The sequence below is a fragment of the Scyliorhinus torazame genome, chromosome 23, assembly GCF_047496885.1.
Source record: "Scyliorhinus torazame isolate Kashiwa2021f chromosome 23, sScyTor2.1, whole genome shotgun sequence".
In the NCBI taxonomy this organism is placed as follows: Eukaryota; Metazoa; Chordata; class Chondrichthyes; order Carcharhiniformes; family Scyliorhinidae; genus Scyliorhinus; species Scyliorhinus torazame.
In genome coordinates, this window is record NC_092729.1 from 84,425,680 (window position 1) to 84,496,078 (window position 70,399).

Sequence of the window (70,399 nt, forward strand, 5' to 3'; positions counted from 1 at the left end):
AACATGACCTCCCGACTCCGGAACTCAATCCCTCTACCGATAAAGGCCAACACTCCATAGGCCTTCTGAACAACCCTCTCAACCTGGGTGGCAACTTTCAGGGATCTATGTACATGGACACCTAGATCCCTCTGCTCAGCCACACTTTCAAGAACTTTACCATTAGCCAAATATTCCGCATTCCTGTTATTCCTTCCAAAGTGAATCACCTCACACTTCTCTGCATTAAACTCCATTTGCCACCTCTCAGCCCAGCTCTGCAGCTTATCTATGTCCCTCTGTAACCTGCTACATCCTTCCACCTGGGTGGCATCTTTCAGGGATCTATGTACATGGGCACCGAGCTCGCCACCCATATCCGCCACTCATTTGGGCACCACAACTCTCCCAGGGCATCCTGCGAAACGCCCCCCAGCTATCCGCCATCCCCACGCACCACCTTCAACGCTGGTAGCAACAGCAACCAGGCCCGAATATCAGGCCGGCAAGAACGGAAGGACAACAAGAGCACCCCCCACAGACTGGCCCCTTCGTCCGTCCCACGCCCACCTCTGCTTCAGCCCCACGTCCGGGGAACCTTACGTTAGAGAGCCTCCGAACATTGGCCGATCGCTGACAACCCCCCCCCCGCCGCCGCCCCCTTCGCGAACCCCGTCCCGTCCTCCCCCCTGCCACCCTCGGGGGGAACCCCCCACCCGAAAAGAGCCCACATCCCCGTCCGGGGGGGGGGTGGGGGCGGCTCCGAACTGGGCCACGTCCCGGAGGGGGGGGGGGGAAACAGAGGGAAGTCGATCCTTGGAAAATCGGCGACAGGTTTGGATAAAGGATGTGGATGGGCGCAGGCTGGGAGCCTGTCCCTGGGCTGTAATTTCCTTCGTTCTCTTGTTTGGTAAAACGCCTCAAGGCCCCATTTTACCTCCAACCCCCCCCCCCCCACCTCCCAGACAAAGAACAAGGGGCAAGACAGCACAGGAACAGGCCCTTCGGCCCTCCCAGCCTGTACCGGCCACCATACCAACCTTTGCCAAAGCCCTCAGCACCTCCTGGTACCATGTACCTCCATACCCATCCTGTCCACGTGTTTGTCGAGATGCCTTTTGAACGCCGTTATAATGCGTCTGCCTCCACCACCTCCCCTGGCAACGCGTTCCAGGCACTCTGCGTAGAAAAACCTGCCTCGCCCGTCTCTCAACCTTGTCCCACGCACCTTAAACCTGTGCCCCCTGGTGACTGACCCCCTCCACCCTGGGGAAGAGTTCCCGCCCATCCACTCTGTCCGCGCCCCTCCATAATCTTGCAGACCTCTATCAGGTCGCCCCCTCGACCTCCGTCGTTCTAATGAAAACAGTCCGAGTCTATTCGGCCCCTCCGCGAGGCGAACACCCTCCAGACCCGGGCAACATCCTGGTCAACCTCCTCTGCACCCTCCCCAAAGCCCCCACATCCTGCTGGTAGTGCGGCGACCCAGAATTGTGCGCAATATTCCCAGTGCGGCCTTACCAAGGTTCGATACAACAGCGGCGTGCGTTTTTACACTCGAGCCCCGTCCGGTGAAGGCAAACATTCCGCCCGCTTCCTCGACACCCTTGTCCACTTGTGTCGCCTCCATGAAAGATCTACCTGCACACCCTGATCTCTCTGGCTTTCTATCTTCCCCAGAGTTGTGCCACTGACGATATATTTCCTCTCTGTTAGACCGACCAAAATGCGTCACCTCGCATCGACGCTCCACCTTGTTCTCGATCGGCACCCCTACCTCTTCACAGACCTCCTCGCGAGACGACAGCCTCCACTGCGGCCCCCTGGAAGCTCGCCCCCCCCCCCTCCCCACCCCAACCTACCCTCCAACGGCAAGTCCACCCGTCGCCCCCCCGCGGCCGGGCACCACGACCGTCCAGTAAGCTCTTTATCCTCGTCCCAATCTTGGGCATCGACGTTGACCAGCATCGGGGGGGGGGGGCGCCCTCCAATCTCCCGATCGCCGTCACAGATCGACCGCCCTCGGAGCCTGTCGCTGTAGGCCGTTCAATCATTTTCTCCTCCCCATTCTCCTGCCTTCTCCCCATAACCCCCGATCCCCTTATTAATCAAGAACCGATCTATCTCTGTCTTAAAGACACTCAGTGATGTGGCCTCCCCAGCCTCCTGCGGCAAAGACTTCCACAGATTCACCTCCCTCTGGCTGAAGAAATTCCTCCTCATCTCGGTTTGAAAGGATCGTCCCTTCGGTCTGAGATTGTGTCCCCTCTGCTTCTAGTTTTTCCTGCATGTGGAAACGTCCTCTCCAGGCTGGGCCGTATCCTGTAAGTTTCAATAAGATCCCCCCCTCATCCTTCTAAACTCCCAACGAGTACAGACCCAGAGTCCTCGACCGTTTCCTCGTACGACAAGCTCTTCATTCCCGGGATCATTCTTGTGAACCTCTCTCTGGACCCTTTCCAGCACGTCCTTCCTTCGATACGGGGCCCAAAACTGTTCCCGATACTCCAAATGGGGCCTGAGCAGAGCCTCAGAGGTCCATCCCTGGCCTTGTATTCTCGCCCTCTCGACATGAATGCTAACATAGATTAACATAGCATTTACAGTGCAGAAGGAGGCCATTCAGCCATCGAGTCTGCACCGGCTCTTGGAAAGAGCTCCCTACCCAAGGTCAACACCTCCACCCTATCCCCATAACCCAGTAACCCCACCCAATACTAAGGGCAATTTTGGACACTAAAGGCAATTTATCACGGCCAATCCACCTAACCTGCACATCTTTGGACCGTGGGAGGAAACCGGAGCACCCGGAGGAAACCCACGCACACACGGGGAGGATGTGCAGACTCCGCACAGACAGTGACCCAAGGCCGGGAATCAAACCTGGGACCCTGGAGCTGTGAAGCAATTGTGCTATCCACAAGGTCACCGTGCTGCCCCTTCTAAACTCCCAACGAGTGCAGACCCAGAGTCCTCGACCGTTTCCTCGTACGACAAGCTCTTCGTCCCGGGGATCGTTCTTGTGACCCTCCCTCTGGCCCCTTTCCAAGGCCCCAGCACGTCCTTCCTTCGATACGGGGCCTGAAACTGCTCACAATTCTCCAAATGGGGCCTGAGCCGAGCCTCAGAGGTCCACCCCTAGCCTTGTATTCTCGCCCTCTCGACATGAACGCGAACATTGCCCGTCCGAACCGCCGACTGGACCCTCACGTTAACCGTCAGAGAACCGCGAGCAAGGCTCCCGGGTCCCTCTGTCCTGATTCCCCGGAGTCTCCCCGTGGGAGTCGGTGCCGAGATTCCTGCTTCCAACGTGCCCAACCTCAGACGTCTCCACATCGTATTCCATCAGCCACCTCTTCGCACTCTCTCCGAGCCTGTCCGGGTCCGCCTGCTTCCTCGATACGACCTGCCCCTCCACGGACCTTTGTGTCGTCTGCCAACCTTGTGTCCGTTCCTCCTTCCAGGTCATGAATGTATATTGTGAAAACTTGTGGCACATCTCTGCTTGAATCAGCTCACCAGATCCATGTGCCAAATCTACTGGAATTCTTTGAAGGTGTCACGAGTAGAGTAGATCAGGGAGAACCGGTGGATGTGCTGCATTTGGCCGTTCAGCAGCCTCTCGACAAAATCTCGCATAGTAGATTAATATGTACAGTTAAAGCACATGGGTGGTGGGTCGTGTCTTGCGATGGATAAGGACATAAGAACCAGGAGCAGGAGTCGGCCATTTGGCCCCTCGAGCCTGCTCCGCCAATTCAATGAGATCGCGGCTGATCTTTTGTGGACTCAGCTCCACTTTCCGGCCCGAACACCATAACCCTTAATTCTTCAAAAAACTATCTATCTTTATCTTAAAAACATTCAATGAAGGAGCCTCTACTGCTTCACTGGGCAAGGAATTCCATAGATTCACAACCCTTTGGGTGAAGAGGTTCCTCCTAAACTCAGTCCTAAATCCCCTTCCCCTTATTTTGAGGCTATGCCCCCTAGTTCTGCTTTCACCCGCCAGTGGAAACAACCTGCCCGCATCTATCCTATCTATTCCCTTCATAATCTTATATGTTTCTATAAGATCCCCCCCTCATCCTTCTAAATTCCAACGAGTACAGTCCCAGTCTACTCAACCTCGCCTCGTAATCCAACCCCTTCAGCTCTGGGATTAACCGAGTGAATCCCCTCTGCACACCCTCCAGCGCCAGTACGTCCTTTCTCAAGTAAGGAGACCAAAACTGAACACAATACTCCAGGCGTGGCCTCGCTAACACCTGTAACAATTGCGGCACGACCTCCCGAGACAGCTGGTTACGGTTCAGGAAGCAAAAGGTTGGAATGAATGTGTCTTTTTCCGATTGGCAGGCAGTGACTATTCGGGGGCCGCAGGGATCTGTGCTGGGACCCCAATTGTTCACACTCTATATGAATGATTTGGACGGGGGGGACTAGATATATCCAAATTTTCAGGCGACACAAAGTTGGGTGTGAGGGTGAGCTGTGAGGAGGATACAGAGATGCTTCAGTGGGATTTGGACAGGCTGAGTGAGTGGGCACATGCACGGCCGATGCAGCATAATGTGGATAAATGTGAGGCTATCCGCTTCGGGAGCAATAGGAAAGATTATTATTTGAATGGGTATAAATTGAGAGGCGGATACTCAGCGAGACCTTGGTGTCCTCGTGCATCAGTCGATGAAAGTCAGCTCGCAGGTACAGCCGGCAGGGAAGAAGGCAAATGGTATGTTGGCCTCGTAGCGAGAGGATTGGAGTACAGGAATAGAGATGTTTTACTGCAATTGTACTGGGCCTTGGTGAGGTCACATCTGGAGTATTGTGTGACGTTTCGGTCTCCTTCTCTGAGGAAGGATGTTCTTGCTCTCGAGGAAGAGCAGCGAAGGTTTACCAGACTGAACTCCTCGATTCAATCTCCCCGAAACCTTCTTCTCATTGACTCCCATCTCCCATCACAAACCCTTCCCCCTTTTCTAACGTCTTGATTCAATCTCCCCCTGAACCTTCTCCTCATTGACTCCCATCTCCCATCGCAAACCCTTCCCCCATTTGGAATGTCTCGATTCAATCTCCCCCTTAACCTTCTCCTCATCGACTCCCATCGCAAACCCTTCCCCCATTTGGAACGTCTCGATTCAATCTCCCCCTTAACATTCTCCTCATTGACTCCCATCTCCCATCACAAACCCTTCCCCCATTTGGAATGTCTCGATTCAATCTCCCCCTTAACCTTCTCCTCATCGACTCCCATCTCCCATCGCAAACCCTTCCCCCATTTGGAACGTCTCGATTCAATCTCCACCTAAACCTTCTCCTCATTGACTCCCGTCTCCCATCGCAAACCCTTCCCCCATTGGGAACGCCTCGATTCAATCTCCCCCTTAACCTTCTCCTCATTGACTCCCGTCTCCCATCGCAAAGCCTTCCCCCATTTGGAACGTCTCGATTCAATCTCTCCCTTAACCTTCTCCTCATTGACTCCTGTCTCCCATCGCAAACCCTTCCCCCATACCGAAAGTCTCGATTCAATCTCCCCCTTAACCTTCTCCTCATTGACTCCCATCACAAACCCTTCCCCCATTTGGAACGCCTCGATTCAATCTCCCCCTTAACCTTCTCCTCATTGACTCCCGTCTCCCATCACAAACACTTCCCCCATTTGGAACGTCTCAATTCAATCTCCCCCTTAACCGTCTCCTCATTGACTCCCACCTCCCATCACTAACCCTTCCCCCATTTGGAACGCCTCGATTCAATCTCCCCCTTAACCTTCTCCTCATTGACTCCCGTCTCCCATCGCAAACCCTTCCCCCATTTGGAACGCATCAATTCAATCTCCCCCTTAACCGTCTCCTCACTGACTCCCGTCTCCCATCACAAACCCTTCCCCCATTTGGAACGTCTCAATTCAATCTCCCCCTTAACCTTCTCCTCATTGACTCCCGTCTCCCATCACAAACACTTCCCCCATTTGGAACGCATCAATTCAATCTCCCCCTTAACCGTCTCCTCACTGACTCCCGTCTCCCATCACAAACCCTTCCCCCGTTTGGAACGTCTCGATTCAATCTCCCCCTTAACCTTCTCCTCATTGACTCCCGCCTCCCATCGCAAACCCGTCTCCCCTCCCCCTCCCCAACCAAGCCACGCGCTCGCGGAATGAAGCAAAAGTGACCCTCGTGTTATTTTTGACTCAGGTTTGATCCTTTATTTATTTGTTATAGGATTGACGTCTCTTTCGCTTTGCTCTTCTCTCTCTCGTTCTCTCTCACTCTCCCTCCGTGCGTCTATAATCTCAAACACATCGCGACGAGGCGCGAGTTGGCCTTAGTGCCTGTCGTAGTGAGGGGTCCGCGGGGCCCGGGCGCAGCTGCTGGGGGCTGATTGGACCTTGGCCTGCTGGAGAGGAGGGTGGGACGTGGGGTTGGCGTTCTGGCAGCCGCCTCCGCCGTCCTCGTCCTCGGGGCCGTACCCCGAGTAGCGGACCACCTGCCGAGCTTTGCCCAGGCCGGGGCTGCAGTCGGCCCTGAGGGCGACCGGGCCCCGCTGGGGCTGAGGGGGCGGCTCGAAGGGGCCGGGGCCTGGCCCGTCGCTGCCGGCGACGGCCCCCCCCTCCGCCCCCCAGCCGGGGGGGGTAGCTGACCCGCCGGGGCAGGGGCTGGGGCGGGTGGCAGGGGGGCAAGGCTAAGGGCGCCTCGCCCTCGCCTCGGGCCAGGCACTGCTGCTCGGAGCTGAGCCCCGGTCTGAGGTGGCGGGTGGAGCAGATGCGGATGGGGCCTTGCGGCTCGGGGCTGGAGACGGGCCCGCCGTAGTTCGCCGGGGCCGCCCACTGCTGGTGCGGGCGCACGGGGCTGGCGTTGAGGTGGTGGAGGCCGCCTGCCCCCGGGCAGTCCTGGTAGATGGGGAACTGGCGGGGCGATGTGTCCCCGTACAGGAGCTGGCGGGCCCGGGGCGCCCCGGGCTGCTGCTGTGCAGGGCCCTCCTCGGAGGCCTTGGGCACCCGGACCAGGGCCTGCAGGGCGCCCTCGCTCGCCGCGTCCTGCGCGTAGTACGGGTTGCAGTACCCCGCGACGGCGGGCCCCCCGGGCCCCGGGCCGCCGGCCCTCGTCCGGGGGGCGCCTTGGGGCCCCCCCTCAGCAGGGCCTGGAGGGCGGCCTCGTCCAGCGGGCCCCGGGGGCAGTAGGGGGTGGCGGTAGAGGGGCGTGGCGCCCTCCGAGGGCGGCGGGCAGCAGTGGGGGGAGCTGCTGCTGACGGAGCTCTCCTCGTCCGAGGCGAAGGAGGTGGAGCGGGAGAGGAGGGGCTGGCGGGGCGGGGGGCCGGGACGGCCCGGCGGCGGGGGGGGGGGGGGCCGGCCCGGCCCGGCGGCCGAGCCCCCGGCGGGCCCAGCTGGGCGAGTAGTTGGGGGGGGGGGGGCAGCGGGGGGGGTGGGGTCGGGGAGCTCGGCCGGCTGGGTGCGGCAGGAGCTGGAGAAGGAGCCGCTGAGGGAGCTGACGGGGCTGGACGTGCGGGGGCGGGCGGGCAGGCAGGGCAGCGGCGGGGGGAGGGGGTAGCCCAGGGGGCAGGCCGAGCGGGGGGCCGCCGGGGGGTTGGCGGCGAAGGGCGGCTCGTCCCTGTCGGCCGGGTGCCGGTGGTGGGGGGGCCGAGGTAGGCCCCAGGCTCTCGGCCTTGCCCGCGCAGGCCTTGGGCCTCGGCCCGGGGCTGGGGTCCCGGGAGCTGCCGGTGTCCGCCGGCTCGGCGCGGTCTTTCTTCAGCGGGTAGTCGGGGCTGCCGGAGCGGGACTGGGACCGGGACTCGGTTCCCGGCTCACGGGGCAGCGAGGGGCAGTAGCTGCCGTCGTCCTTGGCACGGCGCGACTTGGGGCCCCTCTCCTGGTGCTTCTTGGCCCGGTGGCCGGACTTCTCGGTCCTGTATCCTCCGGGGCCCCCTCCCCCCCCCGCCCAGGCCCGAGGCCAGGAACAGCAGGTAGGAGCGAATGCAGCTCGAGAGATTGGCCACGAGGCCACCTTTTCCATCGCCTGAGGGGGGGAAGGGAGAGACACAGAGTGAAACATCGGTCACTCCCGCTGACCTCTCACCCTCCCCGCTGACCCCTCACCCTCCCCGCTGACCCCTCAGCCTCCCCGCTGACCCCTCACCCTCCCCGCTGACCCCTCACCCTCCCCGCTGACCCCTCACCCTCCCTGCTGACCTCTCACCCTCCCCGCTGACCCCTCACCCTCCCCACTGACCCTCCTTTCCCCGCTGACCTCTCACCCTCCCCGCTGACCTCTCACCCTCCCCGCTGACCCCTCACCCTCCCCGCTGACCTCTCACCCTCCCTGCTGACCCCTGACCCTCCCCACTGACCCTCCCTTCCTCGCTGACCCCTCACCCTCCCTGCTGACCCTTCACCCTCCCCGCTGACCCCTCACACCCCGCTGACCCCTCACCCTCCCCGCTGACCCCTCACCCTCCCCACTGACCCTCCCTTCCCTGCTGACCCCTCACCCTCCCCACTGACCTCTCACCCTCCCCGCTGACCCTCCCCACTGACCCTCCCTTCCCCGCTGACCCCTCACCCTCCCCGCTGACCCCTCACCCTTCCCGCTGACCTCTCACCCTCCCTGCTGACCCCTGACCCTCCCCACTGACCCTCCCTTCCTCGCTGACCCCTCACCCTCCCTGCTGACCCTTCACCCTCCCCGCTGACCCCTCACACCCCGCTGACCCCTCACCCTCCCCCTTCCCGCTGACCCCTCCCCCTCCCCGCTGACCCCTCCCCCTCCCCGCTGACCGCTCACCCTCCCCGCTGACCGCTCCCCCTCCCCGCTCCCCCTCCCCGCTGACCGCTCACAGCCCCGGGGCGTGTGGAACATTCCGGATACTCACTGTAGGGGGCCGGCGGGCAGTACGGACTCGGCCTGTCTTCACACGGCTTCACTGCCAAGAAAACACCAGAATTAGTCCCGTTCGCCAGCGCCCCCTCCCCCCCCCGGGGACTGCCCCCCCCCCGGGGTCTGCCCCCCTCGCTGGGGGGAGGGAGAGGGGCTCCCCCCCCCCCCGGGTCTGCCCCCCTCGCTGGGCGGAGAGAGAGGGGCTCCCCCCCCCCGGGTCTGCCCCCCTCGCTGGGCGGAGAGAGAGGGGCTCCCCCCCCCCCCGGGGTCTGCCCCCCCTCCCTGGGCGGAGGGGGAGGGGGGTCCCCCCCCCCGGGGTCTGCCCCCCTCGCTGGGCGGAGAGAGAGGGGGGTCCCCCCCCCCCCCCCGGGGTCTGCCCCCCTCGCTGGGCGTAGGAGAGAGGGGGTCCCCCCCCCCCGGGGTCTGCCCCCCCTCGCTGGGCGGAGGGAGAGGGGCTCCTCCCCCCGGGGTCTGCCCCCCTCGCTGGGGGGAGGGAGAGGGGCTCCTCCCCCCGGGGTCTGCCCCCCTCGCTGGGCGGAGAGAGAGGGGGTCCCCCCCCCCCCGGGTCTGCCCCCCTCGCTGGGCGGAGAGAGAGGGGGTCCCCCCCCCCCGGGGTCTGCCCCCCTCCCTGGGCGGAGGGGGAGGGGGTCCCCCCCCCGGGGTCTGCCCCCCTCGCTGGGCGGAGGGGGAGGGGGTCCCCCCCCCCCGGGGTCTGCCCCCCCTCCCTGGGCGGAGGGGGAGGGGGGTCCCCCCCCCGGGGTCTGCCCCCCTCGCTGGGGGGAGGGAGAGGGGGTCCCCCCCCCCGGGGTCTGCCCCCCTCGCTGGGGGGAGGGGAGAGGGCGGGGTCGTAGAATCAGAGAATCATAGAATTTACAGAGCAGACGGAGTCCATTCGGCCCCTCGAGTCGGAGGGGAGGTTGCTTAGGGACAGGGCGGAAGGGTATCTTTGCCAATACTCCCGGGCCCCCCCCCAAGATCCCCCCGGACCCCAAGCTCCCCCGGACCCTCCCCACAGCTCACCCCGGACCCCCAGACCTCCCCCCAGCTCCCTACGGACCCCCCCCCCACAGCTCACCCCGGACCCCCAGACCTCCCCCCAGCTCCCTCCGGACCCTCCCCACAGCTCACTCCAGACCTCCCCCCCAGCTCCCCCGGACGTCAGGACGTGGGGGGGTCACGGACCTGCATTCGGAGAGGAACCTACTTTTGATGGGGTGTATCTTGAACTTGTACGATCCGGCCGTGTGCCTCAACTTGGAATAGACCTGTGGGATCGAACCGAGAGAGCGTCAACACTGAGAGATCGTCAACACCGAGAGAGTGTCAACACCGAGAGAGCGTCAACACCGAGAGATCGTCAACACCGAGAGATCGTCAACACCGAGAGAGCGTCAACACCGAGAGAGCGTCAACACCGAGAGAGCGTCAACACCGAGAGATCGTCAACACCGAGAGAGCGTCAACACCGAGAGAGCGTCAACACCGAGAGAGCGTCAACACCGAGAGAGCGTCAACACCGAGAGATCGTCAACACTGAGAGATCGTCAACACCGAGAGAGCGTCAACACCGAGAGAGCGTCAACACTGAGAGATCGTCAACACCGAGAGAGCGTCAACACCGAGAGAGCGTCAACACTGAGAGATCGTCAACACCGAGAGAGCGTCAACACTGAGAGATCGTCAACACTGAGAGATCGTCAACACCGAGAGAGCGTCAACACCGAGAGAGCGTCAACACCGAGAGAGCGTCAACACTGAGAGATCGTCAACACCGAGAGAGCGTCAACACTGAGAGATCGTCAACACCGAGAGAGCGTCAACACTGAGAGAGCGTCAACACCGAGAGAGCGTCAACACCGAGAGAACGTCAACACCGAGAGAGCGTCAACACCGAGAGATCGTCAACACCGAGAGAGCGTCAACACCGAGAGAGCGTCAACACCGAGAGAACGTCAACACCGAGAGAGCGTCAACACCGAGAGAGCGTCAACACCGAGAGAGCGTCAACACCGAGAGAGCGTCAACACCGAGAGATCGTCAACACCGAGAGATCGTCAACACCGTGAGAGCGTCAACAGCGAGAGAGCGTCAACACCGAGAGATCGTCAACACCGAGAGAGCGTCAACACCGAGAGATCGTCGCAGAGAGAGAGCGTCAACACCGAGAGATCGTCAACACCGAGAGAGCGTCAACACCGAGAGAGCGTCAACACCGAGAGAGCGTCAACACCGAGAGAGCGTCAACACCGAGAGAGCGTCAACACCGAGAGATCGTCAACACCGTGAGAGCGTCAACAGCGAGAGAGCGTCAACACCGAGAGATCGTCAACACCGAGAGAGCGTCAACACCGAGAGATCGTCGCAGAGAGAGAGCGTCAACACCGAGAGATCGTCAACACCGAGAGAGCGTCGCAGAGAGAGAGCGTCAACACCGAGAGATCGTCAACACCGAGAGAGCGTCGCAGAGAGAGAGCGTCAACACCGAGAGATCGTCAACACCGAGAGAGCGTCAACACCGAGAGAGCGTCAACACCGAGAGATCGTCAACACCGAGAGAGCGTCAACACCGAGAGATCGTCGCAGAGAGAGAGCGTCAACACCGAGAGATCGTCAACACCGAGAGAGCGTCGCAGAGAGAGAGCGTCAACACCGAGAGATCGTCAACACCGAGAGAGCGTCGCAGAGAGAGAGCGTCAACACCGAGAGATCGTCAACACCGAGAGAGCGTCAACACCGAGAGAGCGTCAACACCGAGAGAGCGTCAACACCGAGAGAGCGTCAACACCGAGAGAGCGTCAACACCGAGAGAGCGTCAACACCGAGAGAGCGTTGCAGAGAGAGAGCGTCAACACCGAGAGAGCGTCAACACCGAGAGAGCGTCAACACCGAGAGATCGTCGCAGAGAGAGAGCGTCAACACCGAGAGAGCGTCAACACCGAGAGAGCGTCGCAGAGAGAGAGCGTCAACACCGAGAGATCGTCAACACCGAGAGAGCGTCGCAGAGAGAGAGCGTCAACACCGAGAGATCGTCAACACCGAGAGAGCGTCAACACCGAGAGAGCGTCAACACCGAGAGATCGTCAACACCGAGAGAGCGTCAACACCGAGAGATCGTCGCAGAGAGAGAGCGTCAACACCGAGAGATCGTCAACACCGAGAGAGCGTCGCAGAGAGAGAGCGTCAACACCGAGAGATCGTCAACACCGAGAGAGCGTCGCAGAGAGAGAGCGTCAACACCGAGAGATCGTCAACACCGAGAGAGCGTCAACACCGAGAGAGCGTCAACACCGAGAGATCGTCAACACCGAGAGAGCGTCAACACCGAGAGAGCGTCAACACTGAGAGATCGTCAACACCGAGAGAGCGTTGCAGAGAGAGAGCGTCAACACCGAGAGATCGTCAACACCGAGAGATCGTCGCAGAGAGAGAGCGTCGCAGAGAGATCGTCAACACCGAGAGAGCGTCAACACCGAGAGATCGTCAACACTGAGAGAGCGTCAACACCGAGAGAGCGTCAACACCGAGAGATCGTCAACACTGAGAGAGCGTCAACACCGAGAGAGCGTCAACACCGAGAGATCGTCAACACCGAGAGAGCGTCAACACCGAGAGAGCGTCAACACCGAGAGAGCGTCAACACCGAGAGAGCGTCGCAGAGAGAGAGCGTCAACACCGAGAGATCGTCAACACCGAGAGATCGTCAACACCGAGAGATCGTCAACACCGAGAGATCGTCGCAGAGAGAGCGTCAACACCGAGAGAGCGTCAACACCGAGAGATCGTCGCAGAGAGAGAGCGTCGCAGAGAGAGATCGTCAACACTGAGAGAGCGTCAACACCGAGAGATCGTCAACACCGAGAGATCGTCAACACCGAGAGATCGTCAACACCGAAAGATCGTCAACACCGAGAGATCGTCGCAGAGAGAGAGACAGAGAGAGAGAGAGACACAGAGAGAGACAGAGAGAGAGGGACAGAGAGTGAGACAGAGAGACAGAGAGAGAGACAGAGACAGAGAGAGACAGAGAGAGAGAGAGACAGAGAGAGAGAGAGACAGAGAGAGAGAGAGAGAGAGAGGCAGAGAGAGAGACAGAGAGAGAGAGAGAGGCAGAGAGAGACAGGGAGAGACAGGGAGAGAGAGACAGGGAGAGAGAGAGAGCGAGAGAGAGACAGAGAGAGACAGAGAGAGACAGAGAGACAGGGAGAGAGAGAGAGAGAGACAGAGAGAGAGAGAGAGACAGAGAGAGAGACAGCGAGAGAGACAGAGAGAGAGACAGAGAGAGAGACAGAGAGAGAGAGACAGAGAGAGAGACAGAGAGAGAGAGATATAGAGAGAGATGGAGAGGCAGAGAGAGAGAGAGAGACAGAGAGAGAGAGAGAGACAGAGAGAGACAGAGACAGGGAGAGAGACATAGAGAGAGAGAGACAGAGACAGAGAGAGAGACAGAGAGAGAGAGAGAGACAGAGAGAGAGAGACAGAGAGAGAGACAGAGAGAGAGAGACAGAGACAGACAGAGAGTGACAGAGAGACACAGAGAGCGAGAGACAGACAGAGAGAGAGAGAGAGAGACAGACAGAGAGAGAGAGAGAGACAGAGAGAGAGAGAGAGACAGAGAGAGAGAGAGGGAGAGACACAGAGAGAGAGAGAGAGAGAGAGAGAGACAGAGAGACAGAGAGTGACAGAGAGAGAGAGACAGAGAGAGAGAGAGAGAGAGACAGAGAGAGAGAGAGAGACAGAGAGAGAGAGAGGGAGAGACACAGAGAGAGAGAGAGAGAGAGAGAGAGACAGAGAGACAGAGAGTGACAGAGAGAGAGAGACAGAGAGAGAGAGAGAGAGAGACAGAGAGACAGAGAGAGAGACAGAGAGAGAGACAGAGTAGAGAGAGACAGAGTAAATACCCCCTTAACTCAATATCACACTGTCTCTATACACATCGTAAATACCCCCTTAACTCAATATCACACCCTCTCTACACATCGTAAATACCCCCTAACTCAATATCACACTGTCTCTATACACATCGTAAATACCCCCTTAACTCAATATCACACCCTCTCTATACATCGTAAATACCCCCTTAACTCAATATCACACACCCTCTATACATCGTAAATACCCCCTTAACTCAATATCACACACCCTCTGTACATCGTAAATACCCCCTTAACTCAATATCACACACCCTCTATACATCATAAATACCCCCTTAACTCAATATCACACCCTCTCTACACATCGTAAATACCCCCTTAACTCAATATCACACCCTCTATATACATCGTAAATACCCCCTTAACTCAATATCACACCCTCTCTATACATCGTAAATACCCCCTTAACTCAATATCACACACCCTCTATACATCGTAAATACCCCCTGAACTCAATATCACACTGTCTCTATACATCGTAAATACCCCCTTAACTCAATATCACACACCCTCTATACATCGTAAATACCCCCCTAACTCAATATCACACACCCTCTATACATCGTAAACAACCCCTTAACTCAATATCACACCCGCTCTATACATCGTAAATACCCCCTTAACTCAATATCACACCCTCTATACACATCGTAAATACCCCCTTAACTCAATATCACACCCTCTCTATACATCGTAAATACCCCCTTAACTCAATATCACACACCCTCTATACATCGTAAATACCCCCTTAACTCAATATCACACACCCTCTGTACATCGTAAATACCCCCTTAACTCAATATCACACTGTCTCGATACACATCGTAAATACCCCCTTAACTCAATATCACACTGTCTCTACACATCGTAAATACCCCCTTAACTCAATATTACACTGTCTCTACACATCGTAAATACCCCCTTAACTCAATATCACACCCTCTCTACACATTGTAATTACCCCCTTAACTCAATATCGCACCCTCTCTATACATCGTAAATACCCCCTTAACTCAATATCACACCCTCTCTACACATCGTAAATACCCCCTTAACTCAATATCACACCCTTTCTACACATCGTAAATACCCCCTTAACTCAATATCACACCCTCTCTACACATCGTAAATACCCCCTTAACTCAATATCACACCCTCTCTATACATCATAAATACCCCCTTAACTCAATATCGCACCCTCTCTATACATCGTAAATACCCCCTTAACTCAATATCACACCCTCTCTACACATCGTAAATACCCCCTTAACTCAGTATCACACCCTCTCTACACATCGTAAATACCCCCTTAACTCAATATCACACCCTCTCTATACATCGTAAATACCCCCTTAACTCAATATCACATCCTCTCTACACATCGTAAATACCCCTTTAACTCAATGTCACACCCTCTCTACACATCGTAAATACCCCTTAACTCAATATTACACTGTCTCTACACATCGTAAATACCCCTTAACTCAATATCACACACCCTCTCTGCACATCGTAAATACCCCCTTAACTCAATATCACATCCTCTCCTCTATACATCGTAAATACCCCCTTAACTCAATATCACACCCTCTCTACACATCGTAAATACCCCCTTAACTCAATATCACACCCTCTATACACATCGTAAATACCCCCTTAACTCAATATTACACTGTCTCTATACATCGTAAATACCCCCTTAACTCAATATCACACCCTCGACACACAAAGAAGATTGATGCAGGTAGGGCAGTGGATGTTGTCTATATGGACTACAGTGAGGCCTTTGACACGGTCCCGCACATAGATTATCACAGAATGTACAGTGCAGAAGGAGGCCATTCGGCCCATCGAGTCTTCACCGGCTCTTGGAAAGAGCACCCCACCCAAGGCCAACACCTCCACCCTATCCCCATAACCCAGTAACCCCACCCAACACGAAGGACAATTTAGCATGGCCAATCCACCCAACCTGCACATCTTTGGACTGTGGGAGGAAACCGGAGCACCCGGAGGAAACCCACGCAGACACGGGGAGGACGTGCAGACTCCGCACAGACAGTGACCCAAGCCGGAATCGAACCTGGGACCCTGGAGCTGTGAAGCAATTGTGCTATCCACAATGCTACCATGCTGCCCATGGTAGACTAGGACAAAAGGTGAAGTCACACGGGATCAGGGGTGAACTGGCAAGGTGGATACAGAACTGGCTCGGTCATAGAAGTCAGAGAGTAGCAATGGAAAGGTGCTTTTCTAATTGGAGGGCTGTGACCAGTGGTGTTCCACGGGGATCAGTGCTGGGACCTTTGCTGTTTGTAGTATATATAAATGATTTGGAGGAAAATGTAACTGGTCTGATTAGTAAGTTTGCAGACGACACAAAGGTTGGTGGAATTGCGGATAGCGATGAGGACTGTCAGAGGATACAGCAGGATCTAGATTGTTTGGAGACTTGGGCGGAGAGATGGCAGATGGAGTTTAATCCTGACAAATGTGAGGTAATGCATTTTGGAAGGTCTAATGCAGGTAGGGAATATACAGTGAATGGTAGAACCCTCAAGAGTATTGAAAGTCAAAGAGATCTAGGAGTACAGGTCCACAGGTCATTGAAAGGGGCGACACAGGTGGAGAAGGTAGTCAAGAAGGCATACGGCATGCTTGCCTTCATTGGCCGGGGCATTGAGTATAAGAATTGGCAAGTCATGTTGCAGCTGTATGGAACCTTAGTTAGGCCACACTTGGAGTATAGTGTTCAATTCTGGTCGCCACACTACCAGAAGGATGTGGAGGCTTTAGAGAGGGTGCAGAAGAGATTTACCAGAATGTTGCCTGGTATGGAGGGCATTAGCTATGAGGAGCGATTGAATAAACTCGGTTTGTTCTCACTGGAACGACGGAGGTCGAGGGACGACCTGATAGAGGTATACAAAATTATGAGGGGCATAGACAGAGTGGATAGTCAGAGGCTTTTCCCCAGGGTAGAGGGGTCAATTACTAGGGGGCATAGGTTTAAGGTGAGAGGGGCAAGGTTTAGAGGAGATGTACGAGGCAAGTTTTTTACACAGAGGGTAGTGGGTGCCTGGAACTCACTACCGGAGGAGGTGGTGGAAGCAGGGACGATAGTGACATTTAAGGGGCATCTTGACAAATACATGAATAGGATGGGAATAGAGGGACACGGACCCAGGAAGTGTAGAAGATTGTAGTTTAGTCGGGCAGCATGCTCGGCACGGGCTTGGAGGGCCGAAGGGCCTGTTCCTGTGCTGTACATTTCTTTGTTCCTTGTATCACACGCCCTCTACGCAGAGTAAATACCCCCCTTAACTCAATGCCCCCCGCCCTCTCTCCTCCCCGTTAACCCCCGAGCTCCAGGACTTACCAGGAACAAAGCATTGACCATGATGATGACGGCGATCGCCGTGCCGAATGAGTTGAGCAGTAGTTGGCCCAGATATTCACAGCAATCGCCCCCGGAGGTTCTGGAGCAAGGGTGCCCGGGGTCCCCGACATTGAGGCCCCTCCAGGGCAAAAAATAGGCCATCTTGGGGGCACCCCCACACTGCACTCGAGAGGGAGGCGGGCGGGGGGGGGGGGGGTTTGGGTGGATGGAGGGGTTTGGGTGTGTGGGGGGCTGGGTGTGGGGGGGGGGGGGTAGGTAGTTGGGGGTCTTCGGGATGGGGTTGCGTTGGCACGCTCGGGCTCCCTGTCGGCCGCCTCCCCTCTCTCGCTCTCTCTGTATTCTCAACGTTGCTCTCGTGGGATCTTCCTCTGCACTCTCTCTCTCTCGCTCTCTCTCTCTCTGCTCGCGCTGCCCAAGTCTGGCTTCAAGTCCTCCCAAACCACTCAGGTTTATAACCTCCTGCCATGTCTCGTCACACCATCCATTGTGACCCATTGACAGGTCGCATGTCTGTCCCTTTGTGATGTCCCTATGTTACCGTCGAGCTGTAAGTGGGGCAAGGGGCGACACAGCAGGAAATATATCCCGGGGCACCGGGTGAGATACAGAGTAAAGCTCCCTCTACACTGTCCCCATCAAACACTCCCAGGACTGGTACAGCACGGGGTTAGATACAGAGTAAAGCTCCCTCTACACTGTCCCCATCAAACACTCCCAGGACAGGTACAGCACGGGGTTAGATACAGAGTAAAGCTCCCTCTACACTGTCCCCATCAAACACTCCCAGGACAGGTACAGCACGGGGTTAGATACAGAGTAAAGCTCCCTCTACACTGTCCTCATCAAACACTCCCAGGACAGGTACAGCACGGGGTTAGATACAGAGTAAAGCTCCCTCTACACTGTCCTCATCAAACACTCCCAGGACAGGTACAGCACGGTGTTAGATACTCAGTAAAGCTCTCTCTACACTGTCCCCATCAAACACTCCCAGGACAGGTACAGCACGGGGTTAGATACAGAGTAAAGCTCCCTCTACACTGTCCCCATCACACACTCCCAGGACAGGTACAGCACGGGGTTAAATACAGAGTAAAGCTCTCTCTACACTGTCCCCATCAAACACTCCCAGGACAGGGACAGCACGGGGTTAGATACAGAGTAAAGCTCCCTCTACACCGACCCCATCAAACACTCCCAGGACAGGTACAGCACGGGGTTAGATACAGAGTAAAGCTCCCTCGACACTGTCCCCATCAAACACTCCCAGGACAGGTACAGCACGGTGTTAGATACTCAGTAAAGCTCTCTCTACACTGTCCCCATCAAACACTCCCAGGACAGGTACAGCACGGGGTTAGATACAGAGTAAAGCTCCCTCTACACTGTCCTCATCAAACACTCCCAGGACAGGTACAGCACGGTGTTAGATACTCAGTAAAGCTCTCTCTACACTGTCCCCATCAAACACTCCCAGGACAGGTACAGCACGGGGTTAGATACAGAGTAAAGCTCCCTCTACACTGTCCCCATCACACACTCCCAGGACAGGTACAGCACGGGGTTAAATACAGAGTAAAGCTCTCTCTACACTGTCCCCATCAAACACTCCCAGGACAGGTACAGCACGGGGTTAGATACAGAGTAAAGCTCCCTCTACACTGTCTCCATCAAACACTCCCAGGACAGGTACAGCACGGGGTTAGATACAGAGTAAAGCTCCCTCTACACTGTCCCCATCACACACTCCCAGGACAGGTCCAGCACGGGGTTAGATACAAAGTAAAGCTCCCTCTACACTGACCCCATCAAACACTCGCAGGACAGGTACAGCACGGGGTTAGATACAGAGTAAAGCTCCCTCTACACTGTCCCCATCAAACACTCCCAGGACAGGTACAGCACGGGGTTAGATACAGAGTAAAGCTCCCTCTACACTGTCTCCATCAAACACTCCCAGGACAGGTACAGCACGGGGTTAGATACAGAGTAAAACTCCCTCTACACTGTCCCCATCAAACACTCCCAGGACAGGTACAGCGCGGAGTTAGATACAGAGTAAATCTCCCTCTACACTGTCCCCATCAAACACTCCCAGGACAGGAACAGCACGGGGTTAGATACAGAGTAAAGCTCCCTCTACACTGTCCCCATCAAACACTCCCAGGACAGGTACAGCACGGAGTTAGATACAGAGTAAAGCTCCCTCTACACTGTCCCCAACAAACACTCCCAGGACAGGTGCAGCCCGGGGTTAGATACAGAGTAAAGCTCCCTCCACACTGTCCCCATCAAACACTCCCAGGACAGGTACAGCATGGGGTTAAATACAGAGTAAAGCTCTCTCTACACTGTCCCCATCAAACACTCCCAGGACAGGTACAGCACGGGGTTAGATACAGAGTAAAGCTCCCTCTACACTGTCTCCATCAAACACTCCCAGGACAGGTACAGCACGGGGTTAGATACAGAGTAAAACTCCCTCTACACTGTCCCCATCAAACACTCCCAGGACAGGAACAGCACGGGGTTAGATACAGAGTAAAGCTCCCTCTACACTGTCCCCATCAAACACTCCCAGGACAGGTACAGCACGGGGTTAGATACAGAGTAAAACTCCCTCTACACTGTCCTCATCAAACACTCCCAGGACAGGTACAGCACGGTGTTAGATACTCAGTAAAGCTCTCTCTACACTGTCCCCATCAAACACTCCCAGGACAGGTACAGCACGGGGTTAGATACAGAGTAAAGCTCCCTCTACACTGTCCCCATCACACACTCCCAGGACAGGTACAGCACGGGGTTAAATACAGAGTAAAGCTCTCTCTACACTGTCCCCATCAAACACTCCCAGGACAGGTACAGCACGGGGTTAGATACAGAGTAAAGCTCCCTCTACACTGTCTCCATCAAACACTCCCAGGACAGGTACAGCACGGGGTTAGATACAGAGCAAAGCTCCCTCTACACTGTCCCCATCACACACTCCCAGGACAGGTACAGCACGGGGTTAGACACAGAGTAAAGCTCCCTCTACACTGTCCCCATCAAACACTCCCAGGACAGGTACAGCACGGGGTTAGACACAGAGTAAAGCTCCCTCTACACTGTCCCCATCAAACACTCCCAGGACAGGTACAGCACGGGGTTAGATACAGACTAAAGCTCCCTCTGCACTGTCCCCATCAAACGCTCCCAGGACAGGTACAGCACGGGGTTAGATACAGAGTAAAGCTCCCTCTACACTGTCCCCATCAAACACTCCCAGGATAGGCACAGCACGGGGTTAGATACAGAGTAAAGCTCCCTCTACACTGTCCCCATCAAACACTCCCAGGACAGGGACAGCACGGGGTTAGATACAGAGTAAAGCTCCCTCTACACTGTCCCCATCAAACACTCCCAGGACAGGTACAGCACGGGGTTAGATACAGAGTAAAGCTCCCTCTACACTGTCCCCATCAAACACTCCCAGGACAGGTACAGCACAGGGTTAGATACAGAGTAAAGCTCCCTCTACACTGTCCCCATCAAACACTCCCAGGACAGGTACAGCACGGGGTTAGATACAGAGTAAAGCTCCCTCTACACTGTCCCCATCAAACACTCCCAGGACAGGTACAGCACGGGGTTAGATACAGAGTAAAGCTCCCTCTACACTGTTCCCATCAAACACTCCCAGGACAGGTACAGCACGGGGTGAGATACAGAGTAAAGCTCCCTCTACACTGCCCCATCACACACTCCCAGGACAGGTACAGCACGGGGTTAGATACAGAGTAAAGCTCCCTCTAAACTGTCCCCATCAAACACACCCAGGGCAGGTACAGCACAGGGTAAGATACAGAGTAAAGCTTCCTCTACACTGTCCCCATCAAACACTCCCAGGACAGGTACAGCACGGGGTTAGATACAGAGTAAAGCTCCCTCTACACTGTCCCCATCAAACACTCCCAGGACAGGTACAGCCCGGGGTTAGATACAGAGTAAAGCTCCCTCTACACTGTCCCCATCAAACACTCCCAGGACAGGCACAGCACGGGGTTAGATACAGAGTAAAGCTCCCTCTACACTGTCCCCATCAAACACTCCCAGGACAGGTACAGCACGGGGTTAGATACAGAGTAAAGCACCCTCTACACTGTCCCCACCAAACACTCCCGGGACAGGTACAGCACGGGGTTAGATACAGAGTAAAGCTCCCTCTACACTGTCCCCATCAAACACTCCCAGGACAGGTACAGCACGGGGTTAGATACAGAGTAAAGCTCCCTCTACACTGTCCCCATCAAACACTCCCAGGACAGGTTCAGCACGGGGTTAGATACAGAGTAAAGCTCCCTCTACACTGTCCCCATCAATCACTCCCAGGACAGGTACAGCACGGGGTTAGATACAGAGTAAAGCTCCCTCTACACTGTCCCCATCAAACACGCCCAGGACAGGTACAGCACGGGGCTAGATACAGAGTAAAGCTCCCTCTACACTGTCCCCATCAAACACTCCCAGGACAGGTACAGCACGGGGCTAGATACAGAGTAAAGCTCCCTCTACATTGTCCCCATCAATCACTCCCAGGACAGGTACAGCACGGGGTTAGATACAGAGTAAAGCTCCCTCTACACTGTCCCCATCAAACACTCCCAGGACAGGTACAGCACGGGGTTAGATACAGAGTAAAGCTCCCTCTACACTGTCCCCATCAAACACTCCCAGGACAGGTACAGCACGGGGTTAGATACAGAGTAAAGCTCCCTCTACACTGTCCCCATCAAACACTCCCAGGACAGGTACAGCACGGGGTTAGATACAGAGTAAAGCTCCCTCTACACTGTCCCCATCAAACACTCCCAGGACAGGTACAGCACGGGGTTAGATACAGAGTAAAGCACCCTCTACACTGTCCCCATCAAACACGCCCAGGACAGGTACAGCACGGGGCTAGATACAGAGTAAAGCTCCCTCTACACTGTCCCCATCAAACACTCCCAGGACAGGTACAGCACGGGGTTAGATACAGAGTAAAGCTCCCTCTACACTGTCCCCATCAAACACTCCCAGGACAGGTACAGCACGGGGTTAGATACAGAGTAAAGCTCCCTCTACACTGTCCCCATCAAACACTCCCAGGACAGGTACAGCACGGGGTTAGATACAGAGTAAAGCTCCCTCTACACTGTCCCCATCAATCACACCCAGGACAGGTACAGCACGGGGTTAGATACAGAGTAAAGCTCCCTCTACACTGTCCCCATCAAACACTCCCAGGACAGGTACAGCACGGGGTTAGATACAGAGTAAAGCTCCCTCTACACTGTCCCCATCAAACACTCCCAGGACAGGTACAGCACGGGGTTAGATACAGAGTAAAGCTCCCTCTACACTGTCCCCATCAAACACTCCCAGGACAGGTACAGCACGGTGTTAGATACTCAGTAAAGCTCTCTCTACACTGTCCCCATCAAACACTCCCAGGACAGGTACAGCACGGGGTTAGATACAGAGTAAAGCTCCCTCTACACTGTCCTCATCAAACACTCCCAGGACAGGTACAGCACGGTGTTAGATACTCAGTAAAGCTCTCTCTACACTGTCCCCATCAAACACTCCCAGGACAGGTACAGCACGGGGTTAGATACAGAGTAAAGCTCCCTCTACACTGTCTCCATCAAACACTCCCAGGACAGGTACACCACGGGGTTAGATACAGAGTAAAGCTCCCTCTACACTGTCCCCATCACACACTCCCAGGACAGGTACAGCACGGGGTTAGATACAGAGTAAAGCTCCCTCTGCACTGTCCCCATCAAACGCTCCCAGGACAGGTACAGCACGGGGTTAGATACAGAGTAAAGCTCCCTCTACACTGTCCCCATCAAACACTCCCAGGATAGGCACAGCACGGGGTTAGATACAGAGTAAAGCTCCCTCTACACTGTCCCCATCAAACACTCCCAGGACAGGGACAGCACGGGGTTAGACACAGAGTAAAGCTCCCTCTAAACTGTCCCCATCAAACACACCCAGGGCAGGTACAGCACAGGGTAAGATACAGAGTAAAGCTTCCTCTACACTGTCCCCATCAAACACTCCCAGGACAGGTACAGCACGGGGTTAGATACAGAGTAAAGCTCCCTCTACACTGTCCCCATCAAACACTCCCAGGACAGGTACAGCACGGGGTTAGATACAGAGTAAAGCTCCCTCTACACTGTCCCCATCAAACACTCCCAGGACAGGTACAGCACGGGGTTAGATACAGAGTAAAGCACCCTCTACACTGTCCCCACCAAACACTCCCGGGACAGGTACAGCACGGGGTTAGATACAGAGTAAAGCTCCCTCTACACTGTCCCCATCAAATACTCCCAGGACAGGTACAGCACGGGGTTAGATACAGAGTAAAGCTCCCTCTACACTGTCCCCATCAAACACTCCCAGGACAGGTTCAGCACGGGGTTAGATACAGAGTAAAGCTCCCTCTACACTGTCCCCATCAATCACTCCCAGGACAGGTACAGCACGGGGTTAGATACAGAGTAAAGCTCCCTCTACACTGTCCCCATCAAACACGCCCAGGACAGGTACAGCACGGGGCTAGATACAGAGTAAAGCTCCCTCTACACTGTCCCCATCAAACACTCCCAGGACAGGTACAGCACGGGGCTAGATACAGAGTAAAGCTCCCTCTACATTGTCCCCATCAATCACTCCCAGGACAGGTACAGCACGGGGTTAGATACAGAGTAAAGCTCCCTCTACACTGTCCCCACCAAACACTCCCAGGACAGGTACAGCACAGGGTTAGATACAGAGTAAAGCTCCCTCTACACTGTCCCCATCAAACACTCCCAGGGCAGGTACAGCACGGGGTTAGATACAGAGTAAAGCTCCCTCTACACTGTCCCCATCAAACACTCCCAGGACAGGTACAGCACGGGGTTAGATACAGAGTAAAGCACCCTCTACACTGTCCCCACCAAACACTCCCAGGACAGGTACAGCACGGGGTTAGATATAGAGTAAAGCTCCCTCTACATTGTCCCCATCAATCACTCCCAGGACAGGTACAGCACGGGGTTAGATACAGAGTAAAGCTCCCTCTACACTGTCCCCATCAAACACTCCCAGGGCAGGTACAGCACGGGGTTAGATACAGAGTAAAGCTCCCTCTACACTGTCCCCATCAAACACTCCCAGGACAGGTACAGCACAGGGTTAGATACAGAGTAAAGCTCCCTCTACACTGTCCCCATCCAACACTCCCAGGACAGGTACAGCACGGGGTTAGATACAGAGTAAAGCTCCCTCTACACTGTCCCCAGCAAACACTCCCAGAACAGGTAGAGCACGGGGTTAGATACAGAGTAAAGCTCCCTCTACACTGTCCCCACCAAACACTCCCAGGACAGGTACAGCACAGGGTTAGATACAGAGAAAAGCTCCCTCTACACTGTCCCCATCAAACACTCCCAGGACAGGTACAGCACGGGGTTAGATACAGAGTAAAGCTCCCTCCACACTGTCCCCATCAAACACTCCCAGGACAGGTACAGCACGGGGTTAGATACAGAGTAAAGCTCCCTCTACACTGTCCCCATCAAACACTCCCAGGACAGGTACAGCACGGGGTTAGATACAGAGTAAAGCTCCCTCTACACTGTCCCCATCAAACACTCCCAGGACAGGTACAGCACGGGGTTAGATACAGAGTAAAGCTCCCTCTACACTGTCCCCATCAAACACACCCAGGGCAGGTACAGCACGGGGTTAGATACAGAGTAAACTCCCTCTACACTGTCCCCATCAAACACTCCCAGGACAGGTACAGCACGGGGTTAGATACAGAGTAAAGCTCCCTCTACACTGTCCCCATCAAACACTCCCAGGACAGGTACAGCACAGGGTTAGATACAGAGTAAAGCTCCCTCTACACTGTCCCCATCAAACACTCCCAGGACAGGTACAGCACGGGGTTAGATACAGAGTAAAGCTCCCTCTACACTGTCCCCATCAAACACTCCCAGGACAGGAACAGCACGGGGTTAGATACAGAGTAAAGCTCCCTCTACACTGTCCCCATCAAACACTCCCAGGACAGGTACAGCACGGGGTTAGATACTCAGTAAAGCTCCCTCTACACTGTCCCCATCAAACACTCCCAGGACAGGTACAGCACGGGGTTAGATACAGAGTAAAGCTCCCTCTACACTGTCCTCATCAAACACTCCCAGGACAGGTACAGCACGGTGTTAGATACTCAGTAAAGCTCTCTCTACACTGTCCCCATCAAACACTCCCAGGACAGGTACAGCACGGGGTTAGATACAGAGTAAAGCTCCCTCTACACTGTCTCCATCAAACACTCCCAGGACAGGTACAGCACGGGGTTAGATACAGAGTAAAGCTCCCTCTACACTGTCCCCATCACACACTCCCAGGACAGGTACAGCACGGGGTTAGATACAGAGTAAAGCTCCCTCTGCACTGTCCCCATCAAACGCTCCCAGGACAGGTACAGCACGGGGTTAGATACAGAGTAAAGCTCCCTCTACACTGTCCCCATCAAACACTCCCAGGATAGGCACAGCACGGGGTTAGATACAGAGTAAAGCTCCCTCTACACTGTCCCCATCAAACACTCCCAGGACAGGGACAGCACGGGGTTAGATACAGAGTAAAGCTCCCTCTACACTGTCCCCATCAAACACTCCCAGGACAGGTACAGCACGGGGTTAGATACAGAGTAAAGCTCCCTCTACACTGTCCCCATCAAACACTCCCAGGATAGGCACAGCACGGGGTTAGATACAGAGTAAAGCTCCCTCTACACTGTCCCCATCAAACACTCCCAGGACAGGTACAGCACGGGGTTAGATACAGAGTAAAGCTCCCTCTACACTGTTCCCATCAAACACTCCCAGGACAGGTACAGCACGGGGTGAGATACAGAGTAAAGCTCCCTCTACACTGCCCCATCACACACTCCCAGGACAGGTACAGCACGGGGTTAGATACAGAGTAAAGCTCCCTCTAAACTGTCCCCATCAAACACACCCAGGGCAGGTACAGCACAGGGTAAGATACAGAGTAAAGCTTCCTCTACACTGTCCCCATCAAACACTCCCAGGACAGGTACAGCACGGGGTTAGATACAGAGTAAAGCTCCCTCTACACTGTCCCCATCAAACACTCCCAGGACAGGTACAGCACGGGGTTAGATACAGAGTAAAGCTCCCTCTACACTGTCCCCATCAAACACTCCCAGGACAGGTACAGCACGGGGTTAGATACAGAGTAAAGCACCCTCTACACTGTCCCCACCAAACACTCCCGGGACAGGTACAGCACGGGGTTAGATACAGAGTAAAGCTCCCTCTACACTGTCCCCATCAAACACTCCCAGGACAGGTACAGCACGGGGTTAGATACAGAGTAAAGCTCCCTCTACACTGTCCCCATCAAACACTCCCAGGACAGGTTCAGCACGGGGTTAGATACAGAGTAAAGCTCCCTCTACACTGTCCCCATCAATCACTCCCAGGACAGGTACAGCATGGGGTGAGATACAGAGTAAAGCTCCCTCTACACTGTCCCCATCAAACACTCCCAGGACAGGTACAGCACGGGGTTAGATACAGAGTAAAGCTCCCTCTACACTGTCCCCATCAAACACTCCCAGGACAGGTACAGCACGGGGTTAGATACAGAGTAAAGCTCCCTCTACACTGTCCCCATCAAACACGCCCAGGACAGGTACAGCACGGGGCTAGATACAGAGTAAAGCTCCCTCTACACTGTCCCCATCAAACAGTCCCAGGACAGGTACAGCACGGGGTTAGATACAGAGTAAAGCTCCCTCTACACTGTCCCCATCAAACACTCCCAGGACAGGTACAGCACGGGGCTAGATACAGAGTAAAGCTCCCTCTACACTGTCCCCATCAAACACTCCCAGGACAGGGACAGCACGGGGTTAGATACAGAGTAAAGCTCCCTCTACACTGTCCCCATCAAACACTCCCAGGATAGGCACAGCACGGGGTTAGATACAGAGTAAAGCTCCCTCTACACTGTCCCCATCAAACACTCCCAGGACAGGTACAGCACGGGGTTAGATACAGAGTAAAGCTCCCTCTACACTGTCCCCATCAAACACGCCCAGGACAGGTACAGCACGGGGCTAGATACAGAGTAAAGCTCCCTCTACACTGTCCCCATCAAACACTCCCAGGACAGTTACAGCACGGGGTTAGATACAGAGTAAAGCTCCCTCTACACTGTCCCCATCAAACACTCCCAGGATAGGCACAGCACGGGGTTAGATACAGAGTAAAGCTCCCTCTACACTGTCCCCATCAAACACTCCCAGGACAGGGACAGCACGGGGTTAGATACAGAGTAAAGCTCCCTCTACACTGTCCCCATCAAACACTCCCAGGATAGGCACAGCACGGGGTTAGATACAGAGTAAAGCTCCCTCTACACTGTCCCCATCAAACACTCCCAGGACAGGTACAGCACGGGGTTAGATACAGAGTAAAGCTCCCTCTACACTGTCCCCATCAAACACGCCCAGGACAGGTACAGCACGGGGCTAGATACAGAGTAAAGCTCCCTCTACACTGTCCCCATCAAACACTCCCAGGACAGTTACAGCACGGGGTTAGATACAGAGTAAAGCTCCCTCTACACTGTCCCCATCAAACACTCCCAGGATAGGCACAGCACGGGGTTAGATACAGAGTAAAGCTCCCTCTACACTGTCCCCATCAAACACTCCCAGGACAGGGACAGCACGGGGTTAGATACAGAGTAAAGCTCCCTCTACACTGTCCCCATCAAACACTCCCAGGATAGGCACAGCACGGGGTTAGATACAGAGTAAAGCTCCCTCTACACTGTCCCCATCAAACACTCCCAGGACAGGTACAGCACGGGGTGAGATACAGAGTAAAGCTCCCTCTACACTGCCCCATCACACACTCCCAGGACAGGTACAGCACGGGGTTAGATACAGAGTAAAGCTCCCTCTACACTGTCCCCATCAAACACGCCCAGGACAGGTACAGCACGGGGTTAGATACAGAGTAAAGCTCCCTCTACACTGTCCCCATCAAACACTCCCAGGACAGGTACAGCACGGGGTTAGATACAGAGTAAAGCTCCCTCTACACTGTCCCCATCAAACACTCCCAGGACAGGTACAGCACGGGGTTAGATACAGAGTAAAGCACCCTCTACACTGTCCCCACCAAACACTCCCGGGACAGGTACAGCACGGGGTTAGATACAGAGTAAAGCTCCCTCTACACTGTCCCCATCAAACACTCCCAGGACAGGTACAGCACGGGGTTAGATACAGAGTAAAGCTCCCTCTACACTGTCCCCATCAAACACTCCCAGGACAGGTTCAGCACGGGGTTAGATACAGAGTAAAGCTCCCTCTACACTGTCCCCATCAATCACTCCCAGGACAGGTACAGCACGGGGTTAGATACAGAGTAAAGCTCCCTCTACACTGTCCCCATCAAACACGCCCAGGACAGGTACAGCACGGGGCTAGATACAGAGTAAAGCTCCCTCTACACTGTCCCCATCAAACACGCCCAGGACAGGTACAGCACGGGGCTAGATACAGAGTAAAGCTCCCTCTACATTGTCCCAATCAATCACTCCCAGGACAGGTACAGCACGGGGTTAGATACAGAGTAAAGCTCCCTCTACACTGTCCCCATCAAACACTCCCAGGACAGGTACAGCACGGGGTTAGATACAGAGTAAAGCTCCCTCTACACTGTCCCCATCAAACACTCCCAGGACAGGTACAGCACGGGGTTAGATACAGAGTAAAGCTCCCTCTACACTGTCCCCATCAAACACTCCCAGGACAGGTACAGCACGGGGTTAGATACAGAGTAAAGCTCCCTCTACACTGTCCCCATCAAACACTCCCAGGACAGGTACAGCACGGGGTTAGATACAGAGTAAAGCACCCTCTACACTGTCCCCATCAAACACGCCCAGGACAGGTACAGCACGGGGCTAGATACAGAGTAAAGCTCCCTCTACATTGTCCCCATCAATCACACCCAGGACAGGTACAGCACGGGGTTAGATACAGAGTAAAGCTCCCTCGACACTGTCCCCATCAAACACTCCCAGGGCAGGTACAGCACGGGGTTAGATACAGAGTAAAGCTCCCTCTACACTGTCCCCATCAAACACTCCCAGGACAGGTACAGCACAGGGTTAGATACAGAGTAAAGCTCCCTCTACACTGTCCCCATCAATCACTCCCAGGACAGGTACAGCACGGGGTTAGATACAGAGTAAAGCTCTCTCTACACTGTCCCCATCAAACACTCCCAGGACAGGTACAGCACGGTGTTAGATACTCAGTAAAGCTCTCTCTACACTGTCCCCATCAAACACTCCCAGGACAGGTACAGCACGGGGTTAGATACAGAGTAAAGCTCCCTCTACACTGTCCTCATCAAACACTCCCAGGACAGGTACAGCACGGTGTTAGATACTCAGTAAAGCTCTCTCAACACTGTCCCCATCAAACACTCCCAGGACAGGTACAGCACGGGGTTAGATACAGAGTAAAGCTCCCTCTACACTGTCTCCATCAAACACTCCCAGGACAGGTACAGCACGGGGTTAGATACAGAGTAAAGCTCCCTCTACACTGTCCCCATCACACACTCCCAGGACAGGTACAGCACGGGGTTAGATACAGAGTAAAGCTCCCTCTACACTGTCCCCATCAAACACTCCCAGGATAGGCACAGCACGGGGTTAGATACAGAGTAAAGCTCCCTCTACACTGTCCCCATCAAACACTCCCAGGACAGGGACAGCACGGGGTTAGACACAGAGTAAAGCTCCCTCTAAACTGTCCCCATCAAACACACCCAGGGCAGGTACAGCACAGGGTAAGATACAGAGTAAAGCTTCCTCTACACTGTCCCCATCAAACACTCCCAGGACAGGTACAGCACGGGGTTAGATACAGAGTAAAGCTCCCTCTACACTGTCCTCATCAAACACTCCCAGGACAGGTACAGCACGGGGTTAGATACAGAGTAAAGCTCCCTCTACACTGTCCCCGTCAAACACTCCCAGGACAGGTACAGCACGGGGTTAGATACAGAGTAAAGCACCCTCTACACTGTCCCCACCAAACACTACCGGGACAGGTACAGCACGGGGTTAGATACAGAGTAAAGCTCCCTCTACACTGTCCCCATCAAACACTCCCAGGACAGGTACAGCACGGGGTTAGATACAGAGTAAAGCTCCCTCTACACTGTCCCCATCAAACACTCCCAGGACAGGTTCAGCACGGGGTTAGATACAGAGTAAAGCTCCCTCTACACTGTCCCCATCAATCACTCCCAGGACAGGTACAGCACGGGGTTAGATACAGAGTAAAGCTCCCTCTACACTGTCCCCATCAAACACGCCCAGGACAGGTACAGCACGGGGCTAGATACAGAGTAAAGCTCCCTCTACACTGTCCCCATCAAACACTCCCAGGACAGGTTCAGCACGGGGTTAGATACAGAGTAAAGCTCCCTCTACACTGTCCCCATCAATCACTCCCAGGACAGGTACAGCACGGGGTTAGATACAGAGTAAAGCTCCCTCTACACTGTCCCCATCAAACACGCCCAGGACAGGTACAGCACGGGGCTAGATACAGAGTAAAGCTCCCTCTACACTGTCCCCATCAAACACTCCCAGGACAGGTACAGCACGGGGCTAGATACAGAGTAAAGCTCCCTCTACACTGTCCCCATCAAACACTCCCAGGACAGGTTCAGCACGGGGTTAGATACAGAGTAAAGCTCCCTCTACACTGTCCCCATCAATCACTCCCAGGACAGGTACAGCACGGGGTTAGATACAGAGTAAAGCTCCCTCTACACTGTCCCCATCAAACACTCCCAGGACAGGTACAGCACGGGGCTAGATACAGAGTAAAGCTCCCTCTACATTGTCCCCATCAAACAGTCCCAGGACAGGTACAGCATGGGGTTAGATACAGAGTAAAGCTCCCTCTACACTGTCCCCATCAAACACTCCCAGGACAGGTACAGCACGGGGTTAGATACAGAGTAAAGCTCCCTCTACACTGTCCCCATCAAACACTCCCAGGACAGGTACAGCACGGGGTTAGATACAGAGTAAAGCTCCCTCTACACTGTCCCCATCAAACACTCCCAGGACAGGTACAGCACGGGGTTAGATACAGAGTAAAGCACCCTCTACACTGTCCCCATCAAACACTCCCAGGACAGGTACAGCGCGGGGTTAGATACAGAGTAAAGCTCCCTCTACACTGTCCCCATCAAACACTCCCAGGGCAGGTACAGCACGGGGTTAGATACAGAGTAAAGCTCCCTCTACACTGTCCCCATCAAACACTCCCAGGACAGGTACAGCACGGGGTTAGATACAGAGTAAAGCACCCTCTACACTGTCCCCACCAAACACTCCCAGGACAGGTACAGCACGGGGTTAGATATAGAGTAAAGCTCCCTCTACATTGTCCCCATCAATCACTCCCAGGACAGGTACAGCACGGGGTTAGATACAGAGTAAAGCTCCCTCTACACTGTCCCCATCAAACACTCCCAGGACAGGTACAGCACGGGGTTAGATACAGAGTAAAGCTCCCTCTACACTGTCCCCATCAAACACTCCCAGGGCAGGTACAGCACGGGGTTAGATACAGAGTAAAGCTCCCTCTACACTGTCCCCATCAAACACTCCCAGGACAGGTACAGCACAGGGTTAGATACAGAGTAAAGCTCCCTCTACACTGTCCCCATCCAACACTCCCAGGACAGGTACAGCACGGGGTTAGATACAGAGTAAAGCTCCCTCTACACTGTCCCCAGCAAACACTCCCAGAACAGGTAGAGCACGGGGTTAGATACAGAGTAAAGCTCCCTCTACACTGTCCCCACCAAACACTCCCAGGACAGGTACAGCACAGGGTTAGATACAGAGTAAAGCTCCCTCTACACTGTCCCCATCAAACACTCCCAGGACATGTACAGCACGGGGTTAGATACAGAGTAAAGCTCCCTCCACACTGTCCCCATCAAACACTCCCAGGACAGGTACAGCACGGGGTTAGATACAGAGTAAAGCTCCCTCTACACTGTCCCCATCAAACACTCCCAGGACAGGTACAGCACGGGGTTAGATACAGAGTAAAGCTCCCTCTACACTGTCCCCATCAAACACTCCCAGGACAGGTACAGCACGGGGTTAGATACAGAGTAAAGCTCCCTCTACACTGTCCCCATCAAACACACCCAGGGCAGGTACAGCACGGGGTTAGATACAGAGTAAACTCCCTCTACACTGTCCCCATCAAACACTCCCAGGACAGGTACAGCACGGGGTTAGATACAGAGTAAAGCTCCCTCTACACTGTCCCCATCAAACACTCCCAGGACAGGTACAGCACGGGGTTAGATACAGAGTAAAGCTCCCTCTACACTGTCCCCATCAAACACTCCCAGGGCAGGTACAGCACGGGGTTAGATACAGAGTAATGCTCCCTCTACACTGTCCCCATCAAACACTCCCAGGACAGGTATAGCACGGGGTTAGATACAGAGTAAAGCTCCCTCTACACTGTCCCCACCAAACACTCCCAGGACAGGTACAGCACAGGGTTAGATACAGAGTAAAGCTCCCTCTACATTGTCACCATCAATCACTCCCAGGACAGGTACAGCACGGGGTTAGATACAGAGTAAAGCTCCCTCTACATTGTCCCCATCAATCACTCCCAGGACAGGTACAGCACGGGGTTAGATACAGAGTAAAGCTCCCTCTACATTGTCCCCATCAATCACTCCCAGGACAGGTACAGCACGGGGTTAGATACAGAGTAAAGCTCCCTCTACACTGTCCCCATCAAACACTCCCAGGACAGGTACAGCACAGGGTTAGATACAGAGTAAAGCTCCCTCTACATTGTCCCCATCAATCACTCCCAGGACAGATACAGCACGGGGTTAGATACAGAGTAAAGCTCCCTCTACACTGTCCCCATCAAACACTCCCAGGACAGGTACAGCACGGGGTTAGATACAGAGTAAAGCTCCCTCTACACTGTCCCCATCAAACACTCCTAGGACAGGTACAGCACAGGGTTAGATACATAGTAAAGCTCCATCTACACTGCCCCCATCAAACACTCCCAGGGCAGGTACAGCACGGGGTTAGATACAGAGTAAAGCTCCCTCTACACTGTCCCCATCAAACACTCCCAGGACAGGTACAGCACGGGGTTAGATACAGAGTAAAGCTCCCTCTACACTGTCCCCATCACACACTCCCAGGACAGGGACAGCACGGGGTTAGATACAGAGTAAAGCTCCCTCTACACTGTCCCCATCAAACACTCCCAGGACAGGTACAGCACGGCGTTAGATACAGAGTAAAGCTCCCTCTACACTGTCCCCATCAAACACTCCCAGGACAGGTACAGCACGGGGTTAGATACAGAGTAAAGCTCCCTCTGCACTGTCCCCATCAAACACTCCCAGGACAGGCACAGCACGGGGTTAGATACAGAGTAAAGCTCCCTCTGCACTGTCCCCATCAAACACTCCCAGGACAGGTACAGCACGGGGTTAGATACAGAGTAAAGCTCCCTCTACACTGTCCCCATCAAACACTCCCAGGACAGGTACAGCACGGGGTTAGATACAGAGTAAAGCACCCTCTACACTGTCCCCATCAAACACTCCCAGGACAGGTACAGCACGGGGTTAGATACAGAGTAAAGCTCCCTCTACACTGTCCCCATCAAACACTCCCAGGACAGGTACAGCACGGGGTTAGATACAGAGTAAAGCTCCCCGACACTGTCCCCATCAAACACTCCCAGGACAGGTACAGCACGGGGTTAGATACAGAGTAAAGGTCCCTCTACACTGTCCCCATCAAACACTCCCAGGACAGGTACAGCACGGGGTTAGATACAGAGTAAAGCTCCCTCTACACTGTCCCCATCAAACACTCCCAGGACAGGCACAGCACGGGGTTAGATACAGAGTAAAGCTCCCTCCACACTGTCCCCATCAAACACTCCCAGGACAGGTACAGCACGGGGTTAGATACAGAGTAAAGCTCCCTCTACACTGTCCCCATCAAACACTCCCAGGACAGGTACAGCACGGGGTTAGATACAGAGTAAAGCTCCCTCTACACTGTCCCCATCAAACACTCCCAGGACAGGTACAGCACGGGGTTAGATACAGAGTAAAGCTCCCTCCACACTGTCCCCATCAAACACTCCCAGGACAGGTACAGCACGGGGTTAGATACAGAGTAAAGCTCCCTCTACACTGTCCCCATCAAACACTCCCAGGACAGGTACAGCACGGGGTTAGATACAGAGTAAAGCTCCCTCCACACTGTCCCCATCAAACACTCCCAGGACAGGCACAGCACGGGGTTAGATACAGAGTAAAGCTCCCTCCACACTGTCCCCATCAAACACTCCCAGGACAGGTACTGCACGGGGTTAGATACAGAGTAAAGCTCCCTCTACACTGTCCCCATCAAACACTCCCAGGACAGGCACAGCACGGGGTTAGATACAGAGTAAAGCTCCCTCCACACTGTCCCCATCAAACACTCCCAGGACAGGTACTGCACGGGGTTAGATACAGAGTAAAGCTCCCTCTACACTGTCCCCATCAAACACTCCCAGGACTGGTACAGCACGGGGTTAGATACAGAGTAAAGCTCCCTCTACACTGTCCCCATCAAACACTTCCAGGACAGGTACAGCACGGGGTTAGATACAGAGTAAAGCTCCCACTACACTGTCCCCATCAAACACTCCCAGGACAGGTACAGCACGGGGTTAGATACAGAGTAAAGCTCCCTCTACACTGTCCCCATCAAACACTCCCAGGACAGGGACAGCACGGGGTTAGATACAGAGTAAAGCACACACTCCCCCCCGGTGTCAGTACTGAGGGAGCGCTGCACTGTCAGAGGGAGATGTATATACTCTAGGATTTGAGCTCCATAATCCAGGCCCACACTCCCCCCGGTGCCAGTACTGAGGGAGCGCCGCACTGTCGGAGGTAGATGTCTATACTCTAGGATTTGAGCGCTCTATTCAAGGCCCACACTCCCCCCGGTGCCAGTACTGAGGGAGCGCTGCACTGTCGGAGGTAGATCTCTATACTCTAGGATTTGAGCGCTATAATCCAGGCCGACACTCCCCCCGGTGCCAGTACTGAGGGAGCGCTGCACTGTCGGAGGGAGATGTATATACTCTAGGCTTTGAGCGCTATAATCCAGGCCGACACTCCCCCGGTGCCAGTACTGAGGGAGCGCTGCCCTGTCGGGGGTAGATGTCTATACTCTATGAATTGAGCTCCATAATCCAGGCCGACACTCGCCCCGGTGCCTGTACTGAGGGAGCACTGCACTGTCGGAGGGAGATGTCTATACTCTAGGATTAGAGCTCCATAATCCAGGCCGACATTCCCCCCGATGCCAGTACTGAGGGAGCGCTGCACTGTCGGAGGTAGATGTATATACTCTAGGATTTGAGCTCCATAATCCAGGCCGACACTCCCCCCGGTGCCAGTACTGAGGGAGCGCTGCACTGTCGGAGGTAGATGTCTATACTCTAGGATTTGAGCTCCATAATCCAGGCCCACACTCCCCCCGGTGCCAGTACTGAGGGAGCGCAGCACAGTCGGAGGGAGATGTCTATACTCTAGGATTTGAGCTCCATAATCCAGGCCCACACTCCCCCCGGTGCCAGTACTGAGGGAGCGCAGCACAGTCGGAGGGAGATGTCTATACTCTAGGATTTGAGCTCCATCATCCAGGCCCACACTCCCCCCGGTGCCAGTACTGAGGGAGCGCCGCACTGTCGGAGGGAGATGTCTATACTCTAGGATTTGAGCTCCATAATCCAGGCCGACACTCCCACCCCGGTGCCAGTACTGAGGGAGCGCCGCACTGTCGGAGGGAGATGTATATAATCTAGGATTTGAGCTCCATAATCCAGGCCGACACTCCCCCTGGTGCCAGTACTGAGGGAGCGCCGCACTGTCGGAGGGAGATGTCTATACGCTAGGATTTGAGCTCCATAATCCAGGCCCATACTCCCCCCGGTGCCAGTACTGAGGGAGCGCTGCACTGTCGGAGGCAGATGTCTATACTCTAGGATTTGAGCTCCATAATCCAGGCCCACACTCACCCCGGTGCCAGTACTGAGGGAGCGCCGCACTGTCGGAGGGAGATGTCTATACTCTAGGATTTGAGCGCTATAATCCAGGCCGACACTCCCGCCGGTGCCAGTACTGAGAGAGCGCTGCACTGTCGGAGGGAGATGTCTATACTCTAGGATTTGAGCTCCATAATCCAGGCCCACACTCCCCCCGGTGCCAGTACTGAGGGAGCGCCGCACTGTCGGAGGGAGATGTCTATACTCTAGGATTTGAGCTCCATAATCCAGGCCCACACTCCCCCCGGTGCCAGTACTGAGGGAGCACTGCACTGTCGGGGGTAGATGTCTATACTCTAGGATTTGAGCTCCATAATCCAGGCCCACACTCCCCCCGGTGCCAGTACTGAGGGAGCACTGCACTGTCGGAGGGAGATGTCTATACTCTAGGATTTGAGCGCTATAATCCAGGCCGACACTCCCCCCGGTGCCAATACTGAGGGAGCGCTGCACTGTCGGAGGTAGATGTATATACTCTAGGATTTGAGCTCCATAATCCAGGCCGACACTCCCCCCAGTGCCAGTACTGAGGGAGCGCTGCACTGTCGGAGGTAGATGTCTGTACTCTAGGATTTGAGCTCCATAATCCAGGCCGACACTCCCCCCGGTGCCAGTACTGAGGGAGCGCAGCACTGTCGGAGGTAGATGTATATACTCCAGGATTTGAGCTCCATAATCCAGGCCGACACTCCCCCCGGTGCCAGTACTGAGGGAGCGCTGCACTGTCGGAGGGAGATGTCTATACACTAGGATTTGAGCTCTATAATCCAGGCCGACACTCCCCCCGGTGCCAGTACTGAGAGAGCGCTGCACTGTCGGAGGGAGATGTCTATACTCTAGGATTTGAGCTCCATAATCCAGGCCCACACTCTCCCCGGTGCCAGTACTGAGGGAGCGCTGCACTGTCGGAGGGAGATGTCTATACTCTAGGATTGAGCTCCATAATCCAGGCCGACACTCCCCCCGGTGCCAGTACTGAGGGAGCGCTGCACGGTCGGAGGGAGATGTCTATACTCTAGGATTGAGCTCCATAATCCAGGCCGACACTCCCCCCGGTGCCAGTACTGAGGGAGCGCTGCACGGTCGGAGGGAGATGTATATACTCTAGGATTTGAGCTCCATAATCCAGGCCGACACTCACCCCGGTGCCAGTACTGAGGGAGCGCCGCACTGTCGGAGGGAGATGTATATACTCTAGGATTTGAGCTCCATAATCCAGGCCCACACTCCCCCCGGTGCCAGTACTGAGGGAGCGCTGTACTGTCGGGGGTAGATGTATATACTCTAGGATTTGAGCGCTATAATCCAGGCCCACACTCCCCCCCGGTGCCAGTACTGAGGGAGCGCTGCACTGTCGGAGGTAGATGTCTATACTCTAGGATTTGAGCTCCATAATCCAGGCCCACACTCCCCCCGGTGCCAGTACTGAGGGAGCGCCGCACTGTCGGAGGTAGATGTCTATACTCTAGGATTTGAGCTCCATAATCCAGGCCCACACTCCCCCCGGTGCCAGTACTGAGGGAGCGCTGCACTGTCGGGGGTAGATGTCTATACTCTAGGATTTGAGTGCTATAATCCAGGCCCACACTCCCCCCGGTGCCAGTACTGAGGGAGCGCCGCACTGTCGGAGGGAGATGTCTATACTCTAGGATTTGAGCTCCATAATCCAGGCCGACACTCCCCCCGGTGCCAGTACTGAGGGAGCGCTGCACTGTCGGAGGTAGATGTCTATACTCTAGGATTTGAGCTCCATAATCCAGGCCCACACTCCCCCCGGTGCCAGTACTGAGGGAGCGCAGCACAGTCGGAGGGAGATGTCTATACTCTAGGATTTGAGCTCCATAATCCAGGCCCACACTCCCCCCGGTGCCAGTACTGAGGGAGCGCAGCACAGTCGGAGGGAGATGTCTATACTCTAGGATTTGAGCTCCATCATCCAGGCCCACACTCCCCCCGGTGCCAGTACTGAGGGAGCGCCGCACTGTCGGAGGGAGATGTCTATACTCTAGGATTTGAGCTCCATAATCCAGGCCGACACTCCCACCCCGGTGCCAGTACTGAGGGAGCGCCGCACTGTCGGAGGGAGATGTATATAATCTAGGATTTGAGCTCCATAATCCAGGCCGACACTCCCCCTGGTGCCAGTACTGAGGGAGCGCCGCACTGTCGGAGGGAGATGTCTATACGCTAGGATTTGAGCTCCATAATCCAGGCCCATACTCCCCCCGGTGCCAGTACTGAGGGAGCGCTGCACTGTCGGAGGTAGATGTCTATACTCTAGGATTTGAGCTCCATAATCCAGGCCCACACTCACCCCGGTGCCAGTACTGAGGGAGCGCCGCACTGTCGGAGGGAGATGTCTATACTCTAGGATTTGAGCGCTATAATCCAGGCCGACACTCCCGCCGGTGCCAGTACTGAGAGAGCGCTGCACTGTCGGAGGGAGATGTCTATACTCTAGGATTTGAGCTCCATAATCCAGGCCCACACTCCCCCCGGTGCCAGTACTGAGGGAGCGCCGCACTGTCGGAGGGAGATGTCTATACTCTAGGATTTGAGCTCCATAATCCAGGCCCACACTCCCCCCGGTGCCAGTACTGAGGGAGCACTGCACTGTCGGGGGTAGATGTCTATACTCTAGGATTTGAGCTCCATAATCCAGGCCCACACTCCCCCCGGTGCCAGTACTGAGGGAGCACTGCACTGTCGGAGGGAGATGTCTATACTCTAGGATTTGAGCGCTATAATCCAGGCCGACACTCCCCCCGGTGCCAATACTGAGGGAGCGCTGCACTGTCGGAGGTAGATGTATATACTCTAGGATTTGAGCTCCATAATCCAGGCCGACACTCCCCCCAGTGCCAGTACTGAGGGAGCGCTGCACTGTCGGAGGTAGATGTCTGTACTCTAGGATTTGAGCTCCATAATCCAGGCCGACACTCCCCCCGGTGCCAGTACTGAGGGAGCGCAGCACTGTCGGAGGTAGATGTATATACTCCAGGATTTGAGCTCCATAATCCAGGCCGACACTCCCCCCGGTGCCAGTACTGAGGGAGCGCTGCACTGTCGGAGGGAGATGTCTATACACTAGGATTTGAGCTCTATAATCCAGGCCGACACTCCCCCCGGTGCCAGTACTGAGAGAGCGCTGCACTGTCGGAGGGAGATGTCTATACTCTAGGATTTGAGCTCCATAATCCAGGCCCACACTCTCCCCGGTGCCAGTACTGAGGGAGCGCTGCACTGTCGGAGGGAGATGTCTATACTCTAGGATTGAGCTCCATAATCCAGGCCGACACTCCCCCCGGTGCCAGTACTGAGGGAGCGCTGCACGGTCGGAGGGAGATGTCTATACTCTAGGATTGAGCTCCATAATCCAGGCCGACACTCCCCCCGGTGCCAGTACTGAGGGAGCGCTGCACGGTCGGAGGGAGATGTATATACTCTAGGATTTGAGCTCCATAATCCAGGCCGACACTCACCCCGGTGCCAGTACTGAGGGAGCGCCGCACTGTCGGAGGGAGATGTATATACTCTAGGATTTGAGCTCCATAATCCAGGCCCACACTCCCCCCGGTGCCAGTACTGAGGGAGCGCTGTACTGTCGGGGGTAGATGTATATACTCTAGGATTTGAGCGCTATAATCCAGGCCCACACTCCCCCCCGGTGCCAGTACTGAGGGAGCGCTGCACTGTCGGAGGTAGATGTCTATACTCTAGGATTTGAGCTCCATAATCCAGGCCCACACTCCCCCCGGTGCCAGTACTGAGGGAGCGCCGCACTGTCGGAGGTAGATGTCTATACTCTAGGATTTGAGCTCCATAATCCAGGCCCACACTCCCCCCGGTGCCAGTACTGAGGGAGCGCTGCACTGTCGGGGGTAGATGTCTATACTCTAGGATTTGAGTGCTATAATCCAGGCCCACACTCCCCCCGGTGCCAGTACTGAGGGAGCGCCGCACTGTCGGAGGGAGATGTCTATACTCTAGGATTTGAGCTCCATAATCCAGGCCGACACTCCCCCCGGTGCCAGTACTGAGGGAGCGCTGCACTGTCGGAGGTAGATGTCTATACTCTAGGATTTGAGCTCCATAATCCAGGCCCACACTCCCCCCGGTGCCAGTACTGAGGGAGCGCAGCACAGTCGGAGGGAGATGTCTATACTCTAGGATTTGAGCTCCATAATCCAGGCCCACACTCCCCCCGGTGCCAGTACTGAGGGAGCGCCGCACTGTCGGAGGGAGATGTCTATACTCTAGGATTTGAGCTCCATAATCCAGGCCGACACTCCCACCCCGGTGCCAGTACTGAGGGAGCGCCGCACTGTCGGAGGGAGATGTATATAATCTAGGATTTGAGCTCCATAATCCAGGCCGACACTCCCCCTGGTGCCAGTACTGAGGGAGCGCCGCACTGTCGGAGGGAGATGTCTATACGCTAGGATTTGAGCTCCATAATCCAGGCCCATACTCCCCCCGGTGCCAGTACTGAGGGAGCGCTGTACTGTCGGGGGTAGATGTATATACTCTAGGATTTGAGCGCTATAATCCAGGCCCACACTCACCCCCCGGTGCCTGTACTGAGGGAGCGCTGCACTGTCGGAGGTAGATGTCTATACTCTAGGATTTGAGCTCCATAATCCAGGCCCACACTCACCCCGGTGCCAGTACTGAGGGAGCGCCGCACTGTCGGAGGGAGATGTATATACTCTAGGATTTGAGTGCTATAATCCAGGCCGACACTCCCGCCGGTGCCAGTACTGAGAGAGCGCTGCACTGTCGGAGGGAGATGTCTATACTCTAGGATTTGAGCTCCATAATCCAGGCCCACACTCCCCCCGGTGCCAGTACTGAGGGAGCGCCGCACTGTCGGAGGGAGATGTCTATACTCTAGGATTTGAGCTCCATAATCCAGGCCCACACTCCCCCCGGTGCCAGTACTGAGGGAGCACTGCACTGTCGGGGGTAGATGTCTAGACTCTAGGATTTGAGCTCCATAATCCAGGCCCACACTCCCCCCGGTGCCAGTACTGAGGGAGCACTGCACTGTCGGAGGGAGATGTCTATACTCTAGGATTTGAGCGCTATAATCCAGGCCGACACTCCCCCCGGTGCCAATACTGAGGGAGCGCTGCACTGTCGGAGGTAGATGTATATACTCTAGGATTTGAGCTCCATAATCCAGGCCGACACTCCCCCCAGTGCCAGTACTGAGGGAGCGCTGCACTGTCGGAGGTAGATGTCTGTACTCTAGGATTTGAGCTCCATAATCCAGGCCGACACTCCTCCCGGTGCCAGTACTGAGGGAGCGCAGCACTGTCGGAGGTAGATGTATATAACCAGGATTTGAGCTCCATAATCCAGGCCGACACTCCCCCCGGTGCCAGTACTGAGGGAGCGCTGCACTGTCGGAGGGAGATGTCTATACACTAGGATTTGAGCTCTATAATCCAGGCCGACACTCCCCCCGGTGCCAGTACTGAGAGAGCGCTGCACTGTCGGAGGGAGATGTCTATACTCTAGGATTTGAGCTCCATAATCCAGGCCCACACTCCCCCCGGTGCCAGTACTGAGGGAGCGCTGCACTGTCGGAGGGAGATGTCTATACTCTAGGATTGAGCTCCATAATCCAGGCCGACACTCCCCCCGGTGCCAGTACTGAGGGAGCGCTGCACGGTCGGAGGGAGATGTATATACTCTAGGATTTGAGCTCCATAATCCAGGCCGACACTGCCCCCGGTGCCAGTACTGAGGGAGCGCTGTACTGTCGGGGGTAGATGTATATACTCTAGGATTTGAGCGCTATAATCCAGGCCCACACTCCCCCCCGGTGCCAGTACTGAGGGAGCGCTGCACTGTCGGAGGTAGATGTCTATACTCTAGGATTTGAGCTCCATAATCCAGGCCCACACTCCCCCCGGTGCCAGTACTGAGGGAGCGCCGCACTGTCGGAGGTAGATGTCTATACTCTAGGATTTGAGCTCCATAATCCAGGCCCACACTCCCCCCGGTGCCAGTACTGAGGGAGCGCCGCACTGTCGGAGGGAGATGTCTATACTCTAGGATTTGAGCTCCATAATCCAGGCCGACACTCCCCCCGGTGCCAGTACTGAGGGAGCGCTGCACTGTCGGAGGTAGATGTCTATACTCTAGGATTTGAGCTCCATAATCCAGGCCCACACTCCCCCCGGTGCCAGTACTGAGGGAGCGCCGCACTGTCGGAGGTAGATGTCTATACTCTAGGATTTGAGCTCCATAATCCAGGCCCACACTCCCCCCGGTGCCAGTACTGAGGGAGCGCCGCACTGTCGGAGGGAGATGTCTATACTCTAGGATTTGAGCTCCATAATCCAGGCCGACACTCCTCCCGGTGCCTGTACTGAGGGAACGCCGCACTGTCGGAGGTAGATGTCTATACGCTAGGATTTGAGCTCCATAATCCAGGCCGACACTCCTCCCGGTGCCAGTACTGAGGGAGCGCTGCACTGTCGGAGGTAGATGTCTATACGCTAGGATTTGAGCTCCATAATCCCGGCCCACACTCCCCCCGGTGCCAGTAATGAGGGAGCGCCGCACTGTCGGAGGGAGATGTATGTACTCTAGGATTTCTGCTCCATAATCCAGGCCCACACTCCCCCCGGTGCCAGTACTGAGGGAACGCCGCACTGTCGGAGGTAGATGTCTGTACTCTAGGATTTGAGCTCCATAATCCAGGCCGACACTCTCCCCGGTGCCAGTACTGAGGGAGCGCTGCACTGTCGGAGGGAGATGTATGTACTCTAGGATTTCAGCTCCATAATCCAGGCCGACACTCCTCCCGGTGCCTGTACTGAGGGAACGCCGCACTGTCGGAGGTAGATGTCTGTACTCTAGGATTTGAGCTCCATAATCCAGGCCGACACTCTCCCCGGTGCCAGTACTGAGGGAGCGCTGCACTGTCGGAGGGAGATGTATGTACTCTAGGATTTCTGCTCCATAATCCAGGCCCACACTCCCCCCGGTGCCAGTACTGAGGGAGCGCCGCACTGTCGGAGGTAGATGTCTGTACTCTAGGATTTGAGCTCCATAATCCAGGCCGACACTCCCCCCGGTGCCAGTACTGAGGGAGCGCCGCACTGTCGGAGGTAGATGTCTGTACTCTAGGATTTGAGCTCCATAATCCAGGCCCACACTCCCCCCGGTGCCAGTACAGAGGGAGCGCTGCACTGTCAGAGGGAGATGTCTATACTCGAGGATTTGAGCGCCATAATCCAGGCCGACACTCCCCCCTGTGCCAGTACTGAGGGAGCGCCGCACTGTCGGAGGGAGATGTATATACTCGAGGATTTGAGCGCCATAATCCAGGCCCACACTCCCCCCGGTGCCAGTACTGAGGGAGCGCCGCACTGTCGGAGGTAGATGTATATACTCGAGGATTTGAGCGCCATAATCCAGGCCGACACTCCCCCCGGTGCCAGTACTGAGGGAGCGCCGCACTGTCGGAGGTAGATGTATATACTCTGGGATTTGAGCGCCATAATCCAGGCCGACACTCCCCCCGGTGCCAGTACTGAGGGAGCGCCGCACTGTCGGAGGGAGATGTCTATACTCTAGGATTTGAGTTCCATAATCCAGGCCGACACTACCCCCTGTGCCAGTACTGAGGGAGCGCCGCACTGTCGGAGGGAGATGTATATACTCTAGGATTTGAGCTCCATAATCCAGGCCGACACTCCCCCCGGTGCCAGTACTGAGGGAGCGCCGCACTGTCGGAGGGAGATGTATATACTCGAGGATTTGAGCGCCATAATCCAGGCCGACACTCCCCCCTGTGCCAGTACTGAGGGAGCGCCGCACTGTCGGAGGGAGATGTATATACTCTAGGATTTGAGCTCCATAATCCAGACCGACACTCCCCCCGGTGCCAGTACTGAGGGAGCGCTGCACTGTCGGAGGTAGATGTCTGTACTCTAGGATTTGAGCTCCATAATCCAGGCCCACACTCCCCCCGGTGCCAGTATTGAGGGAGCGCTGCACTGTCGGAGAGAGATGTCTATACTCTAGGATTTGAGCTCTATAATCCAGGCCCACACTCCCCCCGGTGCCAGTACTGAGGGAGCGCCGCACTGTCGGAGGGAGATGTCTATACTCTCGGATTTGAGCGCTATAATTCGGGCCCACACTCCCCCCGGTGCCAGTACTGAGGGAGCGCCGCACTGTCGGAGGTAGATGTATATACTCTAGGATTTGAGCGCTATAATCCAGGCCCACACTCCCCCCGGTGCCAGTACTGAGGGAGCGCTGCACTGTCGGAGGGAGATGTCTATACTCTAGGATTTGAGCTCCATAATCCAGGCCGACACTCCCCCCGGTGCCAGTACTGAGGGAGCGCTGCACTGTCGGAGGTAGATGTCTATACTCTAGGATTTGAGCTCCATAATCCAGGCCCACACTCCCCCCGGTGCCAGTACTGAGGGAGCGCTGCACTGTCGGAGGGAGATGTCTATACTCTAGGATTTGAGCGCTATAATCCAGGCCCACACTCCCCCCGGTGCCAGTACTGATTGAGCGCCGCACTGTCGGATGTAGATGTATATACTCTAGGATTTGAGCTCCATAATCCAGGCCCACACTCCCCCCGGTGCCAGTACTGAGGGAGCGCCGCACTGTCGGAGGGAGATGTATGTACTCTAGGATTTGAGCTCCATAATCCCGGCCCACACTCCCCCCGGTGCCAGTACTGAGGGAGCGCCGCACTGTCGGAGGGAGATGTATATACTCTAGGATTTGAGCTCCATAATCCAGGCCCACACTCCCCCCCGGTGCCAGTACTGATGGAGCGCGGCACTGTAGGAGGGAGATGTATATACTCTAGGATTTGAGCTCCATAATCCAGGCCCACACTCCCCCCCGGTGTCAGTACTGAGGGAGCGCCGCACTGTCGGAGGGAGATGTATATACTCTAGGATTTGAGCGCTATAATCCAGGCCCACACTCCCCCCGGTGCCAGTACTGAGGGAGTGCCGCACTGTCGGAGGGAGATGTATATACTCTAGGATTTGAGCTCCATAATCCAGGCCCACACTCCCCCCGGTGCCAGTACTGATGGAGCGCTGCACTGTCGGGGGTAGATGTCTATACTCTAGGATTTGAGTTCCATAATCCAGGCCCACACTCCCCCCGGTGCCAGTACTGAGGGAGCGCTGCACTGTCGGAGGTAGATGTCTATACTCTAGGATTTGAGCTCCATAATCCAGGCCCACACTCCCCCCGGTGCCAGTACTGAGGGAGCGCTGCACTGTCGGAGGGAGATATCTATACTCTAGGATTTGAGCGCTATAATCCAGGCCCACACTCCCCCCGGTGTCAGTACTGAGGGAGCGCTGCACTGTCGGAGGTAGATGTCTATACTCTAGGATTTGAGCTCCATAATCCAGGCCCACACTCCCCCCGGTGCCAGTACTGAGGGAGCGCCGCACTGTCGAAGGGAGATGTATATACTCTAGGATTTGAGCTCCATAATCCAGGCCGACACTCCCCCCGGTGTCAGTACTGAGGGAGCGCTGCACTGTCGGAGGGAGATGTATATACTCTAGGATTTGAGCTCCATAATCCAGGCCGACACTCCCCCCCGGTGCCAGTACTGAGGGAGCGCCGCACTGTCGGAGGGAGATGTACATACTCTCGGATTTGAGCTCCATAATCCAGGCCGACACTCCCCCCGGTGCCAGTACTGAGGGAGCGCTGCACTGTCGGAGGGAGATGTATATACTCTAGGATTTGAGCTCCATAATCCAGGCCGACACTCCCCCCCGGTGCCAGTACTGAGGGAGCGCCGCACTGTCGGAGGGAGATGTACATACTCTCGGATTTGAGCTCCATAATCCAGGCCGACACTCCCCCCGGTGCCAGTACTGAGGGAGCGCCGCACTGTCGGAGGGAGATGTCTATACTCTAGGATTTGAGCGCTATAATCCAGGCCCACACTCCCCCCGGTGCCAGTACTGAGGGAGCGCTGCACTGTCGGAGGGAGATGTCTATACTCGAGGATTTGAGCGCTATAATCCAGGCCCACACTCCCCCCGGTGCCAGTACTGAGGGAGCGCCGCACTGTTGGAGGGAGATGTCTATACTCTAGGATTTGAGCTCCATAATCCAGGCCGACACTCTCCCCGGTGCCAGTACTGAGGGAGCGCTGCACTGTCGGAGGGAGATGTCTATACTCTAGGATTTGAGCTCCATAATCCAGGCCGACACTCCCCCCGGTGTCAGTACTGAGGGAGCGCTGCACTGTCAGAGGGAGATGTCTATACTCTAGGATTTGAGCTCCATAATCCAGGCCCACACTCCCCCCGGTGTCAGTACTGAGGGAGCGCCGCACTGTCGGAGGTAGATGTCTATACTCTAGGATTTGAGCTCCATAATCAGGCCGACACTCCCCCCGGTGCCAGTACTGAGGGAGCGCTGCACTGTCGGGGGTAGATGTCTACACTCTAGGATTTGAGCGCTATAATCCAGGCCGACACTCTCCCCGGTGCCAGTACTGAGAGAGCACTGCACTGTCGGAGGGAGATGTATACACTCTAGGATTTGAGAGCCATAATCCAGGCCCACACTCCCCCCGGTGCCAGTACTGAGGGAGCGCTGCACTGTCGGAGGGAGATGTCTATACTCTAGGATTCGAGCGCTATAATCCAGGCCGACACTCCCCCCGGTGCCAGTACTGAGGGAGCGCCGCACTGTCGGAGGGAGATGTCTATACTCTAGGATTTGAGCTCCATAATCCAGGCCCACACTCCCCCCCCGGTGTCAGTACTGAGGGAGCGCCGCACTGTCGGAGGGAGATGTATATACTCTAGGATTTGAGCGCTATAATCCAGGCCCACACTCCCCCCGGTGCCAGTACTGAGGGAGTGCCGCACTGTCGGAGGGAGATGTATATACTCTAGGATTTGAGCTCCATAATCCAGGCCCACACTCCCCCCGGTGCCAGTACTGATGGAGCGCTGCACTGTCGGGGGTAGATGTCTATACTCTAGGATTTGAGCTCCATAATCCAGGCCCACACTCCCCCCGGTGCCAGTACTGAGGGAGCGCTGCACTGTCGGAGGTAGATGTCTATACTCTAGGATTTGAGCTCCATAATCCAGGCCCACACTCCCCCCGGTGCCAGTACTGAGGGAGCGCTGCACTGTCGGAGGGAGATATCTATACTCTAGGATTTGAGCGCTATAATCCAGGCCCACACTCCCCCCGGTGTCAGTACTGAGGGAGCGCCGCACTGTCGGAGGGAGATGTCTATACTCTAGGATTTGAGCGCTATAATCCAGGCCCTCACTCCCCCCGGTGCCAGTGCTGAGGGAGCGCTGCACTGTCGGAGGTAGATGTCTATACTCTAGGATTTGAGCTCCATAATCCAGGCCGACACTCCCCCCGGTGTCAGTACTGAGGGAGCGCCGCACTGTCGGAGGGAGATGTCTATACTCTAGGATTTGAGCGCTATAATCCAGGCCCTCACTCCCCCCGGTGCCAGTGCTGAGGGAGCGCTGCACTGTCGGAGGTAGATGTCTATACTCTAGGATTTGAGCTCCATAATCCAGGCCCTCACTCCCCCCGGTGCCAGTACTGAGGGAGCGCTGCACTGTCGGAGGTAGATGTCTATACTCTAGGATTTGAGCTCCATAATCCAGGCCGACACTCCCCCCGGTGCCAGTACTGAGGGAGCGCCGCACTGTCGGAGGTAGATGTCTATACTCTAGGATTTGAGCGCTATAATCCAGGCCGACACTCCCCCCGGTGCCAGTACTGAGGGAGCGCTGCACTGTCGGAGGTAGATGTCTATACTCTAGGATTTGAGCTCCATAATCCAGGCCGACACTCCCCCCCGGTGCCAGTACTGAGGGAGCACTGCACTGTCGGAGGGAGATGTCTATACTCTAGGATTTGAGCTCCATAATCCAGGCCCACACTCCCCCCGGTGCCAGTACTGAGGGAGCGCCGCACTGTCGGAGGGAGATGTCTATACTCTAGGATTTGAGCTCCATAATCCAGGCCCACACTCCCCCCGGTGTCAGTACTGAGGGAGCGCTGCACTGTCGGAGGGAGATGTATATACTCTAGGATTTGAGCTCCATAATCCAGGCCGACACTCCCCCCCGGTGCCAGTACTGAGGGAGCGCCGCACTGTCGGAGGGAGATGTACATACTCTCGGATTTGAGCTCCATAATCCAGGCCGACACTCCCCCCGGTGCCAGTACTGAGGGAGCGCTGCACTGTCGGAGGGAGATGTCTATACTCTAGGATTTGAGCGCTATAATCCAGGCCCACACTCCCCCCGGTGCCAGTACTGAGGGAGCGCTGCACTGTCGGAGGGAGATGTCTATACTCTAGGATTTGAGCGCTATAATCCAGGCCCACACTCCCCCCGGTGCCAGTACTGAGGGAGCGCCGCACTGTTGGAGGGAGATGTCTATACTCTAGGATTTGAGCTCCATAATCCAGGCCGACACTCTCCCCGGTGCCAGTACTGAGGGAGCGCTGCACTGTCAGAGGGAGATGTCTATACTCTAGGATTTGAGCTCCATAATCCAGGCCCACACTCCCCCCGGTGTCAGTACTGAGGGAGCGCCGCACTGTCGGAGGTAGATGTCTATACTCTAGGATTTGAGCTCCATAATCAGGCCGACACTCCCCCCGGTGCCAGTACTGAGGGAGCGCTGCACTGTCGGGGGTAGATGTCTACACTCTAGGATTTGAGCGCTATAATCCAGGCCGACACTCTCCCCGGTGCCAGTACTGAGAGAGCGCTGCACTGTCGGAGGGAGATGTCTATACTCTAGGATTTGAGCTCCATAATCAGGCCGACACTCCCCCCGGTGCCAGTACTGAGGGAGCGCTGCACTGTCGGAGGGAGATGTATATACTCTAGGATTTGAGAGCCATAATCCAGGCCCACACTCCCCCCGGTGCCAGTACTGAGGGAGCGCTGCACTGTCGGAGGGAGATGTCTATACTCTAGGATTCGAGCGCTATAATCCAGGCCGACACTCCCCCCGGTGCCAGTACTGAGGGAGCGCCGCACTGTCGGAGGGAGATGTCTATACTCTAGGATTTGAGCTCCATAATCCAGGCCCACACTCCCCCCCGGTGTCAGTACTGAGGGAGCGCCGCACTGTCGGAGGGAGATGTATATACTCTAGGATTTGAGCGCTATAATCCAGGCCCACACTCCCCCCGGTGCCAGTACTGAGGGAGTGCCGCACTGTCGGAGGGAGATGTATATACTCTAGGATTTGAGCTCCATAATCCAGGCCCACACTCCCCCCGGTGCCATTACTGATGGAGCGCTGCACTGTCGGGGGTAGATGTCTATACTCTAGGATTTGAGCTCCATAATCCAGGCCCACACTCCCCCCGGTGCCAGTACTGAGGGAGCGCTGCACTGTCGGAGGGAGATGTCTATACTCTAGGATTTGAGCGCTATAATCCAGGCCCACACTCCCCCCGGTGCCAGTACTGAGGGAGCGCTGCACTGTCGGAGGGAGATGTCTATACTCTAGGATTTGAGCTCCATAATCCAGGCCCACACTCCCCCCGGTGCCAGTACTGAGGGAGCGCTTCACTGTCGGAGGTAGATGTCTATACTCTAGGATTTGAGCGCTATAATCCAGGCCGACACTTCCCCCGGTGTCAGTACTGAGGGAGCGCCGCACTGTCGGAGGGAGATGTCTATACTCTAGGATTTGAGCGCTATAATCCAGGCCGACACTCCCCCCGGTGCCAGTACTGAGGGAGCGCCGCACTGTCGGAGCGAGATGTCTATACTCTAGGATTTGAGCGCTATAATCCAGGCCGACACTCCCCCCGGTGCCAGTACTGAGGGAGCGCCGCACTGTCGGGGGTAGATGTCTATACTCTAGGATTTGAGCTCCATAATCCAGGCAGACACTCCCCCCGGTGCCAGTGCTGAGGGAGCGCCGCACTGTCGGAGGGAGATGTCTATACTCTAGGATTTGAGCTCCATAATCCAGGCCCACACTCCCCCCGGTGCCAGTACTGAGGGAGTGAGGGAGAGAGAGGGAGAAATGAAACGAAATGAATGAAAATCTCTTATTGTCACGAGTAGGCTTCAATGAAGTTACTGTGAAAAGCCCCTAGTCGCCACATTCCGGCGCCTGTTCGGGGAGGCCGGGACGGGAATTGAACCGTGCTGCTGGCACTGCCCCGGTCTGCTTTCAAAGCCAGCGATTTAGCCCTGTGCTAAACAGAGAGAGAGTGAGGGAGAGAGAGAGAACGAGGGAGAGAGAGGAGTGAGGGAGAGAGAGAGTGAGTGAGTGTGAGAGAGTGAAGGAGAGTGAGAGGGAGAGAGTGAGAGAGAGAGAGAGGGAGAGAGAGGAGTGAGGGAGAGAGAGAGTGAGTGAGTGTGAGAGAGTGAAGGAGAGTGAGAGGGAGAGAGAGAGAGCGAGAGAGAGGGAGAGAGGGAGAGAGTGAGTGCGGAAGGGGGTGAGTGATGGAGAGAGTGAGGGAGAGAGTGAGGGAGAGGGTGAGGGAGTGAGAGTGAGTGAGAGAGAGTGAGGGACAGAGTGAGTGAGAGAGAGTGAGGGAGAGTGAGTGAGAGAGAGTGAGGGACAGAGTGAGTGAAGGAGAAAGTGTGAGGGAGAAAGTGAGGGAGAGAAAGTGAGGGAGAGAGTGAGGGAGAGAGAGTGAGGGAGAGAGGAAGAGAGAGAGAGTGAGGGAGAGAGAATGAGGGAGAGAGAGTGAGGGAGAGAGAGTGAGGGGGTGAGTGAGTGAGAGAGAGTGAGAGAGCAAGAGAGTGAGGGAGAGAGTGAGGAAGAGAGAGAGAGTGAGGGAGAGAGAGTGAGGGAGTGAGAGTGAGGGAGATAGTGAGGGAGAGAGTAAGGGAGAGCGAGTGAGGGAGAGAGAATGAGGGAGAGTGAGGGAGAGAGAGTGAGGGGGTGAGTGAGTGAGAGAGAGAGTGAGAGAGTGAGGGAGAGAGTGAGGGAGAGAGAGAGAGAGAGTGAGTGTGAGAGAGTGAGGGAGAGAGTGAGGGAGAGAGTGAGGGAGAGAGTGAGGAAGAGAGAGAGAGTGAGGGAGAGAGAGTGAGGGAGAGAGTGAGGGAGAGACGAAGAGAGAGAGAGTGAGGGAGAGAGTGAGGGAGAGAGTGAGGAAGAGAGAGAGAGTGAGGGAGAGAGAGTGAGGGAGAGAGTGAGGGAGAGACGAAGAGAGAGAGAGTGAGGGAGAGAGTAAGGGAGAGAGAGTGAGGGAGAGAGAATGAGGGAGAGTGAGTGAGGGAGAGAGAATGAGGGAGAGAGAGTGAGGGAGAGAGAGTGAGGGAGAGAGAGTGAGGGGGTGAGTGAGTGAGAGAGAGAGCGAGAGAGTGAGGGAGAGAGAGTGAGGGAGAGAGTGAGGGAGAGAGAGTGAGGGAGAGAGTGAGGGAGAGAGAGTGAGGGAGAGAGTGAGTGAGAGAGAGTGAGGGAGAGAGAGTGAGGGAGAGAGGAAGAGAGAGAGTGAGGGAGAGAGTAAGGGAGAGAGAGTGAGGGAGAGAGAATGAGGGAGAGAGAGTGAGGGAGAGAGAGTGAGGGAGAAAGTGAGGGGGAGAGAGTGAGGGAGAGAGTGAGGGAGAGAGAGTGAGGGAGAGAGGAAGAGAGAGAGTGAGGGAGAGAGTAAGGGAGAGAGAGTGAGGGAGAGAGAATGAGGGCGAGAGAGTGAGGGAGAGAGAGTGAGGGGGTGAGTGAGGGAGAGAGAGTGAGGGAGAGAGAGTGAGGGAGAGAGAATGAGGGAGAGAGAGTGAGGGAGAGAGAGTGAATGGGTGAGTGAGGGAGAGAGAGTGAGTGAGAGTGAGGGAGAGTGAGGGACAGAGAGAGTGAAGGAGAAAGTGTGAGGGGAGAACGTGAGGGAGAGAGAGTGAGGGGAGAGAGTGAGGGAGAGAGAGTGAGGGAGAGAGAAAGAGAGAGAGAGTGAGGGAGAGAGTGAGGGAGAGAGAGTGAGGGAGAATGAGGGAGAGAGAATGAGGGAGAGTGAGGGACAGAGAGTGAGGGGGTGAGTGAGTGAGAGAGAGAGTGAGGGAGAGAGTGAGGGAGAGAGGGACTGAGGGAGAGAGTGAGGGAGAGAGGAACTGAGGGAGAGAGGGACTGAGGGAGAGAGGGACTGAGGGACAGAGTGAGTGAGGGAGAGAGAGTGAGGGAGGGAGAGAGAGGGTGAGTGTGAGTGAGGGTGAGAGTGAGAGAGCGAGAGGGAGAGAGTGAGAGAGAGAGAGGGAGTGAGAGAGAGAGAGAGGGAGAGAGTGAGGGGGGAAGGGGGTGAGTGAGGGAGAGAGAGAGTGAGATAGAGAGAGAGTGAGGGAGAGTGAGTGAGGGAGAGAGTGAGGGAGAGAGTGAGGGAGAGAGTGAGGGAGTGAGTGAGTGAGAGAGAGTGAGTGAGAGTGAGGGAGAGAGGTGAGGGAGAGGGAGAGTGAGGGAGAGAGAGTGAGTGAGAGAGTGAGTGAGAGAGTGAGTGAGAGAGAGTGAGGGAGAGAGTGAGGGAGAGGGAGTGAGTGAGTGAGAGAGGGAGAGAGAGTGAGTGAGAGAGCGAGAGAGAGAGTGAGTGAGAGAGAGTGAGGGAGAGGGAGAGTGAGGGAGAGAGAGTGAGTGAGAGAGGGAGAGAGAGAGTGAGGGAGCGAGTGAGGGAGAGAGAGTGAGTGAGAGTGAGGGAGAGAGCGAAAGAGAGAGTGAGTGAGAGAGAGTGAGAGAGAGTGAGTGAGAGAGTGAGGGAGAGAGAATGAGGGTGAGAGTGAGTGAGTGAGGGAGAGAGCGAGAGAGTGAGTGAGAGTGAGTGAGAGAGAGAGCGAGAGAGTGAGTGAGAGTGAGTGAGAGAGAGAGTGAGAGAGTGAGTGAGTGAGGGAGATAGTGAGGGAGAGAGTAAGGGAGAGCGAGTGAGGGAGAGAGAATGAGGGAGAGTGAGGGAGAGAGTGTGAGGGGGTGAGTGAGTGAGAGAGAGAGTGAGAGAGTGAGGGAGAGAGTGAGGGAGAGAGAGAGAGAGAGTGAGTGTGAGAGAGTGAGGGAGAGAGTGAGGGAGAGAGTGAGGGAGAGAGTGAGGAAGAGAGAGAGAGTGAGGGAGAGAGAGTGAGGGAGAGAGTGAGGGAGAGACGAAGAGAGAGAGGAGGTGAGGGAGAGAGTGAGGGGAGAGAGAGTGAGGAAGAGGAGAGAGTGAGGGAGAGAGAGTGAGGGAGAGAGTGAGGGAGAGACGAAGAGAGAGAGAGTGAGGGAGGAGTAGGGAGAGAGAGTGAGGAGAGAGAATGAGGGAGAGTGAGTGAGGAGAGAGAATGAGGGAGAGAGAGTGAGGGAGAGAGAGTGAGGGAGAGAGAGTGAGGGGGTGAGTGAGAGAGAGAGAGCGAGAGAGTGAGGGGAGAGAGAGTGAGGGAGAGAGTGAGGGAGAGAGAGTGAGGGAGAGAGTGAGGGAGAGAGAGTGAGGGAGAGAGTGAGTGAGAGAGGTGAGGGAGAGAGAGTGAGGAGAGAGGAAGAGAGAGAGTGAGGGAGAGAGTAAGGGGAGGGAGAGAGTGAGGGAGAGAGAATGAGGGAGAGAGAGTGGGAGGGAGAGAGAGTGAGGGAGAAAGTGAGGGGAGAGAGTGAGGAGAGAGTGAGGGAGAGAGAGTGAGGGAGAGAGGAAGAGAGAGAGTGAGGGAGAGAGTAAGGGAGAGAGAGTGAGGGAGAGAGAATGAGGGCGAGAGAGTGAGGGAGAGAGAGTCGAGGGGGTGAGTGAGGGAGGAGTGAGTGAGGGAGAGAGAGTGAGGGAGAGAGAATGAGGGAGAGAGAGTGAGGGAGAGAGAGTGAATGGGTGAGTGAGGGAGAGAGAGTGAGTGAGAGTGAGGGAGAGTGAGGGACAGAGAGAGTGAAGGAGAAAGTGTGAGGGAGAACGTGAGGGAGAGAGAGTGAGGGAGAGAGTGAGGGAGAGAGAGTGAGGGAGAGAGAAAGAGAGAGAGAGTGAGGGAGAGAGTGAGGGAGAGAGAGTGAGGGAGAATGAGGGAGAGAGAATGAGGGCGAGTGAGGGACAGAGAGTGAGGGGGTGAGTGAGTGAGAGAGAGAGTGAGGGGAGAGAGTGAGGGAGAGAGGACTGAGGAGAGAGTGCAGGAGAGAGGAACTGAGGGAGAGAGGGACTGAGGGAGAGAGGGACTGAGGGACAGAGTGAGTGAGGGAGAGAGTGTGAGGGAGGGAGAGAGAGGGTGAGTGTGAGTGAGGGTGAGAGTGAGAGAGCGAGAGGGAGAGAGTGAGAGAGAGAGAGGGAGGTAGAGAGAGAGAGAGGGAGAGAGTGAGGGGGGAAGGGGGTGAGTGAGGGAGAGAGAGAGTGAGATAGAGAGAGAGTGAGGAGAGTGAGTGAGGGAGAGAGTGAGGGAGAGAGTGAGGGAGAGAGTGAGGGAGTGAGTGAGTGAGAGAGAGTGAGTGAGAGTGAGGGAGAGAGAGTGAGGGAGAGGGAGAGTGAGGGAGAGAGAGTGAGTGAGGAGAGTGAGTGAGAGAGTGAGTGAGAGAGTGAGGGAGAGAGTGAGGGGAGGGAGTGAGTGAGTGAGGAGAGAGGGAGAGAGAGTGAGTGAGAGAGCGAGAGAGAGAGTGAGTGAGAGAGAGTGAGGGAGAGGGAGAGTGAGGGAGAGAGAGTGAGTGAGAGAGGGAGAGAGAGAGTGAGGGAGCGAGTGAGGGAGAGAGAGTGAGTGAGAGTGAGGGAGAGAGCGAAAGAGAGAGTGAGTGAGAGAGAGTGAGAGAGAGTGAGTGAGAGAGTGAGGGAGAGAGAATGAGGGAGAGAGTGAGTGAGTGAGGAGAGTCGCGAGAGTGAGTGAGAGTGAGTGAGAGAGAGAGTGAGAGAGTGAGTGAGTGAGGGAGAGAGTGAGGGAGAGTGAGAGAGAGTGAGAGAGGGGGAGAGAGAGAGAGAGGGAGAGAGAGTGAGTGAGGGAGAGAGTGAGGGAGAGAGTGAGGGAGAGAGAGGAGGGAGAGAGAGTGAGGGAGAGAGTGGAGCGAGGGAGGAGAGAGAGGGAGAGAGAGAGTGAGGAGAGAGAGAGAGTGAGTGTGAGAGAGTGAGGGAGAGAGAGTGAGGGAGAGAGAGAGAGAGTGAGTGTGAGAGAGTGAGGGAGAGAGAGTGAGGGAGAGAGAGGGTGAGGGATAGAGAGTGAGGGAGAGAGTGAGGGAGAGGGTGAGGGAGAGAGAGAGAATGATGGAGAGAGTGAGGGAGAGAGTGAGGGAGAGAGAGTAAGGGATAGAGAGTGAGTGAGAGAGTGGGGAGGAGGGTAAAGATGGAGAGAATGAGGAGAGAGTGTAGAGGTGGAGGGAGTGAGTGTGAGGGGCTGAGGGAGAGGTGGAGGGGGTGAGTGTGAGAGGGAGGAGAGGGGAGGGGGGGTGAGTGTGAGAGGGAGAGGTGGAGAGGGTGAGTGTGAGAGGAGAGGTGGAGGGGGGGTGAGTGTGAGGGAGGGGTGGAGGGGGTGAGTGTGAGAGGGGCTGAGGGAGAGGTGGGAGGGGTGGAGTGTGTGTGAGGGAGTGAGAGGGGGTGTGTGTGAGAGGGGCTGAGGGAGAGGTGGAGGGTGTGAGTGTGAGGGAGTGAGGAAGAGGTGGAGGGGGGTGAGTGTGAGAGGAGCTGAGGGAGAGGTGGAGGGGGTGGTGTGAGGGGAGGGGTGGAGGGGGTGGGGGGTGGTGTGTGAAGTGGCTGAGGGAGATGTGGAGGGGTGAGTGTGAGAGTGGCTGAGGGAGGGGTGGAGGGGTGAGTGTGAGAGGTGGAGGGGGTGAGTGTGAGGGGGGTGGAGGGGGTGAGTGTGAGGGAGGGGTGGAGGGGGTGAGTGAGAGGGAGGGGTGAAGGGGGTGAGTGTGAGGGAGGGGTGGAGGGGGTGAGTGTGAGGGAGATATGGAGGGGGTGAGTGTGAGGGAGGGGTGGAGGGGTGAGTGTGAGGGAGGGGTGGAGGGTGTGAGTGTGAGAGGGAGTGAGGGAGAGGTGAGCGGGTGAGTGTGAGAGGGGCTGAGGGAGAGGTGGAGACTGTGTGAGGGAGAGGTTGAGGGGGTGAGTGTGAGAGGGAGGGGTGGAGGGGTGGAGTGTGAGAGGGAGGGGTGGAGGGGGGTGAGTGTTGAGAGGGAGTGAGGGAGAGGTGGAGGGGGGTGAGTGTGAGGGGGAGTGAGGGGAGAGAGGTGGAGGGAGTGAGTGTGAGAGGGAGGGGTGGAGGGGGGTGAGTGTGAGAGGGAGGGGTGGAGGGGGTGAGTGTGTGAGGGAGTGAGGGAGAGGTGGAGGGGGTGAGTGTGAGGGGGAGTGAGGGAGAGGTGGAGGGGGTGAGTGTGAGAGGAGCTGAGGGAGATGTGGAGGGGGTGAGTGTGAGAAGGAGAGGTGGAGAAGGGGAGTGTGAGGAAGGGGTGGAGGGGGTGAGTGTGAGAGTGGCTGAGGGAGGGGTGGAGGGGGTGAGTGTGAGAGGGGCTTCGGGAGAGGTGGAGGGGGTGAGTGAGAGGGAGGGGTGGAGGGGGTGAGTGTGAGGGAGGGGTGGAGGGGGTGAGTGTGAGGGAGAGGTGGAGGGGGTGAGTGTGAGGGAGGGGTGGAGGGGGTGAGTGTGAGGGAGGGGTGGAGGGGGTGAGTGTGAGAGGGGCTGAGGGAGAGGTGGAGAGTGTGTGAGGGAGGGAGTGGGAGGTGGAGGAGGTGAGTGTGAGAGTGAGTGAGGGAGAGGTGGATGGGGTGAGTGTGAGAGGGGCTGAGGGAGATGTGGAGGGGGTGAGTGTGAGAGGGGCTGAAGGAGAGGTGGAGGGTGTGAGTGTGAGAGCGGCTGGGGAGGGTGTGTGAGGGAGAGGTGGAGGGGGGTGAGTGTGAGAGGGGCTGAGGGAGATGTGGAGGGGGTAGTGTGAGAGGGGCTGAAGGAGAGCTGGAGGGGGTGAGTGTGAGAGGGGCTGAGGGAGAGAGGGTGAGTGTGAGAGGGGCTGAGGGAGAGGTGGAGTGGGTGAGAGTGAGTGAGGGAGAGGTGGAGTGAGTGAGGGAGAGTTGGAGGGGGTGAGTGTGAGAGGGGCTTCGGGTAGAGGTGGAGGGGGTGAGCGAGAGGGAGGGGTGGAGGGGGTGAGTGTGAGGGAGGGGTGGAGGGGGTGAGTGTGAGGGAGGGGTGGAGGGAGTGAATGTGAGAGGAGCTGAGGGAGATGTGGAGGGGGTGAGTGTGAGAAGGAGAGGTGGAGGAGGGGAGTGTGAGGGAGGGGTGGAGGGGGTGAGTGTGAGAGTGGCTGAGGGAGAGGTGGAGGGGGTGAGTTTGAGGGGCTGAGGGAGAGGTGGAGTGGGTGAATGTGAGGGAGGGGTGGAGGGGGTGGAGTGTGAGGGAGGGGTGGAGGGGGTGAGTGTGAGGGAGGGGTGGAGGGGGTGAGTGTGAGGGAGGGGTGGAGGGGTGAGTGTGCGGGGAGGGGTGGAGGGGGGTGAGTGTGAGGGAGGGGTGGAGGGGGTGAGTGTGAGGGAGGGGTGGAGGGGGGTGAGGTGTGAGGGAGGGGTGGAGGGGGTGAGTGTGAGGGAGGGGTGGAGGGGGGTGAGTGTGAGGGAGGGGTGGAGGGGGTGAGTGTGAGAGGGGCTGAGGGAGAGGTGGAGTGTGAGGGAGGGAGTGGGAGGTGGAGGAGGCTGAGTGTGAGAGGGAGTGAGGGAGAGGTGGAGGGTGTGAGTGTGAGAGGGCTGAGGGGAGATGTGGAGGGGGTGAGTGTGAGAGGGGCTGAAGGAGAGGTTGAGGTGTGAGTGTGAGAGGGGCTGAAGGGAGGTGGAGTGGGCGGGAGTGAGTGAGGGAGAGGTGGAGGGGGTGAGTGTGAGGGAGGGGGTGGAGGGGGTGAGTGTGAGGGAGGGGTGGAGGGGGTGAGTGGTGAGGGAGGGGTGAGAGGGGTGAGTGTGAGAGGGGCTGAGGGAGAGGTGGCGTGTGAGGGAGGGAGTGGGAGGTGGAGGTGAGTGTGGAGAGGGAGTGAGGGAGAGGTGGAGGGGTGTGAGTGTGAGAGGGGCTGAGGGAGATGTGGAGGGGGTGAGTGTGAGAGGGGCTGAAGGAGAGGTTGAGGGTGTGAGTGTGAGAGGGGCTGAAGGAGAGGTGGAGTGGGTGAGAGTGCGTGAGGGAGAGGTGGAGTTAGTGAGGGAGAGGTGGAGGGGGTGAGTGTGAGAGGGGCTTCGGGAGAGGTGGAGGGGGTGAGTGAGAGGGAGGGGTGGAGGGGGTGAGTGTGAGGGAGGGGTGGAGGGGGTGAGTGTGAGAGGGGCTGAGGGAGAGGTGGAGAGTGTGTGAGGGAGGGAGTGGGAGGTGGAGGGGGTGAGTGTGAGAGTGAGTGAGGGAGAGGTGGAGGGGGTGAGTGTGAGAGGGGCTGAGGGAGATGTGGAGGGGGTGAGTGTGAGAGGGGCTTCGGGAGAGGTGGAGGGGGTGAGTGAGAGGGAGGGGTGGAGGGGGTGAGTGTGAGGGAGGGGGGAGGGGTTGAGTGTGAGGGAGAGGTGGAGGTGGAGAGTGTGAGGGAGGGGGGTGAGTGTGAGAGGGGGTGAGGGAGAGGTGGAGGGGGTGAGTGTGAGGGAGGGGGGAGGTGGAGAGTGTGAGGGAGGGGGTGAGTGTGAGAGGGGGGTGAGCGAGAGGTGGAGGGGGTGGAGTGTGAGAGGGGCTGAAGGAGAGGTGGAGAGTGTGTGAGGGAGGGAGTGGGAGGTGGAGGGTTGAGTGTGAGAGGGAGTGAGGGAGAGGGTGGTGGGGGTGAGTGTGAGAGGGGGTGAGGGAGATGTGGAGGGGGTGAGTGTGAGAGGGGCTGAAGGAGAGGTGGAGGGTGTGAGTGTGAGAGGGCGTGAGGGAGAGGGTGGAGAGGGTGAGTGTGAGAGCGGCTGGGGGAGAGGGTGGGGGGGGTGAGTGTGAGGAAGGGGTGGAGGGGGTGAGTGTGAGGGGGAAGTGGAGGGGGTGAGTGTGAGAGTGGCTGAGGGAGAGGTGGAGGGTGTGAGTGTGAGAGCGGCTGAGGGAGAGGTGGAGGGGGTGAGTGTGAGAGGGGGTGAGTGTGAAAGGGAGTGAGGAGAGCTGGAGGGTGTGAGTGTGAGAGGGGCTGTGGGAGAGGTGGAGGGGGTGAGTGTGAGAGGGGCTGAGGGAGAGGTGGAGTGGGTGAGAGTGAGTGAGGGAGAGGTGGAGGGGTGAGTGTGAGGGAGGGGTGGAGGGGGTGAGTGTGAGAGGGGCTGAGGGAGAGGTGGAGGGGGTGAGTGAGAGGGAGGGGTGGAGGGTGAGGTGAGAGGGGCTGAGGGAGAGAGTGAGTGAGGGAGAGGTGGAGGGGGTGAGTGTGAGAGGGGCTGAGGGAGAGGTGGAGGGGTGAGTGAGAGGGAGGGGTGGAGGGGGGTGAGTGTGAGGGAGGGGTGGAGGGGGTGAGTGTGAGGGGGAGGTGGAGGGGATGAGTGTGAGAGGGGACTGAGGGAGAGGTGGAGGGGGGAGTGTGAGAGGGGCTGAGGGAGAGGTGGAGGGGGTGAGGTGTGTGAGGGAGTGAGGAGGGGTGAGTGTGAGAGGGGTGTGAGGGAGAGGTGGAGTGTGAGGGAGAGGTTGAGGGGGTGAATGTGTGAGGGAGAAAGGAGAGGTGGAGGGGGTGAGTGTGAGAGGGAGGGGTGGAGGGGGTGAGTGTGAGAGGGAGGGGTGGAGGGTGTGAGTGTGTGAGGGAGAGGTGGAGGGGGTGAGTGTGAGAAGGAGTGAGGGAGGGGTGGAGGGGGTGAGTGTGAGGGAGGGGTGGAGGGTGTGAGTGTGAGAGGAGCTGAGGGAGAGGTGGAGGGGGTGAGTGTGGAGAGGGGCTGAGGGAGAGGTGGAGGGGGTGAGTGTGAGAGTGAGTGAGGGAGAGGTGGAGGGGGTGAGTGCGAGAGGTGGAGAGGGTGAGTGTGAGGGAGGGGTGGAGGGGGTGAGTGTGAGAGTGGCTGAGGGAGAGGTGGAGGGGGTGAGTGTGAGAGGAGCTGAGGGAGAGAGTGAGGGAGGCTGAGGTGGAGGGGGTGAGTGTGAGAGGGGCTGAGGGAGAGGTGGAGGGGGTGAGTGTGAGAGGGGCTGAGGGAGAGGTGGAGGGGTGAGTGTGAGAGGGAGTGAGGGAGAGGTGGAGGGGGGTGAGTGTGAGGGGGAGTGAGGGAGAGGTGAGTGTGAGGGAGGGGTGGAGGGGCTGAGTGTGAGGAGGGGTGGAGGGGGTGAATGTGAGGGGGGCTGAGGGAGAGGTGGAAGGGGTGAGTGTGAGGGAGGGATGGGAGGGGTGAGTGTGAGGGAGGGGTGGAGGGGGTGAGTGTGAGGGGGGCTGAGGGAGAGGTGGAGGGGGTGAGGGTGAGAGGGGCTGAGGGAGAGGTGGAGGGGGTGAGTGTGAGAGGGAGGGGTGGAGGGGGTGAGTGTGAGAGGGAGAGGTGGAGGGGGTGAGTGTGAGGGGGAGTGAGGGAGAGGTGGAGCGGGTGAGTGTGAGAGGAGCTGAGGGAGATGTGGAGGGGTGAGTGTGAGAGTGAGTGAGGGAGAGGTGGAGGGGGTGAGTGTGTGAGGGAGTGAGGGAGATGTGGAAGGGGTGAGTGTGAGAGTGAGTGAGGGAGAGGTGGAGGGGGTGGGTGTGAGAGGTGTAGAGGGTGAGTGTGAGGGAGGGGTGGAGGGGGTGATTGTGAGGGGGGGAGAGGGAGAGGTGGAGAGTGTGTGAGGGAGGGGGTGAGTGTGAGAGGGGGTGAGTGTGAGAGGGGGTGAGGGAGAGGTGGAGGGGGAGGGTGTTTGAGGGGCTGAGGGAGAGGTGGAGAGTGTGTGAGGGAGTGAGGGAGAGGTGGAGGGGGTGAGTGTGAGAGTGAGTGAGGGAGAGGTGGAGGGGGTGAGTGTGAGAGGGGCTGAGGGAGATGTGGAGGGGGTGAGTGTGAGAGGGGCTGAAGGAGAGGTGGAGGGGGTGAGTGTGAGAGGGGCTGAGGGAGATGTGGAGGGGGTGAGTGTGAGAGGGGCTGAAGGAGAGGTGGAGGGGGTGAGTGTGAGAGGGGCTGAGGGAGATGTGGAGGGGGTGAGTGTGAGAGGGAGGGAGTGGGAGGTGGAGGGGGTGAGTGTGAGAGGGAGGGAGAGGTGGAGGGGGTGAGTGTGAGAGGGGCTGAGGGAGATGTGGAGGGGGTGAGTGTGAGAGGGGCTGAAGGAGAGGTGAAGGGTGTGAGTGTGAGAGCGGCTGGGGAGGGTGTGTGAGGGAGAGTTGGAGGGGCTGAAGGAGAGCTGGAAGGGGTGAGTGTGAGAGGGGCTGAGGGAGAGAGTGAGGGAGGCTGAGGTCGAGGGGGTGAGTGTGAGAGGGGCTGAGGGAGAGGTGGAGTGAGTGAGAGTGAGTGAGGGAGAGGTGGAGTGAGTGAGGGAGAGGTGGAGGGGTGAGTGTGAGGGAGGGGTGGAGGGGGTGAGTGTGAGGGAGGGGTGGAGGGGGTGAGTGTGAGGGAGGGGTGGAGGGGGGGTGAGTGTGAGGGAGGGGTGGAGGGGGTGAGTGTGAGAGGGGCTGAGGGACAGGTGAATGTGAGTGTGAGAGGGGCTGAGGGAGAGGTGGAGAGAGTGAGTGTGAGAGGGGCTGAGGGAGAGGTGGAGGGGGTGAGTGTGAGAGGGGCTGAGGGAGAGGTGGAGGGGGTGAGTGTGCGAGGGAGTGAGGGAGGCGGTGAGTGTGAGAGGGGCTGAGGGAGAGGTGGAGGGGGTGAGTGTGAGAGGGAGGGGTGGAGGGGGTGAGTGTGAGAGGGGCTGAGGGAGAGGTGGAGGGGGTGAGTGTGAGAGGGAGGGGTGGAGGGGGTGAGTGTGAGAGGGGCTGAGGGAGAGGTGGAGGGGGGTGAGTGTGAGAGGGGCTGAGGGAGAGGTGGAGGGGGTGAGTGAGAGGGAGGGGTGGAGGGGGTGAGTGTGAGTGAGGGGTGGAGGGGTGAGTGTGAGGGAGGGGTGGAGGGGGTGAGTGTGAGGGAGAGGGGTGGAGGGGGTGAGTGTGAGAGGGAGGGGTGGAGGGGGTGAGTGTGTGAGGGAGTGAGGGAGAGGTGGAGGGGGTGAGTGTGAGGGGGAGTGAGGGAGAGGTGGAGGGGGTGAGTGTGAGAGTGAGGGAGGGAGAGGTGGAGGGGGTGAGTGTGAGAGGTGGAGAGGGTGAGTGTGAGGGAGGGGTCGAGGGGGTGAGTGTGAGAGGGGCTGAGGGAGAGGTGGAGGGTGTAAGTGTGATAGGGAGAGGTGGAGGGTGTGAGTGTGAGAGGGAGTGAGGGAGAGGTGGAGAAGGTGAGTGTGAGAGCGGCTGGGGGGAGAGTGTCTGAGGGAGTGAGGGAGAGGTGGAGGGGATGAAGGAGAGCTGGAGGGTGTGAGTGTGAGAGGGGCTGGGGGAGAGGTGGAGAGTGTGAGGGCGAGGTGGAGGGGGTGAGTGTGAGAGGGAGTGAGGGAGAGGTGGAGGGTGTAAGTGTGAGAGGGAGTGAAGGAGAGGTGGAGAGGGTGAGTGTGAGAGCGGCTGGGGGAGAGTGTGTGAGGGAGTGAGGGAGAGGTGGAGGTGCTGAAGGAGAGCTGGAGGGTGTGAGTGTGAGAGGGGCTGGGGGAGAGGTGGAGGGGGTGAGTGTGAGAGGGGCTGGGGGAGAGATGGAGTGTGTGTGATGGAGTGAGGGAGAGGTGGAGGGAGGGAGGAGAGGTGGAGGGGCTGAAGGAGAGCTGGAGTGTGTGAGTGTGAGAGGGAGTGAGGGAGAGGTGGAGGGGTTGAGTGTGAGAGGGGCTGGGAAGAGGTGGAGAGTGTGTGAGGGAGTGAGGGAGAGGTGGAGGGAGTGAGGGAGAGGTGGAGGGTGTGAGTGTGAGAGGGAGTGAGGGAGAGGTGGAGGGGGTGAGTGTGAGAGGGAGTGAGGGAGAGGTGGAGTGAGGGAGAGGTGGAGGGGGTGAGTGTGAGAGGGAGTGAGGGAGAGGTGGAGGGGGTGAGTGTGAGAGGGGGTGAGGGAGAGGTGCAGGGGGTGAGTGTGAGAGGGAGTGAGGGAGAGGTGGAGGGGGTGAGTGTGAGAGGGGGTGAGGGAGAGGTGGAGGGGTGAGTGTGAGAGGGGCTGAGGGAGAGGTGGAGGGGGTGAGTGTGAGAGGGGGTGTGGGAGAGGTGGAGGGGGAGTGTGAGAGGGGGTGAGGGAGGGTGGAGGGTTTGAGTGTGAAAGGGAGTGAGGGAGAGGTGGAGAGTGTGAGAGGGGCTGAGGGAGAGGTGGAGGGGGTGAGTGAGAGAGGGAGTGAGGGAGAGGTGGAGAGTGTGAGCGGGGCTGAGGGAGAGGTGGAGGGGGTGAGTGTGAGAGGGGGTGAGGGAGAGGTGGAGTGGGTGATAGTGAGTGAGGGAGAGCTGGAGAGAGTGAGTGAGGGAGAGGTGGAGGGGGTGAGTGTGAGAGGGGCTGGGGAGAAGTAGAGAGTGTGTGAAGGAGAGGTGGAGGGGGAGTGAGTGAGAGGGGCTGAAGGAGAGGTGGAGGGTGTAAGTGTGAGAGGGAGAGGTGGAGGGTGTGAGTGTGAGAGGGAGTGAGGGAGAGGTGGAGAAGGTGAGTGTGAGAGCGGCTGGGGGAGAGTGTGTGAGGGAGTGAGGGAGAGGTGGAGGGGTTGAAGGAGAGCTGGAGGGTGTGAGTGTGAGAGGGGCTGGGGGAGAGGTGGAGGGTGTGAGTGTGAGAGGGAGTGAGGGAGAGGTGGAGGGGGTGAGTGTGAGAGGGGCTGGGGGAGAGGTGGAGAGTGTGAGGGAGAGATGGAGGGGGTGAGTGTGAGAGGGAGTGAGGGAGAGGTGGAGGGTGTAAGTGTGAGAGGGAGTGAGGGAGAGGTGGAGGGTGTGAGTGTGAGAGGGGCTGGGGAGAGGTGAAGAGTGTGAGGGAGTGAGGGAGAGGTGGAGAGGGTGAGTGTGAGAGCGGCTGGGGGAGAGTATGTGAGGGAGTGAGGGAGAGGTGGAGGTGCTGAAGGAGAGCTGGAGGGTGTGAGTGTGAGAGGGGCTGGGGGAGAGGTGGAGGGGGTGAGTGTGAGAGGGGCTGGGGGAGAGATGGAGAGTGTGAGGGAGTGAGGGAGAGGTGGAGGGAGGGAGGCAGAGGTGGAGTGGCTGAAGGAGAGCTGGAGGGTGTGAGTGTGAGAGGGAGTGAGGGAGAGGTGGAGGGTGTGAGTGTGAGAGGGAGTGAGGGAGAGGTGGAGGGGGTGAGTGTGAGAGGGAGTGAGGGAGTGGTGGAGGGGGTGAGTGTGAGAGGAGGTGAGGGAGAGGTGGAGGGGGTGAGTGTGAGAGGGAGGGGTGGAGGGGGTGAGTGTGAGAGGGGGTGAGGGAGAGGTGGAGGGGGTGAGTGTGAGAGGAGAGGTGGAGGGTGTGAGTGTGAGAGGGGGTGAGGGAGAGGTGGAGGGGGTGAGTGTGAGAGGGGGTGAGGGAGAGGTGGAGGGGGTGAGTGTGAGAGGGAGAGGTGGAGGGGGTGAGTGTGAGAGGGAGTGAGGGAGAGGTGGAGGGGGTGAGTGTGAGAGGGAGAGGTGGAGGGTGTGAGTGTGAGAGGGAGTGAGGGAGAGGTGGAGGGGGTGAGTGTGAGAGCGGCTGGGGGAGAGTGTGAGAGGGAGTGAGGGGGGAGGTGGAGGGGGGTGAGTGTGAGGGAGTGAGGGGGAGGTGGAGGGGGTGAGTGTGAGAGGGAGTGAGGGAGAGGTGGAGAGGGTGAGTGTGAGAGGGAGAGGTGGAGGGGGTGAGGGTGAGAGGGAGAGGTGTAGGGGGTGAGTGTGAGAGGGAGTGAGGGAGAGGTGGAGGGGGTGAGTGTGAGGGAGTGAGGGAGAGGTGGAGGGGGTGAGTGTGAGAGGGGGTGAGGGAGAGATGGAGAGTGTGTGAGGGAGTGAGGGAGAGGTGGAGAGTGTGAGAGGGGCTGAGGGAGAGGTGGAGGGGGTGAGTGTGAGAGGGGGTGAGGGAGAGGTGGAGTGGGTGATAGTGAGGGAGGGAGAGCTGGAGAGAGTGAGAGAGGGAAAGGTGGAGGGGGTGAGTGTGAGAGGGGCTGAAGGAGAGGTGGAGGGTGTAAGTGTGAGAGGGAGAGGTGGAGGGTGTGAGTGTGAGAGGGAGTGAAGGGGAGGAGGAGAGGGTGAGTGTGAGAGCGGCTGGGGGAGAGTGTGTGAGGGAGTGAGGGAGAGGTGGAGGTGCTGAAGGAGTACTGGAGGGTGTGAGTGTGAGAGGGGCTTGGGGAGAGGTGGAGGGGGTGAGTGTGAGAGGGGCTGGGGAGAGATGGAGAGTGTGTGAGGGAGTGAGGGAGAGGTGGAGGGAGTGAGGGAGAGGTGGAGGGAGGGAGGGAGAGGTGGAGGGGCTGAAGGAGAGCTGGAGGGTGTGAGTGTGAGAGGGAGTGAGGGAGAAGTGGAGGGGGTGAGTGTGAGAGGGGCTGGGGGAGAGATGGAGAGTGTGCGAGGGAGTGAGGGAGAGGTGGAGGGAGTGAGGGAGAGGTGAAGGGGCTGAAGGAGAGCTGTAGGGTGTGAGTGTGAGAGGTAGTGAGGGAGAGGTGGAGGGTGTGAGTGTGAGAGGGAGTGAGGGAGAGGTGGAGGGGGTGAGTGTGAGAGGGATTAAGGGAGAGGTGGAGTGAGGGAGAGGTGGAGGGGGTGAGTGTGAGAGGGAGTGAGGGAGTGGTGGAGGTGGTGAGTGTGAGAGGGGGTGAGGGAGAGGTGGAGGGGGTGAGTGTGAGAGGGAGGGGTGGAGGGGGTGAGTGTGAGAGGGGGTGAGGGAGAGGTGGAGGGGGTGAGTGTGAGAGGGAGAGGTGGAGGGTGTGAGTGTGAGAGGGCTGAGGGAGAGGTGGAGGGGGTGAGTGTGAGAGGGGGTGAGGGAGAGGTGGAGGGGGTGAGTGTGAGAGGGAGAGGTGGAGGGGGTGAGTGTGAGAGGGAGTGAGGGAGAGGTGGAGGCGGTGAGTGTGAGAGGGAGAGGTGGAGGGTGTGAGTAAGAGAGGGGGTGAGGGAGAGTTGGAGGGGGTGAGTGTGAGAGGGAGTGAGGGAGAGGTGGAGGAGGTGAGTGTGAGAGGGAGAGGTGGAGGGAGTGAGGGGGTGAGGGAGAGGTGGAGGGGGTGAGTGTGAGGAGTGACGGAGAGGTGGAGGGGGGCGAGTGTGAGAGGGAGTGAGGGAGAGGTGGAGAGGGTGAGTGTGAGAGGGAGAGGTGGAGGGGGTGAGTGTGAGAGGGAGAGGTGTAGGGGGTGAGGGTGAGAGGGAGTGAGGGAGAGGTGGAGGGGGTGAGTGTGAGGGAGTGAGGGAGAGGTGGAGGGGGTGAGTGTGAGAGGGGCTGAGGGAGAGATGGAGAGTGTGTGAGGGAGTGAGGAGAGGTGGAGGGAGGGAGTGTGAGAGGGAGTGAGGGAGAGGTGGAGGGGGTGAGTGTGAGAGGGAGAGTTGGAGGGGGTGAGTGTGAGTGGGAGAGGTGGAGGGGTGAGTGTGAGAAGGGGTGAGGGACAGGTGGAGGGGGTGAGTGTGAGAGGGGGTGAGGGAGAGGTGGAGGGGGTGAGTGTGAGAGGGAGTGAGGGAGAGGTGGAGGGGGTGAGTGGGAGAGGTGGAGGGGGTGAGTGTGAGAGGTAGAGGGGGTGAGTGTGAGAGGAGTGAGGGAGAGGTGAGGAAGGGGTGAGTGTGAGAGGCAGAGGTGGAGGGTGTGAGAGGGGGTGAGGGAGAGGTGGAGGGGGTGAGTGTGAGGAGAGGTGGAGGGGGTGAGTGTGAGAGGGACCGAGGGAGAGGTGGAGAGGGTGAGTGTGAGAGGGAGAGGTGGAGGGGGTGAGTGTGAGAGGGAGAGGTGTAGGGGGTGAGTGTGAGAGGGAGTGAGGGAGAGGTGGAGGGGGTGAGTGTGAGGGAGAGGTGGAGGGGTGTGAGTATGAGAGGGGCTGAGGGAGAGATGGAGAGTGTGTGAGGGAGTGAGGGAGAGGTGGAGGGAGTGAGTGTGAAAGGGAGTGAGGAGAGGTGGAGGGGGTGAGTGTGAGAGGGAGAGGTGGAGGGGGTGAGTGTGAGAGGTGGAGTGGGTGAGTGTGAGAGGGGGTGAGGGAGAGGTGGAGGGGTTGAGTGTGAGAGGGGGTGAGGGAGAGGTGGAGGGGGGTGAGTGTGAGAGGGAGTGAGGGAGAGGTGGAGGGGGTGAGTGTGAGAGGGAGAGGTGGAGGGGGTGAGTGTGAGAGGTAGAGGGGGTGAGTGTGAGAGGGAGTGAGGGAGAGGTGGAGGGGGTGAGTGTGAGAGGGAGAGGTGGAGGGGGTGAGTGTGAGAGGGAGAGGTGGAGGGGGTGAGTGTGAGAGGGAGTGAGGGAGAGGTGGAGGGGTGAGTGTGAGAGGGGGGTGAGGGGGGAGGTGGATGGGGTGAGTGTGAGGGGGGTGAGGGAGAGGTGGATGGGGGTGAGTGTGAGAGGGAGAGGTGGAGGGGGTGAGTGTGAGAGGGGGTGAGGGAGAGGTGGAGGGTGTGAGTGTGAGAGGGAGTGAGGGAGAGGTGGAGGGGGGTGAGTGTGAGAGGGGGTGAGGGGAGGTGGAGGGGGTGAGTGTGAGAGGGGGTGAGTGTGAGAGGGGTGAGGGAGGGTGGAGGGGGTGAGTGTGAGAGGGAGGGTGGAGGGGGTGAGTGTGAGAGGGGGTGAGTGTGAGGGGTGTGAGGGAGAGGTGGAGGGGGGGTGGTGTGAGAGGGGGGTGAGGTGGAGGGGGTGAGTGTGAGGGGGAGTGAGGGGAGGTGGAGGGTGTGAGTGTGAGAGGGGTGAGGGAGGTTGGAGGGGGTGAGTGTGTGAGGGGGTGAGTGTGAGAGGGAGAGGTGGAGGGGGTGAGTGTGAGAGGGAGAGGTGGAGGGGGTGAGTGTGAGAGGGAGTGAGGGAGAGGTGGAGGGGTGAGTGTGAGAGGGAGTGAGGGAGAGGTGGAGGGGGTGAGGGAGAGGTGGAGGGGGGTGAGTGTGAGAGCGGCTGAGGGAGAGGTGGAGGTAGTGAGTGTGAGAGGGAGTGAGGGAGAGGTGGAGGGGGTGAGTGTGAGTGAGTGAGGGACAGGTGGAGGGGGTGAGTGTGAGAGGGAGAGGTGGAGGGGGTGAGTGTGAGAGGGAGTGAGGGAGAGGTGGAGGGGGTCAGTGTGAGAGGGAGTGAGGGGAGAGGTGGAGGGGTTGAGTGTGAGAAGGGGTGAGGGACAGGTGGAGGGGGTGAGTGTGAGAGGGGGTGAGGGAGAGGTGGAGGGGGTGAGTGTGAGAGGGAGTGAGGGAGAGGTGGAGGGGGTGAGTGGGAGAGGTGGAGGGGGTGAGTGTGAGAGGTAGAGGGGGTGAGTGTGAGAGGGAGTGAGGGAGAGGTGGAGGGGTGAGTGTGAGAGGGAGTGAGGGAGAGGTGGAGGGGGGTGAGTGTGAGAGGCAGAGGTGGAGGGTGTGAGAGGGGGTGAGGGAGAGGTGGAGGGGGTGAGTGTGAGGGAGTGAGGGAGAGGTGGAGGGGTGAGTGTGAGAGGGACCGAGGGAGAGGTGGAGAGGGTGAGTGTGAGAGGGAGAGGTGGAGGGGGTGAGTGTGAGAGGGAGAGGTGTAGGGGGTGAGTGTGAGAGGGAGTGAGGGAGAGGTGGAGGGGGTGAGTGTGAGGGAGAGGTGGAGGGGGTGAGTATGAGAGGGGCTGAGGGAGAGATGGAGAGTGTGTGAGGGAGAGGTGGAGGGAGTGAGTGTGAAAGGGAGTGAGGGAGAGGTGGAGGGGGTGAGTATGAGAGGGAGAGGTGGAGGGGGTGAGTGTGAGAGGTGGAGTGGGTGAGTGTGAGAGGGGGTGAGGGAGAGGTGGAGGGGTTGAGTGTGAGAGGGGGTGAGGGAGAGGTGGAGGGGGTGAGTGTGAGAGGGAGTGAGGGAGAGGTGGAGGGGGTGAGTGTGAGAGGGAGAGGTGGAGGGGGTGAGTGTGAGAGGTAGAGGGGGTGAGTGTGAGAGGGAGTGAGGGAGAGGTGGAGGGGGTGAGTGTGAGAGGGAGAGGTGGCGGGGGTGAGTGTGAGAGAGAGAGGTGGAGGGGGTGAGTGTGAGAGGGAGTGAGGGAGAGGTGGAGGGGTGAGTGTGAGAGGGGGTGGGGAGAGGTGGATGGGGTGGTGTGAGAGGGGGTGAGGAGAGGTGGATGGGGTGGTGTGAGGGGAGAGGTGGAGGGGGTGAGTGTGAGAGGGGGTGAGGGAGAGGTGGAGGGTGTGAGTGTGAGAGGGGTGAGGGAAGGAGGTGGAGGGGGTGAGTGTGAGAGGGGGTGAGGGAGAGGTGGAGGGGGTAGTGTGAGGGGGGCGAGTGTGAGAGGGGGTGAGGGGAGGTGGAGGGGGGTGAGTGTGAGGGGGAGAGGTGGAGGGGGTGAGTGTGAGAGGGGTGGTGTGAGAGGGAGTGAGGGAGGGTGGAGGGGGTGAGTGTGGAGGGAGGGAGAGGTGGAGGGGTGAGTGGAGGGGGGTGGGGGAGAGGTGGAGGGTGTGGTGTGAGAGGGTGTGGGAGGTGGGGGGGTGGTGTGAGAGGGGGTGAGTGTGAGGGGAGAGGTGGAGGGGGTGAGTGTGAGAGGGAGTGAGGGAGAGGTGGAGGGGGTCAGTGTGAGAGGGAGTGAGGGAGAGGTGGAGGGGTGAGTGTGAGAGGGAGAGGTGGTGAGTGTGAGAGGGAGTGAGGGAGAGGTGGAGGGGGTGAGTGTGAGAGGGAGAGGTGCAGGGTGTGAGTGTGACAGGGAGTGAGGGAGAGGTGGAGGGGGTGAGTGTGAGAGGGAGTGAGGGAGAGGTGGAGGGGTGAGTGTGAGAGGGAGTGAGGGAGAGGTGGAGGGGGTGAGGGAGAGGTGGAGGGGGTGAGTGTGAGAGCGGCTGAGGGAGAGGTGGAGGGAGTGAGTGTGAGAGGGAGCGAGGGAGAGGTGGAGGGGGTGAGTGTGAGTGAGTGAGGGACAGGTGGAGGGGGTGAGTGTGAGAGGGAGAGGTGGAGGGGGTGAGTGTGAGAGGGAGTGAGGGAGAGGTGGAGGGGGTCAGTGTGAGAGGGAGTGAGGGAGAGGTGGAGGGGGTGAGTGTGAGAGGGAGTGAGGGAGAGGTGGAGGGGGTGAGTGTGAGAGGGAGAGGTGCAGGGTGTGAGTGTGACAGGGAGTGAGGGAGAGGTGGAGGGGGTGAGTGTGAGAGGGAGAGGTGGAGGGGGTGAGTGTGAGAGGGAGTGAGGGAGA

General features: G+C 57.4%; 1 long non-coding RNA gene across 1 annotated transcript; it reads right to left on the reverse strand.

Annotated features, from left to right (window-relative positions):
- Positions 1-7,399: 7,399 nt before the first annotated feature.
- On the reverse strand, positions 7,400-17,385 carry LOC140399791 (uncharacterized). The gene is made up of 4 exons (XR_011937878.1): positions 17,172-17,385; positions 10,066-10,126; positions 8,857-8,907; positions 7,400-8,003 (listed from the first exon to the last, which is right to left on the reverse strand). It is a non-coding gene; the product is annotated as an uncharacterized lncRNA (long non-coding RNA).
- Between the last annotated feature and the right edge of the window lie 53,014 nt (positions 17,386-70,399).